The sequence below is a fragment of the Gordionus sp. m RMFG-2023 genome, chromosome 5 (genome assembly GCF_954871325.1).
Source record: "Gordionus sp. m RMFG-2023 chromosome 5, tfGorSpeb1-WG-v2, whole genome shotgun sequence".
Lineage (NCBI taxonomy): Eukaryota > Metazoa > Nematomorpha > Gordioida > Chordodea > Parachordodidae > Gordionus > Gordionus sp. m RMFG-2023.
Genome location: NC_088779.1, coordinates 14132652 through 14204740, shown reverse-complemented (window position 1 = coordinate 14204740; position 72089 = coordinate 14132652). Strand labels below are relative to the sequence as shown.

The 72089-nt window shown below is 26.6% G+C and overlaps 4 protein-coding genes and 2 long non-coding RNA genes across 18 annotated transcripts in view; 5 read left to right on the top strand and 1 right to left on the bottom strand.

The window, feature by feature from the left end:
• Nucleotides 1-5355, top strand: part of LOC135929714 (unconventional myosin-Id-like) — a 26247-nt gene extending 20892 nt beyond the window's left edge. Inside the window, exons 12-14 of the mRNA XM_065466417.1 lie at nt 5054-5163; nt 5222-5261; nt 5336-5355. Of these exons, the coding sequence (XP_065322489.1) occupies nt 5054-5163; nt 5222-5247 (136 nt within the window). The 3' untranslated portion in view covers nt 5248-5261; nt 5336-5355. The remainder of the gene's footprint in view (nt 1-5053; nt 5164-5221; nt 5262-5335) is intronic.
• Nucleotides 5356-28115: 22760 nt separating this feature from the next.
• LOC135929385 (dual specificity protein phosphatase CDC14C-like) lies at nt 28116-48637 on the bottom strand. Of its 5 annotated transcripts, XM_065465933.1 has the most exons (17): nt 48543-48637; nt 48412-48499; nt 48293-48368; nt 48168-48248; nt 47946-48022; nt 47839-47905; nt 47732-47794; nt 47569-47689; nt 47472-47525; nt 44103-44360; nt 43977-44054; nt 43361-43378; nt 43240-43312; nt 42596-42989; nt 42307-42395; nt 41413-41598; nt 30741-30987 (listed from the first exon to the last, which is right to left on the bottom strand). In XM_065465933.1, the coding sequence occupies exons 1-16, from the start codon at nt 48583-48585 to the stop codon at nt 41430-41432; spliced, it is 1749 nt and encodes a 582-aa protein (XP_065322005.1). In that variant the 5' UTR covers nt 48586-48637; the 3' UTR covers nt 30741-30987; nt 41413-41429. The 5 variants fall into 5 exon arrangements, with proteins under 5 accessions (XP_065322007.1, XP_065322005.1, XP_065322004.1 ...); XM_065465932.1 differs by having other exon boundaries at nt 30746-30987; nt 43240-43378; XM_065465935.1 differs by lacking the exons at nt 30741-30987; nt 41413-41598 and adding an exon at nt 28116-28275 and having other exon boundaries at nt 43240-43378.
• On the top strand, nt 38226-38917 carry LOC135930047 (uncharacterized). Its single transcript, XR_010572712.1, has 6 exons — nt 38226-38295; nt 38351-38437; nt 38478-38618; nt 38664-38723; nt 38769-38828; nt 38881-38917. It is a non-coding gene; the product is annotated as an uncharacterized LOC135930047 (long non-coding RNA).
• Nucleotides 38976-39388, top strand: LOC135930472 (uncharacterized). The gene is made up of 4 exons (XR_010572778.1): nt 38976-39053; nt 39094-39189; nt 39234-39288; nt 39329-39388. It is a non-coding gene; the product is annotated as an uncharacterized LOC135930472 (long non-coding RNA).
• A 3485-nt stretch (nt 48638-52122) lies between the features above and the next one.
• On the top strand, nt 52123-52638 carry LOC135930196 (craniofacial development protein 2-like). The gene has a single exon (XM_065466976.1). It carries the CDS (start codon nt 52123-52125, stop codon nt 52636-52638), a length of 516 nt encoding a protein of 171 aa, XP_065323048.1.
• Nucleotides 52639-55147: 2509 nt separating this feature from the next.
• LOC135929539 (BTB/POZ domain-containing protein 9-like) lies at nt 55148-58042 on the top strand. 9 transcript variants are annotated; one of them, XR_010572611.1, is made up of 8 exons: nt 55165-55433; nt 55471-55521; nt 55576-55699; nt 55738-55847; nt 56946-57294; nt 57338-57621; nt 57664-57912; nt 57957-58042. XR_010572611.1 is itself a non-coding variant. In XM_065466164.1 (7 exons), the coding sequence occupies exons 1-5, from the start codon at nt 55413-55415 to the stop codon at nt 57383-57385; spliced, it is 525 nt and encodes a 174-aa protein (XP_065322236.1). In that variant the 5' UTR covers nt 55150-55412; the 3' UTR covers nt 57386-57621; nt 57664-57912; nt 57957-58042. The 9 variants fall into 9 exon arrangements, 7 of the variants coding, with proteins under 7 accessions (XP_065322235.1, XP_065322236.1, XP_065322233.1 ...); XM_065466164.1 differs by having other exon boundaries at nt 55150-55521; nt 55564-55699; nt 55752-55847; nt 57159-57294; XM_065466165.1 differs by lacking the exon at nt 56946-57294 and having other exon boundaries at nt 55158-55433; nt 55752-55847; nt 57502-57621.
• The last annotated feature ends 14047 nt before the right edge of the window (nt 58043-72089 follow it).

Genomic DNA, 72089 nt, shown 5'->3' with positions numbered 1-72089 from the left:
GTTCCCATTAAATTGTAATGCTGTAGTTTATCATGTCTAAGAAAATTTTTTTAAAATAAGTGAAATTTAGTTATATAAATTCTTCTCTTCTAACTCTTACAAATTATATATTTGTAAATTTTTTTTAAAAAAATTTCAACGTAAACTGAAGAATATAAGGGTAATTCCATATTAAATCGATAACTTTTCGGCCCGACCTTTTTAATTTAGATGAAATTTTGCATTCTGAGAAAATATCATTAGAAGACAAATCCAAAGTTTTAGCCTCCTAGAATTCATAGTTCCTGAGATATCAATGGTCAAAACCCAAAAATGACCTTTTTTCAAAAATTGATATAAGTTAATGATTTTAAAAGTATAAGTTATTTATAATTTTGTAACTCTATTAAAGGTCTTTTGTTAAATATTAAGGATATTTTTAAAATTATTTTCTTGTGGTTTTTATTTACATTATAAATTTTAAACACGAAAACTCCAGGTGTTTCTCTTTCCAAATTTTTTTGGATTTTTTTCTTATTCTCTAACATTATATCTATTCATAAAAAAAATTCAAACTTGGGACAACCATGGGTTTTTTAGTTATTGCGATTTAAAAAATCAAAAAATAAATATTTTTTCAAAAATGGATGGCGTTCCTATATAAAATGACGCGTTTGTTAAGATTATTATTTTTTTTTAAATTTTTTATTAATAAGATTTTCCAGCATTAATATCATGAAATGAAATTATTTAGCTGTGGTTATAATTATTTTTTAATTTTTGTAAAATTATAAATTAAAATTCATGAAAGATATTAGCTATTTTCGGTTTTTCATTAAATTTAATTTTTTGACACCATGATAATTTCTTTTTGCTATAAACTATATGAACGCCCAGTAACCGTTGATGGTCTAACTATTGTCAAAATAATATTTTTTGGTAAAGGAGATCTTATGCCACTGGATAAGCAAGAGAATTTGCCGGTCCTTGGGTGAAAAAAAATTAGTTTGTAATTCATCTACATTCATTTTGTACAAACCCACCAATCGTTTTCATACACACAGGTTACATATCGTCTAATCTCATCGATTAACAGATTCTCAATCAAAAGATCCTCACGTGGATATACTATATTCTCCACAATAAATCTGTGAATAGAATATAGTTTAGTGTTGAGCTTAGTTAAACCAATCGGAAACACTGCGTTTTTATGTCCCTGTTACTGAGATAGATTTTAAATCTCTCACTCTTCTTACTCTGGTATAATTTTTTTTTTAAAATGTATCAAATGGATTGGAGTAAATGGAATGAAACAGTATTATGAATTAAGGAATCCGATATTACCACAAAACTTAGGTTGTATTTGATCTCCTATTTTATAATAAATTGAGAATGGATGAAACGTAACTTGTGAAGTTGTCCAATGATAACCCTGTCTTGGAGAATAAAAAAATAATTTTCTGAAAAGTCACAAATAATTAGATAGTGATAATTTTCTTAACTATTTTTAAGGTTATTGTGAAATGAACTTTGTTGTTCACAAATAAATGAATGGCGTATGAGAATATTCATTTTATCGAAAAAATAATAAATAAATTCGTCTGAAGATTGAGAAATAGTCTCCAGAGTTATTCTATATACCGAAACCCACTCTAGAGGTAACAAGAGCTATATCATTTTTTATAAATAATTTTTTGATGCGTTCTTTTAAGAGTGCCTAGCCAGGACAATCTTTGCAGTCACCAAACTAACAGATGGGTAAAGGGGGATTGCAAATCATTCTGCCTATAACATCTCTATAAGTTATTAATGTATCCTCTCACAGCCTAAAATCATAAATTTAATATTCTGGTTTATGCTAAAAACGCATACACTATGTGTTCCGCTCTACCTGCTAATACACCATTTTTTGGTCTAAAGCTAGCAAATAATTGTTATGTTTAAATTACTCTCCTTAAAATGATTATATAATTCTTTTAAATTATTAAGAACTAACCTTTTTAAGCATTTACTCCTTCTCCCTATTCAATGATAGATATGCAATCTTTTTTCCCTGGTAATACCCTACTAACTTTATCACTAAAATTTTGACAAAGATATTTTGCAGGCTTTCGATTTGGAGTTGAAATAATCCACTTTTCTTCTAAAATGATTTTGGAATTATATGCCATAAGGCATGTAGCGTTGAATTCCGTTTTTTATTATATTTGCGCTCAAATTAGGAGGTAGAATGGTCAGCAATTGTTATTTTTTATTTTTAGATAAATTAGGATATTGTAATTTCATATTATAGAGTATATCATTATTGTCTTTTGTATCCGATTTTGCATTGTTAATTCTACTTTTTGGATAATTTTTCTTAGTTAGTTATTTTTCATAGGAGACATACCAATTTCGAAGTTATATTGATTGTATCTATTGATGTGGATGCTGTTGTGATATTATTTATTCGCTATCAGAATTTATATTTTCATTATTTTTTTGTGATAAACTTTACGACATTTATCACAAATATAGTGTTCCTCCTCAATGTTTGGAAATTATGTCATCCACGTCATGATTTTACACAGGTTTTTTATAATTAAAGTGTTTAGATTCTTTAAAAGGATTTGCGCATTTATAATTTTAAGAAAAATTAATATTTGTAAAATAAAAATTAATTAATATCAGGGCAGGTGCGTGAAAACTTGCTGTTATCCTTCAACAAGTAATTATTACATTTTCTTGTAGGAGATATCGGAATCGTAACTATCTTTTTAAGAGATTTAATCATTTATTATAAAAACAACTAATTTTTACATGTTATCAATATAGTCAGACGATCTAAATAATGTTTTTTCATGATATTAATGCTGGAAAATCTTTTGATGCTTAAAAATAAAAAAAGTTAAATAATAATCTTAGCAAAACGCGTTATTTTATAAAGGAGCGCCATTTATTTTTTAAAAAAATAATTATTTTTTGATTTTTTAAATCGCAATAACTTAAAAACTCTTGGCTGTCCCGAGTTTAAATTTTCTTATGAATATATATATAAGGTTAGAGAAGAAGAAAATATTAAATTCAAAAAAATTTGGAAAACGAAAACCTGAAGTTTTTATGTTTAAAATTTATAACGTAAATAAAAACCGTATCAATATTATTTTTAAAATCATTAACTATCTCAATTTTTTGAAAAAAAGATCATTTTTGGCACTTTTGACTATTGATATCTCAGGAACCATGAGCACTAGTAGGTTAAAATTTTGAATTCGAAGCTTTCTAATGATATTCTCTCGCTAAATTTTATCGAAATTAAAACGGTTGGGCCGAAAGGTTATAGCACCCCCCCCCCCATCCCACTTTTTGAAATGAAGAGAAGGAATTCTATTCCATTTCCATGCTTATCCCACTTCTAAATATATGTAGAATAGGAATTCTATTCCCTTTCCTATGCAAGCAAACTTATCTTCTATTCAATAAGCATCATTTTTTGAAATAATAACGATTTGAGTAACCACCAATAACCAACCATGTTTTATTTCTAGTTGTTAAAATGCCATATCATTTATTTATGGTATATTTTCTTTTGGAATTCCGTAATCACTTATGTCCTAGCTATTTTTTATAAAAATGTCAATATAAACTTGAATGCATAATGCAATTATTGATTGTTAAATATTTATCATTTAATATCATTGGTTCTTATATGGTTACTTATTATTTGATTTATCAGGAAAAATTATTTTATATTTATACATATATTATTATTTTTTAAACTATAATACTGTTTGAAAATGTTTAAAGAGCATAGACGAGCAAAGGAAGGAATCTTATCTTGAATACTGGTAATAACCTTAGTATTTACCTCTGCTCTCATAAGTATATAAACCGAGTTAAACCCTTTGATCTGTTTTAAATATATCGCTCACATTATTACATAATTTTGCATATTGCTATTTTGTCGGCGCCAGCTAGAATATAGATGTGATCTCAACTATAAAATTTATTCGTTCTCATTATAGATATTATTTGACTGAAGAGAATCTTGAAAATATTTTAATTTTATAAGCAAATAAATATTAAAAGGTCATTCCATTATAAAAAATTTACCTTTTCAGGAAATGAAACATTTGGTATTTTTCAAAAAAAAAATTAAATTATTTTTAAGAAAGGGATTCAAATCTAATCATACCTAATTTAGGTCTTGATCATTATATTTTTTAAATAATTTATTTTTATCGGCGTTTCCGAATTAGAAAGGATGCCATTTCTTATCTTTGTCCCGCCATATTTTCGGAACTAATTTAGTTAAAGCTTTAAATTAAATTGCATAGGTCCTCATAACATATTTAATCATCATGTAAAAGTTCATTCGATTTGAAAGAATTCCACGAAACCTAATCGATTTCAATCGAAATGACCCTTTTACATCCAAACTTCCACCCGAGACTATAATCTAATAAATGGTTACATTTTTATTTCATTGCTAAATAAAAGTCATGATATATTGTTAGAATGGATCTAATAAATATAATATATGAAAATGAAAATTAATTTTATTTAAATTAATAACTCAAGCGATTTATTTTAAAAAATTATTAATTTATTCTAAAGTATCGAATCCATTATATTTTTATACCCCAACAATTTTTATTTTGGATATGATTTTATTTATTTGATTTTAAAACTTTACAATGATGTTAGAAGTGGAACTAATAATAGTAGTGGGTGAACATGTATTTTTAAAACGAAATGACCACTATTGAAATTATTTATAACCTTAATTTCAAGGATTATAAATTAATATAACTTTTGGTCTTTGCGAAAATTTTATAAATTTATATAATATTTGGTCATGTATTCCAAATAATTAATGATTTAAATACACTCTGAATATATTATAACTCTGGGAAATTGGTGTAAAAATGGGAGCTCACTCGGTTATAAAAAAATAGAACTGTGCCAAACCCAGCTAAAAAAATTTTTTTGTTATTCGAATACGACCAAATATTGCCTTCTGTTCTCGTCTACGGCAATATAATTTTTTATCCATTCTATAACAGTAAAAAATTTTATAAAAAAAATTATCTAGGTATAAATTATTATCGAAATATACTTGGCCAAATCATCATTTCGCCTCAGACAAAGAAGCTGTCGCAAAGTTATTGGATGAAAAGGGATTACAAGAAGACGTTGTTTACGGTAATACAAAAGTTTTTATTAGATCAACTCAAACTATTTTCAAATTGGAACAACTAAGAGCCACTATGTTATCTGGTGTCGTAGTCTTTTTGCAAAAAGTATATTTAAAAAAATTAATATAATTATTTACTAGATTGAAAAATCTATAAAAATTACATTTTATAATGTTTAGATCTGGAGAGGCAAACTGGGTAGAATGAAAGTCAAAAAGATTAAAGCCGTATACAAGATAATGAACTGTTATAAACATTATTCGATAAGACAATATTTTAATGCCTTAAATAACACCTTTATAAGCGCAGAAAAATCAAACAGCTATGGTAAACATTTCTATTGGCCCCCATGCACTATATATTGCCGACCTTTCGAGCCATTTCTCAAAAAATTGTATAAAAGGTTATACGATATTATGAATTATAAAATTCCTGTCAAATTTTATTTAAATTAGATAAAATAATTTTTAGATATTATACTAAATCACGATTAGAGTCATGCATACAAAAATTATGAGTAAAAGTCAAAATATTATTAAATACACTAAAATAAACTTTCATTTATTTTTTGATACAGATGGTGGGCTTTTATGATATTAAAACCTATTCCGAATTCCGAAAGAGTAGTTTTTAGAAAAAAAATTTTAGCTGCCGAAATATTTGTTCCACATCATATTGATTGGGGTTATGAAGAAAAATGGCTCGGAGATTATCTTATAATGGTCTTTTTCTATTAAAAAAAAAATCACATATAATAATACCTTTTTTTTACACAAAGGATGAAGAAAATAAGGACCAAAATAAATACTACCAGATAGCCCAAACTTTTTTTACCTATTCTTCGAACACCGCTTTAAATAACATAATTCATTATTCTGAGCCTAAAAGCGATATTTCTCAAATATCAGATGACGACACGATTGCTCTTAATAAACGTTTCTCCTTTTCTAAAGAGTCCATATCCTTTTCTTCATTTTTTAAGAAGGTAAAACTAATTCACTATTTTAATTTCAAAATAGAATTAATAAATAAATAAAAATGTTTTGATCATAAAAATATAAAAGATAAATAAATATAATCGGATCAATGATAGAGCTATAGTGGTAACTAATAATGGATACATATTTAAATTAAACCCTAAAAACGGTTTCAAAATAATGAAGGCACCACTATTTATTAACAAGGTTTTTAAAATCGAAAATTATAATCTTTATTTTAAATTATTAGATAACTGGTTTAATATTAGCAGCAAATCAAAGTCAACTTTTCATTATTAAAAATTCAATATATGACGATTTGGTCGGATGCTTGTATAATTATAGCAATGCTAATAGAATAGGAGAGTTAGTTGGTACTTTGAGAATGATTTGTCAAAAGTAATCATAATTTGATATCTTAAATGTTGTGTCATCTTTGTTTTAACTAATTTTAATTTAATATATTACTTGTTACTGTGAGGCCTAAGATAACATTATTATTAGATTTAATAATAACTTGAATGTTATTGAATAAACGTATGTTGCATAATATTTGACTTGAATTTACGAATCTAATAATTGTGCTATTCGTATTCTTAATATAATGATCGAAGAATAAATAATTGCAGGCCTAATTATTAATTCACTTAATTTTTTTAAGGAACTATATAAATTTTTTGACAAAATCACAGAATGTTCAATAAAGATCTGCCAATAACTATTACTCTTAATCCTCATTTTGCGTTTGGGCGGAAAAGTTTTGAAATATCTTTCGAAAATGAATATAAAAATAAAAAAATATCCTTTTTTCGAAATGGTTTTGGAAATCGCAAGAATAATGGCTTCCTTGCTGACAATAAAAATATTTTCAACAATCTTTCAATTGGAAATATTGTAGACAATACTAGTAAAAATAAATCCAATAATGGAAAAGAACCCAGAAAAAATATTAGTAATGAAGAAGTTGATTATCATCATACGAATGGTAACAATAATATACATAATACTATGCCCAACTTCAAGTGGACTCGTCTAAATTTGAAAATTGGATCTTGAAGATTAGTAGTATAACTAGCATGTTATTTGCATTATATAAGTGTATGAAGAAATTAAAATTACTTAATCATGATATAGATTGCATTGCAGCATTAAATAAATCTTTTTATATTGCTCATATGTAATAGTAAATAATTTACAATTAAACCTTTTATAATAGTAAATAATACATTATCATCTAAGTCACTTTAATTATAAATGTATATAATTATTTAAAATAAAAGATTTTAACTTACAAAAAATCTAAATATTTTATGAGACTCGGAACTTTCACGCATCCCGGATATTTTTAAAATCGTGTTTTCTAATTTTTATATTTTCAGGTCCCGGATCCCTGTTGTTTTTAAGGTTATAAAATATTTGAGATTATTAAAACACATTAAATAAGAAATAAACAATCAATTGTATTTTCTACTGTGAAACCCAGTTTTTTAGATAAAATATTAATACATCCGATTTTTGAATATTTAATTTCTCTTTAAAACTTTTTTTTACAAAGAAAAGGTTAGGACCTTTCTAGTTCCCCCCTGAAAAAATTAATAATAATAAAGTTAACTACTCCAGGGCGTACGCAGGAATTTGGTCTGGGGGGGGGGGGAGGGGTAAAATTTTTTATGAAATATTGTTATTTAAAAATATCAAGCATAAATTTATTAGGACTAATAACTATTTCTTATACACAATTTTAAATTGTGAATTATAAAAAATTATATATATAATAAAATATAAAGTAAATATAACCACCATATGAATCACTTAAATGACCCAAAATAGAAATTTGAATTTTTTTGTGCCTTTAAAATTTATATATAAAGTATAAAAAATTTAAATTTTGGAAATATAAATTAATACAAAAAAAGTTTCTTAGGAATAATTTAGTATGTTATATATTTACAATGTAAAATCCAATCTTCGTTGGAATTGAGCTAATTTTTCAATTATCTCATCCTTGCTTGGCGTCAAATGCCTATGAATATTCAAAAGATTCAAACTATACAATCTACTTTTAGAATTGTACTTCTTAGGTATGTTTTTCTTTCAGAGACCTGTAGGCCCGGCCCCCAGGCAGGACCATATTTTGATTTTTTTTAATATACCCGGGCCTAGCCAAAAATTTTTTTAAAAAAACACCCGGTTCGGGCCTGAAAATTTTTTTAAAAAACACTCGGTTCGGGCCTGAAAATTTTTTTAAAAAAACACCCGGCGGGCTGTGTATTTTAAAACCAAATATTTTAAATCGTCATTATTAGCTATATAAATCAAAAATAAATAGAATTTATTTTTAAAAAATCCAGGTCGGGTCTGAAAATTTTATTTTAAAAATAGCCGGGCCTGGCCTGAAATTTTTTTTAAAAAAACAACCCGGGCCGAAAAAATTTTTGAAAAAAACAATCCGGGTTGTGCCCTGTAAATGGTACCTCTGGGCTATGTTATCCTTCTTAAAAAAGAGAATGTTCTCTCATTAGTTTACTAATGGGAAGAGTTGCTAATATATATAACCATTTTAATACATTGGGATATAATTAGACATGTGCGCCGAGAGCATTTTCGGCGGCGGCATTTCTTTTTTAAAATGATCGGCTGGCAGCGGTGAATCGATTTAGACGCCGCCACAAAAATCGGCGGCGGCACGGCGGTGTCAAATATTTTTCTAACTTAAATTTTTTTAATTAAATTTATAAATTTATTGGAAAGATTTTTAAAATAAAATTTATACTTTATTATGTTAATAACTATAATTTAATGATTTTATTAAGTTAAATTATCATGAATAAATATTATTTTATTAAGATTTAAAGGACATAATAATGATCTTTTAGAGATCAGAGTGAATCCAGCTATAGAAAATGCACGCTCACTGGGTTTGCTCATAGCTGGAACGCACAGGATCTTTCTAGCTAATATTGAAAGTTTAGGAAGATTTAATTTTGTTATTGCCAGTCACACTTTCCAGCATTATTAAAATACTATGCCAACGTATAGGCACATTTAATTTTAAGGTTTTATGTTTTTTTTCATATGATTTTTGATTTTCACTATCATCATCAAACCCCAAACGATCTTCATAAAAAGGATCATTATCATCTAAATCTAAAATATCCGATGTATATGATATCGATTCAAAACATTTTCTATTATCTATATCGTTTATATTTTCAAAATCCGCTGTTTTGAATCTTAAGGCAACTATAAATTTTCTCACTTTTTTAATGAGATTTTCTATTTTATTAACTTTTTTTATTCCATCGACTGTCACTAGATTATGTAATCCATGCCCCAAACATAAATGATGGTCATATTCTCCTAGGCGAACACTTTTCTTTACAATGGGTCCTGCATCCGTAACCATTTGAATTTTCTTGGACCCTAAATCAAATTCATTTTCAACTTTTTTTATCTCGGAAAAAATAGTTTCAGCGGTTGTGTCGCCAATGTATAAAATACAATATTAAAATTATTATTTATTTCGTGAAATGTAAAGTGGACATAATTTCGCCGTTTATATTTGTCGGTCCACATATCAAAAGTTATAGCACAAAATTTAGGACCTATATTAATTTGTTGGCATATGTATGTTTTCATTGATAAATACACATCATCTAATCCACTCCGGCTAAGTGTAGTTCTATCTGGTAATTCTTTGGTATCTGAAATAGTGCCATATTTCTACATAATAAAAAGTTAATAATAAAAATATTATGCCAAAAAATTCTAAATATGGGATATTATAAAATAATTAAATATCTTAACATTTAAAATAAAAATTAAGATTCTAAAAAATTATAATGATTTTACAACTTGCATTCCAGTATTATTTATAGAAGAGAATGGCATTAAATCCTTGCAACACATGAGAACATAATTCCTGACCAGAATCCATTTTTTTATCTTTTATAGGGTCAATTGTATCTTTTACAATAGGTTTGAAAAATAACTTTAAATTTTGTTTAGATATATCTTCTTAACATGATAAATCATGTTTGTCAAGTAAATGTTTTATCATATTTGATGTGCTGATATTTTTTGAAAAAGATTTTATTGGATAACTAATTAAAAATTTACAAATATTTTTAAAATAATTAATACTATGAAAATGAATAATTATTTTCATCCTCACCATCTTTATCAAGTGCTATTTGCAAGCATATATCACAAAAGATTTTATCTGTAGCAACACTGCTTCTCTTATTATTTGTGTCAGTTTTTAATATTAAGGATCCAAAATGTTTCCATGCAAAAAAAGGCTTTGCTTGCAAGGATATACTATATTTTGTTACAGGGTATTGCAATGCTGCATCCATTATAATTGTTTTAGACTTGGTATTTTAATGGCAACAAAATAAAAATCATTAATTAAAATTTCCTATTATGATAAAAAATAAATTTTATATAACGAGTTGTAAATTATTTGAAGCATCAAAAATTAAAAGAATAAAATATAGAATCACCTTTACAAATTTAATGTCCTAATCTTATTTTATCTAGCACGTTGGTTGCAAACCTGGACAAAGTGAGCGAATATGGATTGTTACAAATCAAATTTATAGAAAATAATATTTATTAATTTTAAAAAATAAAATCGATTTTTTAATAATTCAAAAAATATTTAATATTTTTCTTCTAATTACAATTCATAAATAATATATAAAATAAATTAATAATAAAAAATATGTATCACGCCGCCACGCCGCCGAATTTTTACATCGACGGCGGCGTGTTGAGCGCCGACACTTTTTTGGCGCGTGGCGTCGGCGTGATCAAAATCACCGGAGGCGGCGCATTTGACCGGCGGCCCACATGTCTAGATATAATCTTTGAAATAATGCAAAGCATCCATAGAATTTTTTGGTACTATATCAACCATGGTTAATCTTTTAAACATAGTTATTCAGCTAATAAGGCATCATAAGATACTTTAACCTCTTCACGATAAAAATCTAATAAATATTTTTTTTTTCTATTACCATCTGTTGGGAAGGCTTTTGTGTAAGTAATATCTGTAGATTGGTAAGTTCAGCATAATGAATTAAAAACCATTCATTTATTTGGCTTATAAATGTATCTAAGAGAGGGGACATTTGTTTTATAATACTCTTCTACTGATCCCATATTAATATTATGACGATGAACTTGACTTGTGCAAGTCACACATTACTGCTTTTGACTCAACAATAAATAAAATATGATATTCTTTATCAACATTAGCCCTAATTTCCTTGATATTCTCATATTCTTAATCAAGTCAATGTCATGTTTTTGAAAAATATTACATAAAATAGTTGTATAATTAAATAATACATTCTAATAAGAAAAAAATTTGGAATAAGTATTGAATCATAATTTTCTTGCTTCTGAGTAGGGCTCTGAACCAATAGTAAAAACCTAATATTAACAAAATATTGTATTGGTATTGGGTCTAAAATATTGGTATTGGTTTAAACAATATTTTCTATTTCTTGTATTGGTATTCTATTGGTTTATATTGGTAACTATTGGTTTATATTGGTAACTATTGGTTTATATTGGTATTGGTTTAAATTCAAATTATTAATTTAAAGAATAGAAATAGTGATTATAAAACCCTTAATTTTTAATTTTAAATGAACATGGGAAAAAAATAATGATACCATAAAATCAGGGCTAAGAACCAACTCTCAAAATTTTACTGAATTCAGATTCTTTTTTTAAACTAGGAATTTATTAGGTGATGTGAATATAAAATTTTTTAATTTAATCATGTATTTTTTGTATCAACAATAATAAACGTATTGATTTTGAACCATTTTATTTATCACAAAGAAGATAGCAAAATAAGTAAACTAAAAATGTAACATAACTGTCTATTTATACAAAATATAATGCAAAAGAATGATATAATTTTAATATAAGAAGAGGAAATAATTTTATGTATTTAAGAAGAATCTTGCATGCGCATCCAACTTTTTAGGCACAGGCAAGCTTGTATAGTATGCTCATCTAATGAACAACGTTGATCTGTTATAACATACCGTCCTTCTGAAAAAGCCCTTTCAGAGCTAGATGAGGTGGCCGGAATTGCTAGATAATCTCTGGCAATTTTTGATAATACTGGATATCTATTTTTATTTAATTTCCACCAATCTAATGGATTTGTATCATTGGAAATTGTGACTTCATCTACGTATTTACTTATTTCTAAGTTGTTATTATCATGAGGTTTCACCTGATAAATTTTGTCATAAAAGGACAATTTTTTATTATTTTGTGCTTCATTTGTAAGTTCCGCTGAATTGTTATTATTTATTTTATAAATATTGTATTCATTAGTAAGATAACCAATAAGAGTTTCCATATTATTATGCTTTAATAAATGACTTGATAGTTTAAATCTTGGGTCAATCATTGTTGAAATAATATATAGGTGTTTATTAAAATTATAGTATTTATTAAGTTTTGTCAAGGCAGCTAATGAAGCTGTCTTTAAAATAGCATTAGGATTATTATTATAACTCTCAACGTGCTCAAAAATACTGGAATGATTGTTGAAACTGATGGAGTATTAGCACATGAGGCCATCTCTGTAGCAAAATTAAATGGTTCTAAAAATTCTCGGTATATTTCAATATTATTCCAAGCTAAGGCACTAATATAATATTCTTCATTAGTATTTTGTTGATGATTGGTATATATTGTGAGATAAGGTTTGAGCAATATAGCCCTTTCGAGCATTTGGTATGTTGAATTCCAACGTGTTGGTATATCCAAAATAGGGTGAGGAAATTTTAAATTTGGATTTTTTTCAAGATATATTTTTTCAAGTTTATTAAATTTAGATATAGAAAGTTTAAAAATTTTTAAAAAATTTCTTATTTTTTTTAAAGTTGGATTTAGAGGTTCCAATGCAGCCATGACAGACAAATGGATAATATGGTAAAAACATTTGCATACATTATCAAAATTGTCTTTTAGCTTTAAAATTTTTAAAAATGATAAATTATTACTAGCATTATCTAATGTAATACAAAAAAAATCAATTTCAAATTTTACTTTTAATACAGAATTAAAAATATTATAAATATTAATAGCATTATGTGCTGATTTAAAAGGAATAAAATCTAATAAATGATTAATTAATTTAAAATCATTATCAATATAATGAATGGTTATGCCCATAAAGGGTATTTTATTTGGAGAGGACCAAATGTCCATTGTTAAAGAAAATTTAGAAGTAATTTTAGAAAGTACAGATTTTAAATTGATAAAAGAACTATGATAATGTTTCATAATTTCTTTTTTAAGTGTTTTTCTAGAAATTAATGTTAATGAGGGGTTGCAAAAGCTTATTAAATTTTTAAATGCCTCATTAACAATTGAAAAGGCTAAATTATTTTGAATAAAAAATTGCATAATTAAATTATTTAAATTAGCTTTATTATTTACATTATTATTTACATTATTAATTAAAAATGATTTTATGGTGTTAATTTTATTACTGCCATTATTTATTTGTTCACATTTCTTATATAAAGTTGGGTGGATGGATTTAAGATGTGTCCATAATCCTGAGGTTCCAAAATTGGGAATAGATAATTTTTTTTTACATTTATTACAAATAGCCTTTTTTTGTTATCACAACTGGTATAAAATTCCCAGATTTTTGCTGTATTTCGTCTTTTATTAGATATCGTTGATTCATCTAGTTCATTATCGCTATTATTATTAGTATCAACATCATTATCTATATTTATTAACTCGATTTGGTTTTCATTCATTATAATATCCTAAATGAATAAATAGATAAAATTGATAGATATCATATAGAAAACTTACTTCCATAATAATAAACTATAATTATAAATAACACCAATATTGATATCACAGGAATATTTGGAAGAAATAACAGATGTAATATGTTTATGAATGAAAGTAAAAAAATATACCACGATAGAATTATCCACTATAAAACCAAATAATTTTATGTATTTATCTATTTTTAATTTTTAATATTGGTATTGGTTAAAATTGTATTTAAACAATATTTCAAAACCAATATATTTAGGTAATTGGTATTGGTTGTAAAAACAATACCAATTACCTTAAATATATTGGTTTATATTGGTATTGGTATTGTAAACCAATATTATATTGGTATTGTAAACCAATATTATATTGGTATTGGTCCCACCCCTACTTCTGAGGAAATATTTCTTTCAGGCCATAAGCATTAATAATCGACTCTTCTAACTCAATAAAAGCTATTACTATGGCGGAGACTCCATCTCGTTGGACAAGCTTGCAATTTCTTTCCCCCTATTGGACAAGGAGTTTCAGAAATAATTATTATTTCACTAGAAATTTGAAAATGGTAGATAAATGTTATGCCACTAGAAATTTGAAAATAATAGGTATATATTACGCCAAGGAAAACTTGAAATCGAAATTAATTGATAAAATAATAGATGAATATGACAAATAAATATATATTTAATATGAGATAGGAATAAATAATAACAAATATAAATTAATATAAACAATAATATTTTTGAAAAATTTATCCGGCATCTGCATTTTTTGGCTTGGGGGCGGGGGGGGGGATTTGTTTCCCACCGCTGCTACGCACCTGACTGTTGATATACCATGCAATTCCATAACATGTTTGTTATACTCAGCCAATATATACACCGAAAAACTCAAATGGATAAGATGTACTCTTTCACATTAATATCGAGTGAATAATAATTTTTTGGGAAATTTTAAAATCGAATTCATTGTTGAAAAATTGAGCAAATAATATTATATTCTGTCAAAAACCAATTTATACTCCAACCTAATTTTATCATAAATTTACATTAATTTAATGATTTGCAAAAAATTAATAGCGTCGCTGAAATTAAAAAATCATCTTTTATTCTTTCAGGAATTTAAAAAACATAGGAGATTTAATAATATCTGTCATAGCCTTGCCTAATTTTTAATAGATAATTATAAGACAGCGGTCATGTTGATTAGTCGGAATAATAATAAATTTTATGATATTTATATTTAAAATATATATTTTTTCCGAATATAAAAATTTATTGTTATATTATTGGATTATAATATTTTGGATTATTAAATTTTACAATAAAGTTTAAGTTATTTTATTAAAAATTGTAGTTACATTGATCTTATGTAAGTTTAGTAAAAAAAAAATTAAAAATAAAAATTAGGAGTAAGATATTGGTACCGGATTGACCAGGATTATTTTTATCCCAGGTAATTGAATTTACCAAAAATCAAAGGTAAAAATTTTTTATATATACATTTAAAACAAAATTAAACAACTCAGTGCTACTAAAAAATTTTGGTAAAGTAATTAAAAAAAAACTGCGTTGGTTTTTAATTATAATAATAGGCATAAAGTTTTTAGCAAGGTTTCACTCCATAAAGATTTGTATTATAAAGCTCTTAATCAGAGGATTAATGAATTTGATTTAATCGGTCATTTACAGTGTTGTTATTTTTCATAGTTGTATTATTCATAATTAGAAAAAATTTGATAAAGAAATGTAGAAAAAATATGAAACTGTTCCCTTTAGTAAAATGGACTGTAAGTTAGATATGGTGCTCTATAAACTGAGGGAACAGGGGAAAAGTAGTAATACATGTGTATTGGGAAAAATATTTAATGAATTAAAGATAGATGCAGTGTCATCGGATGATTATTTGAATAAAATAATGTAATTGGAAAGTAATTTAAATGTAGTTTTAAATGAAATCAAAAAGGATGAATCAAGGGTTAAAAGGATAATCTTGATGATCTGTTTGGATAGATTGGTGGTTATTCTCCAGGAATTTAAAGATGTAAATTTTTACTATCATGGTGATAATGAAGTAATCCGAACAAAAGGAGTTATGATGATTTTAAATGGGAACCTATAGTTATTGTTAAAAAACATTAATGATGTTAAAAAGCCTCTAAATCCAAGTTGAATTTATGCATGAATTTAGATTCTAATGAAATTGATATTTTCGATAGAATAAATAATAATTAGCCGTTTAAATCATATAAAATTTTAATGATGAATGGACAATGTCCATGTCCTCGGGTTAAATTGAGGGTAGATCATATGTACGACATGTTGGATACGGGTAGTAGCGAAAATTTTCGTATATATTGATCGCATGGCATTATTGAAGAAGAAAATGTGCGTTAAACAATTTGATGGCTTCGAAATTAAAGTTTTGGGTAAAACCAAATGGGATGCTGTTTTAGCGATACTACCATAAGTTTGGATTTATGGTTGATAAAAAAAAATGTAGAAACCATTATGGGGTAGGATTGGATTATTAAAATCGGACCTCATAATGGAATTTTTTATCATAGATAACGAATTGGCTGTTAATAATGCCGAAAGAAAAATAATTGAACCATTCAAAATAAAATTCGAGAAAGAGAAATGTCTAATTTATTGAACGAAGCCGTTATTAATCATATTCTCGAGTTTCCAGAAAAAGTAATGATAGACGACCCGAGTAGCTTATAAATATGGAAATTGATAATGATCAAATGGTATATTTTGAAATTAATGATTTAAATAAAGTTTAGTTAAAAAATATGGTATAATTTTTGAAGAAAATGTCTTAATGATTATCAAGTAGACTAAACTTAAAGAAGATTTTTCACCCATTTTTTTGGCATGTCGGAGAGTTCCTTTTAAATGGAGAAAGGAAATAGAAGATGGGTGAATGGTGGAATTATTATCCGATTGAATATAGTGAATGCGCTACACCATAGGCTCCAGTATAAAAATCTAATGGAAGGTTCAGTCTGTGCTGATTTTCATGTTACTTTAAATCCAGGGGTTGTGGAAGTAAAATATCCATTGCCTAGAATTTAGGAAATTTTGGCTAATTTAAAGAGTGCAAAATATTTTTCAAAGGTTGATTTTTCTTCTGGTTATTTACAGTTACCTTTAAAGGAGAAAATTCATAGATTGTTTACGATAATGACTCCTAAAGAATTATTTGCCTTTTATTGGTTAACTTTTGGATTAAGTATGACAGCGCCAATTTCAGCCTACTATGGAATCAGTTTTCCAAGGCCTAGAAGGAGTTTTATATTATATGCATGATATGTTAATTACTGGTATAATACCGGAACAACATAATCAACGTTAAATTTCCAAAATCATGATAAAAGTCTGAGGGCCAGAGAAAAAAGTGTTCTTGGGTTGACAGAAATTATCTATCTGGGACATCAAATAAATGGAATGGATGTGAAACCTCTTGATAAAAATTTGAAAAATATATCGAATTAAAGCCGCCAACAAATAAAGCGGTGGTTCAATCGTTTTGGGGTGTGGTAAATTATTATCATAGATATTTGGAATTATTGAAAGGATTGCAGTACCTTTATATAAATTATTACAAAAGGGAGTTCATTTTGAATGGGCCAGGGAACAACAAATTGCATTTGAAATGTTAAAGCGGAAAATTGGGGAAGAGCCGATTTTGGTATGTTTTAACAATGATTTCTAACAAGGGTGGAGATGCATTATTGCATGTAATTGATGGTTTAAAAGACCAATTATATTTTTTTCGAGAGTTTTCCGAGAAGTAGAAACACGATATTCTGTTATTTAACACGAAGAGGATGTATATAAATTGAATAATATGAATTATTATTTATCTAACTTTCAAATATAAAAGGTCATAAGAAAAAAAATTGTTTTCAAGGGATAAAAAATTTAATACCAATTTTAATTTTAAAAGAAATTGGATAATATTATATGGATATGGTTTATTAAGGGCATAAAGAACAAAATTTTTATGTTGGTTTTCCTTTAAGAAGTTTTGGGGTATTCCACGATAAGAAAAATTTTCGGTATTATTTCCACGAATAAATTTGAATTGTAGGAATTAGATGAGGTAGATTCATGTTTATGTTTTAAATATAAAAAGGCTGGACATGTGGCCATGAATTGTGCAAAATGTTAAAAAGGTAAACTGACTATATGATTGCTGTTATATTCTAATAAAGGTCGAGAGACCAGTGAATTATAGTAATAAATTTTTTAATAATATAATGCTGCGAAAAATATATTAAATAAAAGAAACCATTGTCAAATTTATGATATTTGTAAATCGAAATTTAAGTATAAAGGAGTGGCTATGATAGGAATTTTTATTCATGTTGATAAAATGAAAAATGTTAAATATCAATATAATCTGAATAAAAAGGGTTATAATAATTTTAAATGGAAAAAATATCCTATGGGTATTGTTAAAAAGCATATTAATGATGTTAAAAAGCCTCTAAATTTCTCTCCCTATACAGTTATTATTATTGGGAAGTTTTAATATGGAATTAAGGTCGAGCTAAAGAAAATTGTTTGCCTAATATTTTGTCTTGGTAGGATCGGACATTGCCAATCCCGAAACAATTGACAGTTAAATTATGCACAATGAAGAGATATTAATTCGTACTCTTTCTCATATGTTGAAAGGTGGTCATTCTACTAATTGGGAAGACCTTAAACTCAATACTGAGATAATAAATTGAGTCAAATAAAATTATTTTTAACAGGGAAAAATAAAAGTAAAATTTATAAAAAAAATTGAAAAAGAATTATCCGTTGTGGATGATTGTATAATGCGGGGAAATAGAGCTGTAATTCCTTTTAAATTAAGTGACAAGTTTTTAAAGTATTACATGCCGGACATCAGGGTCGGTATAAAATGAAATCGTGGGCTCATCAGTATTGTGGTGGCCTGGTATAGGCAATGAAATTGAAAAGATCATAAACAATGGAATTGAAAGGATCACAAAAATATGTATTCCCTTTCATTCATGCCTGAATGTTCATATATGCTTAAGGGAAAGTTAATTTGGATTTGTTGAATGTAGTATATCTTAAATTTTAATTTTGTGACTGAATATGTTTTTTTAACTTTCAATTTGATGGATTTAAAAAGATATTTTAAACTATCCATGAATGGAAAGAATGTTAAATGATAGGAAAATCTAATATAAAAATTATGTTTAACATTATTATTTTAATTTTCCGTTTAAGATTGTCTAATTAATTTGTATTAGGGATATGGCCGCTAAGTCATAGAGAAGAAAATAAGGGAAATTAAAAATTTAGTGTTTTATCTTCCGGTATATAGTTGCCGCGAATGCAAGAAGAAAAATGTAATTTGAAAATTATTAGTTTTACTTTATATTCCGGAATATAGTTGCTAATGTAAGAAGAAAAATGTAATTTTAAATAAAGTTTGTTCTTTACACACGCATCACTACAATTAAATGAAAAATAAATTTAAAGTTATAATATTATTTAGGAAAAATTTTTTTTTTGGAAATAACAAGTATATTAATATATTTTCATTAAAAAAAATATATATAACAATAATATAAAAAAAATAAGGAAGAATTAGGAGGGAAAAGGGAGCGTTTCGAAGAAACACTTGTAGTTTTCTTATAAGATTTCGAATTGAATTTTTTGCTTGAGGGATAGTGTCTCGTTTTTAACCCCTGTCCTATGAAATTTTTCTACCCAATTGATTTAAAAATTTTAGGGATTGGGGACCGGGGTTTCCCAAAACGCTAAAAATTAGAGGAATAAAAATAAAAGAATTATGAAGAGACCTATATTTATTGATTTCTTGGAGGTCCAAGTGATCAGTGTTTCTGTTAGCCGGAATTGATGTAACGCATGAGACATCCCAGTTTGCCGCAGTGCCAAGATGTTAGAGACATGCCATCGGGACGCTTACCGTCCTCATTTAGGAGACCTAACGGCTCCAAGCTAATTGGGAAACCGGCCGAAATCAAAGATTTGCCGATTACCTATTTAGGTTATCGTGTCTCAGAAATCAGCCACTTTAAGACAAGAAAAACAATGTCTAACAGGCAGCACAGGTCTCAACAGAAGAGATAAGGTAACCAAGCCAATGGCAATTTGAAACTTATCGTTTGTGAGTAACGTTTCCTTTTTCCACTCGGAACAGTGTCTAGCCATTCATGGCCGTTAGAATTTCTTTTGCGTTTCTGAATAGTTGTTAGATCGGGACACAAACAAAGTTTTTCAAATGCCCATTGAAGCATGGGGCCCAGAAAGCTCTTTAGATGACTGGAAACTAGCTGCTCGGATCCTTGGAGAAGTAGAGTGAGCCAAGATTGTTTGGCTGAAGTTAAGAGGCGATCGTTCAACTCAATATGAGAGGACATCGAGTCGTTAAAGGATATCCGTGACGAAAGAAAACAGGCAATTGCCATTAATGAGGGGGGTGAAAATCCAAGTCCTCCCCGGAAAGCAGGCATAGAAGCAAAGGACCAATTAAAATCGGAAAAAATGTAGGACTAAAAGAGATTCGATAAAGGTTTAAATCTATTCGAAGGACTTCATGAGGGAATTATATTGGAAAGCCGGAGAAGATTTAAAGATGTGCAAGAATAGACATTTTTTGGTGAGGAAAAAAAACTGATGTTTAGGAAGATGAGAAAGATTCTTAAGCGAATTAAAAAAGGATTGAACAAATTGTCAAAAAGGTTTTCAAAAGGAATCTAAGAAGCCGATAGGAAAGCCTAAAAGACAGAGTTCCTCGTGCAGAATTATTTTAAACTGGAGGAAAGATAAAATCCTTATTGTTGAGGGAAGATATCTCACATTTTTTTTCTATTCAAGGAAAGACTAATTTTCGAAGCTTCCATTTTAACGTACTTAGTGGCCGACAAAGCATTGAATAAAGATCCGTCAAAAAAGCCATTATCGAGGCACTATAAATTAAGGTCTAATTTAAAATCAGACTTTAAATTCTTGATCAAATCAAGGATACCTATGGTGAAGGACAAGGGACCTAGTATGTCACCTTGCTGAATCCCTTCTTCGGAGGATATGGAAAATTTCCCGAATTCGAGTAACGAGGGAAATCCATAGCAGGAATTAAGGAAATACCAATATTTGGGAAAATAATATAGAGAACATCGAAATGAACCTGTGAATGGTGTTGAAAGAATTTCTGAAGTCCAACTTGCATAAAACCTTATTCTCCTCTGTGTTTACAAAAATACGAGCTACACGCGAGGCCACTTCACATCCACTTCTAAATCCAAAACCTAACTGTGAGAGGAATAAGAGGGATCTGGCCTTAGACCGGATCCTATTTACAATAATCTTTGCGACTAATCGACGAAAAAATGACCTTATAGCTATGGGTTTAATACCACCATCCAGTTTGGTTAAAGAAACAAGACGTACACCAGAAAGAATAGGGCGTATACAAAGAGGAACTTCGCGTATAAGGATATTATTACACAGTTCGGTTAATGATTTTAGTAAAGGCTCAATAAAACCATTATCATAGCATTGAATTAAATCAACAAAAAAAACCTGGTCTGAACCCGTCTAGTCGTCCCTCTTTTAAAGGACTTCAAGCACTTTAGAACTTTATCATAATAGGTCAAGGGAGTAGGAGAAGAGCCTAGCGGGTTAATGTTAAAAGGGGACGCCGGTGGATGTTTTCGAGAAGCTGTTGAAAAGTAGAAGCGTTGATGGGGAAGTATCATCAGAAGTCAAAATACGGGCAGCACCGCTAATATCACCAAGATCTAATTTTTCAGAAATCAATTTACAGCGGAAGGATTTGGGAGAGTTAGATGAAGTAAAATCATCAATAATGGTATTTCCTGAATTGGACACTTTCTCCTTAATTGAGGTAGATAAATTATTTATTCTATTTTTGGGTTTAACTAGGACTCGAAAACAAAAACTAGTATAACCAAAAGGGTGTTGAGGAGAAATCAGAATTTAAATTATTTATAAGAGACGTGAGGAACTTTGAAATCGATTCTCGGGCTGCTATAGGGATCCTAGATAAGACTGGCGTCTTATGTGAAATAAGGAAGAAATCAACAGAATTTGAGGAACGGCAATCAGGACTTAGGTCATACGAATGAAGAGACCTAATATAAGGATCTGGAAGGGAAGGGAGGGGGAATTTTCTAGAATTGAGGCAGTAGGATGAACCATGTTTCCTAAAAGTGCCTAAGCACACATGGCAACAGGCGTTTACCATGATACTTTGGATGGGAGCTTAGTGAATTATAATGGTAAAAAAAAAATATATTTTTGATAAAAGTAAAAATTTGGAGAGATTCAAAGTATGTAAAAAAATTTGAGTCTTTGGGTATAAAAAAAATGAATGTGAGGATTAAATGTGTACAGAAAATAAAAGCATATAAAAAGAAAATTTATGATTATAGGATAAAAATAAATAAATATATAATATACGTGTTAAATTAGTTGAAAGGTTAAATAGTATTAAATATCTATATGTGAATTTTATTGGGTATGAATGTGTTCTTAACTAAGTTTTAATTAAAAGTATAAATTAAATAAAATATATTTATGTGTATTAAGTAACTTCTGGTGTATATGAAAAAAAAGAAAAAAGATGGTAATCCTCGATTCTAAATTCTGTGGATTAAAATGAGAGTCTGGGTGGTAGGCCTTTTTGAATTAATTGATATATTTAAATTTGTAGGTAGATTTGATTGCTTGAATATATGGCTTTGTTGTGATTATATTAATATTGGTGTAGTTTTGTGGTTGAAAAATATTTGGATTAAATATTGGTTTTGGCAAAAATAAATAATATTTTTGATTAAGTAAATAAAGTTGTTTGTTTTACACAATAAAAATAAATAAAGTAAATTATAATATTAATATGTATATTCTTCTATATTTTTTTTTGTAAACTAAAGTTTAGCACTACTACCCACAGTAAATATAATAAACATATCTGGAAAGATTTATTACTGCAATAAAGGGATTATCTGTTGTTAAACATAATAAAATATTGTTTAAAAATTTTTTTCTTAGAAATTACTTAAAATATATTTAATATATATTGTGTATAATATATTTTTTCTGTGCATACTTCTGCTCCATAAAAGAGTGTCATGTCGTAGCATCGCATAATTTTATTAAATGTATGATTATATTTAGTTTCTATAATTAGTTTCAACAAAGCTGCACAATCAACAAATATATGTATTTTTGATTGGACGGAATTAAATAAAAAAAATAATAATATATTTTTTATAAAAAAAGATAGTACATTTAATATGAACAAATAATTGGAACATATACGTGAATCAGTATTTGGTATATGGCAAAATTCTCATGCCCAGTCTAGTGAGATTTTAGTTAATTCCCAGTCCAGCCAAATTTTGGCTCAGCCCGGACCAGTTTCAATATTTTTACTAATTCTGACTTAGCCCAATTTTTTTAAATACAAGTCCTAAACCAAAATATATGTTGCTGAACCTAAATTAATAACTATTTATGATCTTGGGGAATTGTTAAATTAAAAACACTATATTTTATTCATCAGATATATAAAAAAAAATTTACATGGCCTGACCACTTCAATTTTTTATAGAACCTGTCCCAAAAATTCTCAGATGTATAGGCTTGAGCCTGGTATTGCAGACCACTGATGTGAATATACATAATATCTAAGAATTTTTTTATTTCCATAATATAAAATTATTTTTAAATGCATTTTAATACCTTTGTTTATAACTTAATAATTTAATCTTTCTAGATGAAGGTTTTTAGAGCAATACATATGTCTCTTTAATATATTTCAGAAACCTGTAAGTCAGACCCTAAGCCCGGGCCGGGTACAGGGGCTGAATATTCTATTTTTTTTTAAATATACTAGGGTCAGATCTAAAAAAAATTTTTAATTACCCTGTCTAGGCCTTTAATGGGTGAGTGCATTGGATAACCGTGTGGTCCTACTTATTATTTTTATAGACATTTTCTTACTAATATGGAGTTTTTAATGACCTAGAATAACACATTGTCAATCAACTTATCTTATATGAGTTTTGAATAAGAAATTTACTTTTATTTTGATGAAAGGTTTTGAGATGTTATATTATTTTTATTATGTTAGTGAGTTATAAATTTAGTGCCTTTATTATATAAATAATTAGATCATATTTGTATATTTTCGATGGTAATAGGAAAAAAAACCTCCGAAAATAAAACCGCCAGGAAAAAATCCCCCGGAAAATAAACCTCCAGATTTTTTTTTTCATATTTATAGAATTTGTAATGAGAAGGAATTCTCAATTCCAAACACGTCGAATTGAGTCTTGATTTCCTTCAGAAACTTAAAACGTGAATCAGAGCACTGTATCCGACGAAGAACGCACAAATAATCAAAGCGAAGGTTGGAATCATCATTTTTCTAATCTGGTTGAGAATAAACACCCATCAATCTGGGTATTGATAAAAAAAATGGAATGCGAGGAGGCTACTGATGAAAACTTGAACGATGGCGTGTAGATAATATTCGTTATCAACCCATATAATTATTATTCTAAATTATTGAATTGTATATACATAATCATGATTTACCAATAAAATAAATATATTTTATTACAAAATTTTGTAATTTAGTCTATTTAATATCGTAATTAAGGTTGGATATTGTATTTATTATTATAGCAAATAATTTTTACGAAAATAAGAAATATATGGATTATTTTACTGGGGTAATTTTTCTCTGTACCAATTTGAACTTCAGTATTTTATCTTGTTTAAGCATTTTTTATTGAGGGTATATGAGTAACCTTTAAATTATGAATTAGGGCCTAAAAAAAATTTAGCTTATTAATATATTATATTTTTATAATATATTTTTCTAAAATACTATGTCTATACATTATAAATATGAGTATATACATTTTAATCCAAAAAAATATACTTATATTATTAGGTCTTAAGTAAATTCTATAAATATGAAAAAAAATCCCGAGAATTTGTTTTCCTGGTGATATTTTTCCCTGGGGTTTTTTTCCTATGGGGGTTTCTTCCGGGGTTATTTCCAGGATTCATTTTTAATATATCTATATTACATAATTTATAATAAAATTGTCTTTAAGTGCCTAATAGAAATATTTTCTACATTTGTAGTTGAAAAAATATATTCTAGATGAGGGTTTTGCATGGCAATAATAAATCGAAAATAAGATATACAAAGCCCTCATCTAAAAGAATTTTTTTGGGTTTTAAATTGTAAATACGATTATATAAAAATGAAGTCTAAAATATTTTTTATCGTGCACATAAATACAATTTTTTGAAAAAGTATACAAACCTCTTAGCTAGCTGGATTAATTTATTTAAGCCTTTAATTACAAATGTAAAAAATATTTTTAATTGGGCACTTAAAGACAATTTTATTATAAATTATGCATTATAGATATATTGAAAATATACAAATATCTAATTATTTATATAATAAAGGCACTAAATCTATACTTCACTAACATATATAAAAATAATATAACATCTCAAATAACCTTTCATAAAAATAAAAGTAAATCTCTTATTCCCAACCAGGGTTGCCACAAAGTTTTCAAATTGCGGAAAAAATTGTTGTATTTTGCGGGTTAAATATGAAAATTGCGGTAGAAATATAAAAATTGCTAAAAAAGCCCGCAAAGTGCTAGCCTTCGGCCAGGATTGTGGATTGTCTTTTATCCCCCTATTAATTCTTATAATTACTTTATATACATAGTAACAAAGTTGGTAATGTTTTATAATTTCAAAATAGGTAATATTTTTCAAAATAGTTGGTATTTTATACTTAGTTTTAATTTCTATTTCTTTGTCTTGGAGTTATTTTATTTATATTTTATATAAAAGAATTTAAACGTGATATTTAAGCGCCTATCCCTATGTTATATACAAACACACATTAAAATGTTAAAATATGAATGAATGATGTTGATTTATTATTGGATAAAAATAAAACATATGATTAAGGTAAGGATATATACAAACTAGACATTTTTTTTGAATAAATATTTAAAATTTATTTTAAAAATATTCAATTACTGATTCTCAAAATTATTATTTATATATAAAATACGTTTGAAATGCTAAAAAATTTGTGAGGGAAAAATTTAAAAATTGCAGTAGATTTCCAATTGTGGTAGTTTTGAGGGAATGAGATGTCTGCATGTTAACTAAAAATTACGGGAGTCTCCCGCTGTTGGGGGGGGGGGGATCTGGCAACTCAGTTCACAACTCATAAGATAAACTGATTACTGACATCCATAATTATATAAAGGATAAATAAATGTGTTATTCCCTGTAATTCTTGACGGGATATCAGGTAGTAAATTATAAATCACTAATGGGTTAACGGCAAAGTTATCTAAAATTCATAAAATAGATATTCTAAACATGCTGGAAAACATTTCCGGTAATATTCGATTCTTAAATTAAAAAAAACGAGTCCAAAAAATGACATAAATTTGAAAATATAACACATAAAAACACATCGACGCTAACATTTATATTAATAAAAAATGATTATTGCATTTTCTAAATTAATAAAAAAACCATTGTATTTTTATATTATTCGAAAATTATTATATTTTTGAAAATAAAATAGTTTTTGATATTTAGATTCTAAATACCGTATCTAATAAAAAAATACTAAGATTAATAAATATTAAAACTAAGAAACAAGTTTGAGAAATATTAAGAGCTAAAGTAATAACGCGTTTTTTTTCTGAGACTATAATGCAAAATGTTACTCTAAATTTTTTCTAGAAAAATATGGGAAAAACATATTTTATTGTATATTATAAAATTATTTTCATTTATTTTTTAAATTTTATCATTTAAGCCGAGTTTTTAAGTCAGATCAACCACCAATTTCTTTTATTTTTATTTTTCATTGTTAAATTTTTAGTCAAGATTTTTGATCTAATTAATATTGAATCAATCAAGATGTTAATTTATTCTTATTCTCTAATATTAAAATTTATTTTATAAAGAATACTCAGATTGTACATATTTCTTCAGATAAAGATGATTTTACCTGTCCTTGTCCCAATAAAAATCATTTTTTTATACCAATAAAAAATTAAGGGTACAAAGTCTACACAAAATTGTGTCCTAACTAAATATTTCAATTGTGAATTAAACATGGGCAGTCTCGAAACTGTAAAACCGTTTTAATGGGAAAAATGAGAAGATATCTGATTAAACGGTTATAACAAGATGGGACTCTTTTTATAACTCCGTGAAATTAGCAGTCTTATTAAGGAGATGAACCAATTAGACGAATCTTGAGATAAATCCAAATTGCAAAGAGTTTCAGATAATGACAAGTCCATATATATATTGTATGGAACCTGTTGGTATGTCTCTTTCGATTTTAGAACATTTGGGATATTCACTCTTAATATTAAAACTTTAAAAAATTGCTTTAAATAATTTCAAGTTTTGAGTCACTTATATCCAACATTGATAAAAAATTTAATTGAAATATTGTTTACAATTTATATTTTGACTATATTTATTTTCAATAGATTCGAACACATCTATAAAGATGAATATATACTATCAGCAATAATTCACCGGCCACTTAAATTAGATTAGCCCTAGATAAAATTATAGGTAAACGCAGACTTGATTCCTTTAAAAAAACATATATACCAGATTATTTTCTGATAAAGATAAAAAAAATTTTGATGGGAATCTGAATGAAGATTTTTTGAAGATGATCTATAAGCTTTCTTTAAAATAAGGATTAGACAAATACTGAATCCTTATTTCCCTCATAGGATTTTCCATCCTAAGCTTATTATTCTTTAATTTTTAATGAATTCCCATTAAATTTATTTATATATAAATATAATACAACCCTCCCCCTTTGCCAGTTGAACATGTATTTAGCACGGCGAAAGATGTGCTGAGCACTCTCTTGTTTATTTGATCAAATTTTTGAAAATAAATTTAAAAAATTATCATTAAAAATATCCTATTTTAACTATATATCATTTTATTCATGTTAAAAAAATTATTATAAATAGATCTCATATTAGAATATATTATTTTTATATAATTCTATTTATATTATATATATAGGAAATTTTTTAAATATTAAATTTTTTAAGCGAGGAACATGTTATTTTCTGAATAGCTAGTAACGCGCGTTCCCTTTTCACAAGGTAACAAGTAGCTCGTCCTTGAAGTAACGTTTACAGTACTACTGATTTGTGATTCATTAAATATTTCAAAATCCTTTTTTGTAGATAAAAAGGAAAAAATATATCATATTAAAGTATTTTTATTTTATAATTAGAATTTTTTCTGAACATTATTATTACAAATAAATTGAATTTTGATTTTTATTCATTTTTTAATAGGAAATTGTATAAAATGAAATAATTATGTTTAATCATAAAATCCCAAACAATGATAATGTCGTATATAGTTTTATTTAAATATTGACCCGATTTTATATTTATATCGGCAAAGATCCAGTTCCCATTCTATAGCCAGACCGCCTTTTTTACAAATTTTTGCATAATCATTAAATTATAACATAAATTAATCTTTATTTAACAATAAAATTATCAAAGTACAAAAATATATGCTGAATCGGTCCCCTTCTCTCTTGTGAATAACTAACAATCTATTCCTCCACTAATCGAAAGCCAAAATGATCTTCTTGCGAAAGGAAGACACACACTTCATGAATTTTTCTTTAAAATTTATCCAAAGATCCAAAATTAAGAGTTTAGTGGTGAGCAGATTTTATAAATCGTGAGTAATTCGTAGACAAAAATGCCTTTGTGAATAATGCGCGAAGTAGGGAACGTTGTATTGCATAAAGATAATATTTAATCGACCAATAAAGCTTTGACACCATGGTGAAAATATTTCAAATGAATTGATATATTTGCGAGTTAAAAATACATTGTTTTATCAGTAGAGATCCTCCCTTAATAAAATTTTTAATTTATTAAAAAGTCTTTTATAATAATATAACATAAATATCTTGTAATATAATTTATAATTACGTTTTAAAAAAAGGGGGAGCATCCAGTTAAAGTTCTACAAAATGAGCATCTAGCCCGTATTAAAAAAAATGAGTTTTATATTTTTTGCCAAATTTTAGAATTTTATATTTCAATTTTCTAAAAACGACTCGATTAAATTCTAAAAAAAATATTAAGTTTGATATATTAAATAAAATATCAAAATTCATAAAAAAACTAAGCAATTTAGATTGATTAAGATTTCAAAACGTGATAAGGCTCGGCTTTATTTTATTATTAAAATGGGTGTTTGCTTATTTTTCGGGTAATCGTTAATCACCCTATTTTAATAGTTTAAACATTTGAATTATTTTTGTTATATAAATGGAACTATTCTATTTTCGATAATTTAGTCTAGGGTATAAAATATTTTAAAAAACCATTTAAAACTTAATATTCTACTTAAAATGTCATTTGTTAAGATAAAAAATCTAATCAATAAAGCCAATATTTTTGATAAGTCATATAAGGATATACACACCAATGTAACACATTTCCCTCAAAAAAATGAGTCCATATTTCCTAGATATTTAAACTATCTGGATACTCTGATGCAGCTCGATACGATTTGGGTGTTTGTTTTACTTATATTGGCATATCTCATATCATGGACTATTTTCGCTATATTGTGGTGGTTCTTATCATATGCTAATGGCGATTTCAGTTATCTTAATGATCCAGCTCAAAGATGCTTAATGGATATCAGAGACTTCTATTCCATTTTTCTATTTTCAATAGAAACTCAACATACAATTGGTTATGGTTTTAGATATTTAAATGACAAATGTAGAGTGGGTGTTATACTTTTAATGTTGCAATGTATCGCGGGTGTAATCGTCGAATGTTTGACAACGGGAATATTATTTATAAAGTTTTGCTACCCCAGGAAGAGAGAAAAATGTATTATTTTTAGCGATCGTTGTGTGGTCAATCAAAGAAACGGAGTTTTGTATTTGATGGCTAGAATTGCAGAAACTAATCAAATCCATTTAACTAATGTATCAATAACAGCAGTATTATATCGTGAAAAAATAACCCACGAAGGAGAAGTAATACCCTTTAATCCATACTTCCTAAATATTCATACATGGGAAGGAAAAGAAAACTGTGAAAACATTAATCTTTCAGTTCCCCAAATTATTTTGCATCATATAAATTCAAAATCACCATTGTATGATCTTGCAATCAATGAAGACTATATTATAGATGAAAACTTTCAAATTCTGTTCATGGTTAGTGGTTATGCCAAACCAACTGGTATACCAATCCAAATCTATAAATCCTATTACCCAAGTATAATAAAAGAAAATAATATATTGTTTATTAATATAATAAATACATATAAAAGCTGATATATTGTGGGGCAATCGATTTCAAAATATGTATATAAAAGACAAGGATAAAAAAATTTGCGTTGATTTTATGAAGTTTAATGAAACGATTGTTAAAGATGTGGGTCTTCAAGCTTGGCGACAAAATATCGATAAAGATGAATTATCGTTTACTGATAGTAGTCTCGCAGAAAAATTAAGTGATATCATGAAAGAACACAATGCTATAATTATGCGAATGAATTAAACGTATATGTGTTTTTTTAAGTTTAAAATATTACGACAATTTGTAAAAAAAAACTTTATTAATTATTATTATTTTTTTAAAATTTATAAGAATGAAAATATTGCAGCTATAATTTTCTAATATAAATATATAATTTTCAATAAATTAATTTACTAATCGCTCTAATATAAAAATATTTTTTTTAAAAATTTGCATAAATATAAATATTGCAATAAAATCATATATAAGTATTTTGAGAGTATTAGTAAGATCTTCTAAAGATAACTTGTGCATTGTTAGTCAAAAAGTTGAGGAGCGAGATAAAGTTTAACCACTGGCGTTTTTGTTTCATATTCTAAAATATTATAAATAAAAATTTGTAAATTCTAGCTTTTACGATGGAAAAGTGAGAAAGCAGACATTTACATTTTTCTTAATAATATATCATAAAGCGGAAGAAGTGTTTAAAAATCTAAAAATTATGTCTATTCATGCATTATAAATATTTCAATACAAACATAATCACAATCGTTATTTTGTTTTAGACAATAAAAAATCCCTTTTCATTTTAATAATTAGGGCGAGCTTAAACAAAAATATTTTCCAAAAAAAAAGATTCCCGTATTAATATATTATGCGTCCAAATTCGATTTAGTAAATTTCAATAATAAATTGACGTCTTACTAATTAAAATATAGGTTTAAAAATAGAGATGCACCAGATCCAATATTTTTTACTGGTATCTGAATCTTATAAAAATATTTATTAACTCTTATAAGTAGAATATAAATTAAATCAATAAAAATATATTTAAATACCGTGTGAATTTAATAATAAAATTAGAATGGTGTAAACTAGGTCGACCAATGATTAGACTGACCATCTCAAAAATGAATGTTTAAATGTTAATAAAATCCAAATTTTAGAGAGCTAACTCCACCAGATCCACAGATATTAAAGTAGAAAATCGCGCCATGCGTGATTTTATTAAATCTTTTTTTTTAAAAAAAAATACTTAGATAGTTACAAATAATATATCATTTTATAGCCCTTAAATTTTTACATTTGAAAAAAAAAATTAAAAAATTTCAAGTGTTTTCGTATTTCCGGTAAAAATAAAAAATTAACAATGTTAGGAAGGGATTTTTTGGGTGTTAATATTCTCTAAAAATGTTTATTACATTTATATTAAACTATTTAATAAAAAACCTCGATAGCCATTTTTGTTTTTTTAATTTTATTTGAAATTTTATAAATAAATAAAGATAATATAGATGGCGTTATATTAAAATATTTTATTTATATAATATATTTAATAAAAATATATATTATATTAGTATAAAAATTAAAAAAATCTATTAATTATAATTAATATGATATCATGGAACAATAAGTAAGGAAGCAGCCCTTACGGATATGGTTATTAGGACGCTATATTTTAAAATAAACTTATTTTAAAATTTTTAATAACAATTATAAAAAAACAACTTGTTTTAATCTAATCTCATTTAGCGCTGAGGCGATAAATTGTAGGTACATCCTGTCACTGTTAATTGATCTATAATCGTTATTATTTGATTAATGGGCAACCAAATCTTTTCCTCAATTAGGAGAAAAGAAGGATGGTGATGGTTCATGTGGTGTAAAACGAAAATATATATCTCCTCTGTAATTCCATTCTTTTTTAGAACTGTGGCTAACCACCAAAAAGAGTCATAAACACATGTTACGAATCCTTCAATATCAGCAAAAGAGAAATTATTCGAATTTGAGATATTGTTAATTTGAAAGTCCTATTCATATGAATATATTTTTGATTTAAGTTTACTTTAACTCAAAGGAAATACAGCATGTATTTCCTGGGTTCCTGGAATGGGGCAAGCTAAATTGAATCTTTTTAATCTCTTATAAATTGTATTATTCGTTGGTTCTATATGTAAAATTTACTGATGACATGTTTTATTATGCAAACGGATATATATCAACTGGTGTTAAAATGTGTCCAGAACTGGTGCGCTAAAGGCTTGAATGATGATAATTTTTTTAATGTTCCGTCAAGGCCGTCACATAGATTTTTTCCATCGGATGTGGAAAATGCCATTCAGGCCTCAGGAATTTCTATTAATAAGCGCAAAATGAAATAAAATAAGAGATATGTTTCTATAATAGTTTGAATATAAAATTTTAAAATATATTTATATAACGTCCTATTAATGATCATATCTGTATCTGCGTACATATCGCCCTAGGACATCGTATTGATTATACTTATTGATTTTTTAATTTTAATCCCACCAATACAAATCATATTTTTATTAAAAATTAGTGTTGTTAAACGGCTCGATTTGAGCCGATTTTTAAAAACGGTTAACTCAACATTATAGCCAGAAAAATATTGCCTAAGCATCGAGATTTCGCCAATAGAGTTCAATCCTATATGCCATCAATGAGCAAAATCTTTAGGCTTGCATAATATTTTTCTAAATAAAATATTGAGTTAGCCGTATTTAAAAATCGGCTCAAAATGAGCAGTTTAACAACACTATTAAAAATATTATATTATAATAAGTTTTGAATATAACGTCATCTATATTATTTTTTTTATTTATATAAATAAATAATAAAAATTCAAATAAAATGAAAAAACAAAAATAACTATCGAGATTTTTTATTAAATCGTTTAATATAAAGGTAATAAACATTTTAAGAGAATATCAACACCCCAAAAAATCGCTTCCTAACAGTGTTTATTTTTACCGGAAATAAGAAACACGGAATTTTTTAATTTATTTTCGATATTTTCCAATGTAAAATTTTAAGGGTATAAAATGATAATCTTAAGTATTTTAAAAAAAACAAGATTTAATGAAATCAGGCATTGCGCGATTTTCGACTTTGAAGGCTTATATATTTGGATTTGGTTGAGCTAGCACTCTAAAATTTTGAATTTAATTATATAAAATAGATAACTATCATGCCAAATTTCTTTCATTTTAAAGATGGTCGTCCAAAAATTTAGTTTTTTGGTTGATTTGACGTGGAATGACCCAGGTTTTATAGAAAATTCGAACATGTCTATTTTTTAAAAATGAAACAAAAATACTCTTTTTCTTTATCCTGCGTAGAAAACAAATTTAATTCGAAAACTTAATAAACGAAAAACATAATGCTGATAAGACTTTTTCATAATTTTAACCTTAGATATCCTTAAAGGCTTTAAAATAAGTTTTGGACGAAGTCTTATGAAAAACATTAAACTATTTGATATTATAAATATCTTTACTTCGGGGTGGACAAACTGTTCAAAATATTTTTATCGGCCGAGCCGATTAAAAAAAAGAATAATTAAGAAAATTTATATTTTTTCTCTAATAAAAAATTATTATAGATCGGGTCGGAGAACTTGTACAAATATATTTTATAGGCCAGGTGGGGTTAAAATAATTAAGGGTTGGGTCCAAAAACTCGATAGAAAATTTAAGCGGGCCAGGCCACTGTCAGAGGCAAAGTTTATTTGACTCATTAAGATTATGCCCATGAATGACAAATATCAATATCTTATAGATATTATATGTATGTATATGTTAGCGCCAAATTGTTTTTATCCGGCAAAAATCATTTTTTGAAAGCGTCTTTTTAAATTTAAAAATCGAATTTTGCCAGAAATATTGTTTAAAATACCTGATTTATGAATGGTAGACAATTTTTCTGTTAACCTTTGAGTCATTTATAATTTATATAAAAAAATATATGGAAAATCTAATATAAATTAAATTAAGTTTGAGAGTTCATGGAAATATTGTCTGAAATTCATAGGGTAGATATTTCAAACATAATGGAATATACTCCCGGTAAAATCAGATATTTAAATTTTAAAAACACACTCAAAACATGATTTAAAGGAAAAAATAATGCAATTACGGAAAAAAAACACATTGACCAAGCATATATATTATATTAGGCCTATACAAAAACGAATAGAATAATGACAAATATGAATAAATTATTCGTTTTGTTCGAATATGAATGAACAGTTATTCGATTCAGAATAATGATTAATTTTTTCATTTCTATTGATAACGAGCTCTAATTTAACCTTCAAGGAATAGAGGATATTTCTTATATTACCAGCATTTTTTGAATTTCATAACAAATTATATTGAAAATCATTATTACAAATCAAACAAAACCAAAGATAAAGAAATAAAATTAATTTTTTTAAACAAATTTTTGTTAAAAAGCTAGCATAATTGATATGGAGGAGAATGATTATGATGAATTAATTGAGCTGGATGTTGGTGATAAAGTTGATAAATTGCCTCACAAAAAGGATGGGTAAGAATCTATATTGGGTAAGAATCTATATTAATTTAATACAGATAGTGAAAAGGGGACTTGATATCATTCAAGTAAAAATAAGATCTCCTTTAATAAATCATTACAATAGGTCTCATTCAAACCTTGGTAAAAAAAAGTTATACTAACTGATATAGTGGGATATGCATATATTGGTGTTTTGTAATTATGTATTGATTTTGGGGATTTTTTTATATGCATAATAATGTTTTATTATTTTATAAAAAAAAGGAAAAAAGGTGGATTCATTGTTTTTTCCTTAGATTTTAAAAAAAAGGAAAAAAAGTGGATTCATTGTTTTTTCCTTAGATTTTAAAAAATTTCTATATTTATCTCTTCACTTAAAAAAATTTTTTGTATTGAATTAATGCTAAAATACAATAAAAGAAAATTTTAAAAAAATCAGTGCCCTGGTGTCTTATTCGCTATTATATCAGTAAGGTGATAAAACTAACATAAATATGTTTTTAAGGTCTACATCATCAAATTCCTTATATAAAAAACTTATTTTAAAGATAACTTCGTAAGGCTCTTTATTAATAATAAGATTCAAAACTGTAATTACAAAAGAGTCTAAAGATTTTATAAATATTGAATCATCTGTAAAATCAATATGCTCCAGCACTCTTAAATTGCAATTGCACATGTTTATTACATTTGCAATCAGATTAATTTTCCATCTGATATTTGGACTAGCCGGAAAGAGGTTCCTTTTCTAAGCTAATTTATTGATGATAATTTTATATTTAATTTGGTTTTAGATGTTCTTCAAATAAAAGAATCTCATTCAGGAGAAAATATTTTTAAAGCATTTGTCAAAATAATTAATATTTTAATTTATAGGTCAAAAATTTTACAACAACATTAGATATTGTTACTAATAACTTTATTCACTTTAAAATACCCATTAATAAAAATAGGACAAATTCAATGTTATGATCATGTAATAAATTTAATTTCTAAAGAAATTTTAAATCCTTTTATTTCAAATTTAAAAATATTATCAGAATGATTCGAAAATATCCCAAAAAATTAATTTATTAAAAAATATATCAAGTTCACTACACCCTATCATAAATTATCTAAAACCTAAATTAGATAGAAATAAGGTGGAATAGCACCTATAAAATGATTGAAAGGTGATTATTGTTAAAACCAATAGTGATAAACAGGGATTCGAACCGAACCCGGAGAAAAAACCCGGGGTTTTGGGGAAAAAATTTGAACCCAAACCGAACCTGAACCCCGTTTATAAAATTTTTAAAATCCCGAATCGAAACTGTGAATTTTATTTGAATCCAGGTTTAACCGGCTTCAGTGTATTGTTTAAAATAAAATATTTGTAATTTAATTGAGATTTTATAACAACTTAATTCATATACGCCATTTTTAAAACTTATTTAATTTATTCTCAAAGATTCCTATTGGAGTAATAATAAATTTTAAACAATTAAATTCATTTACGCCATTTATTTTAATTTTTAACTTATTCTCAATGATTATTAAGAGGAAAATGAAAGTGAACAAGTCAAAGTAAAATTATTATATTGGATATTGTTAATTTAAGGAAATATGTCATTAAATTTTAAAAATTGATACATGACTATGCTTTGTATTTTTAACTATATTTTGCCTATAATAAAATAAAAAATTATTTTTTATGCCAAATTAATATCTAGTTTTTTAATTATGATTTAAATATAGAATTTTTTTTTAATCAATTCAAAAATTCTTAAACCTGGACTGACCGGAACCAAACCCAGGTTCAAAAATATTTCCCTGAACCGAACCCACCTATTTTTATTTTATTTTAAACAGAACCCGAATTCGCATCCCTGGTGATAATAAATATTAAAACTCAAGAAAAACGAATATTGATAAACCTTAATTTTATAATTAGAAATAATATAACAGTGGCGTAGCTACGGGGGGGGGTTTTCGGGTTTGGACCCCCCCCCAGAGCAATTAATTTTTTTTTTTTTAGAATATTCGTTTAAAAGACTCAAAAGTGACTTTATATCAAATAAATACCATGAATATTTATATTTTTCTGGTTTTGATGTTTGTGGAAGGATATTATTACTTTTAATTTTAAATATATATATAAATTATTCTGTATATTATTTTAAAGTCATTGATAATAATCTATTAATTTTAATAATATATTATTGATGCATTTTTAAAAAAATATTTATTATAAATTATCCAAGATATGGTTCGATAATAATAATATGAAATAAAAAAGTGCATAATCTACCCCCCCCCCTCAGAGCAATTTTTTTAGATTATTCGTTCAAAAGACTCAAAAGTGACTTTATATCAAATAAATACCATGAATATTTATATTTTTCTGGTTTTGATGTTTGTGGAAGGATATTATTACTTTTATATATATATAAATTATTCTGTATATTATTTTAAAGTCATTGATAATAATCTAATAAATTATAATAATATATTATTTATGCATATTTAAAAAAATATTTATTATAAATTATCCAAGATATGGTTCGAAAATAATAATATGAAATAAAAAAGTGCATAATCTACCCCCCCCCCCCCCTCAGAGCAATTTTTTTAGATTATTCGTTCAAAAGACTCAAAAGTGACTTTATATCAAATAAATACCATGAATATTTATATTTTTCTGGTTTTGATGTTTGTGGAAGGATATTATTACTTATATATATATATAAATTATTCTGTATATTATTTTAAAGTCATTGATAATAATCTAATAAAATATAATAATATATTATTTATGCATATTTAAAAAAATATTTATTATAATTTATCGAAGATATGGTTCGAAAATAATAATATGAAAATAGTGCATAATCTACTTTCTCTGCTTTTATTTCTAATAATATATATTTGGTTTATATTTTGTAGCATTTTTATAAATGAAATTATTAAAGAGATTAAATTTATGACTAAAAAGTAAAGATTGTTATTTCCTATTTACGAACTTTAAGATTGAAGGAAATGGACATTAGAAAATATTTACTAAGTAACAAAAAAAATTTACCAGCTAATATCTCATGCAATTTATGCCCTGATGAAAATGATAAGCATGATATAAATACACGAGGTTAAAAAATATTTAATCCAGTGTACTAATTAATATCTTATGCATTATAGGCTCTATTGAAAATAATAAGGATGATGTAAATACACCAGGTCAAAATAACATTTAATATAAAAGATATTTAAAATTAATAGCTAACTATTTTTATTTTAGAATTTAAAATTAAACACCTAGTCATAGTTTTAACTAAATTAAAATTGCCAGTACAAACCACTTTGGGTAATTTATTATTTTAAATAATTTTGGCTAACCAAAATATTTTGACATTTATAAGATATACCCAAACGTAGGAGGGAAGAAAATGATCTTGATACACTCATTTATATACCCAAAGACCATATAAAATCACTACCTAGTACAAGTAATATAATCTATTAAGATTTAAATATTTTTTATTATAGATTTAGATATATCAAGTATTACATTTAATAAAAATGATGATAGTCAACAAAATGAACATACCAAATCACTAATTAATATAGAAAATCAAAATTTTAATGATGAACTTGATATCATAAGCAACAATTTACCACCCACATCAGGTATTTTATAATGACCTTATTTAAATGAATCACTAATTAATATAGAAAATCAAAATTTTAATGATGAACTTGATACCATAAGCAACAATTTACCACCCACATCAGGTATTTTATAATGACCTTATTTAAATGAATCACCAATTAATATAGAAAATCAGAATTTTAATGATGAACTTGATACCATAAGCAACAATTTACCACTCACCTCAGGTATTTTATGAACTTATATGACCTTATTTAAATGTATTCATTTAAATTTTAGAAATACCTAGATACTCTATAAAAAATTATGATAAATCTCTACCTAGTAAAAGTAATGTTAACTATTACCTTTAAATATTTATATCATAATTTTTGGTATATCAAGTATCACATTGAAGAAGAATGATAGTAGTCAACAAAATATTATAGGCTGTATCAATTTAGAATTTAAAGGTTATCTAATATGTTGTTTTATTTTAATTTATTTTTATAGGAATATCTCAATTAATATTCACACCAAGGGGTAAAAAAAATAGTGATAACAAACAAAAAAATACACTAAGTCACAACAAATCACTATCTAATAAATGTAATGTAATCAATTACTTATTAATATTTACATTAAAATTTTAGATATATAAAAAATCTAGGGAGAATTTAAATGGAAATGAAGTTCCACTCATGTCAGGTATTAGTCTTATTTAAATTATATTTATTTAAAATCTTAGCAATTCCCACATACTCCAGAAAACTAAAGGATATAGACAACCAATTATACTAGATCATTTAGAACCATCACCTACTACAAGTGATATAGTCTATTACTTTATACTTATAATAATCAAAAGTTGGTTCCAAAGCTAACATGTCATCTATGATTATTAGCCTAGGTTTCTCAATATTAATTTTAAACATCTATCATATATTGGTAAAAAAATATTGCCAACACAATTTTGATTTTTTCACTTTGAAGGATATCGACTTAAATTTACAGTTTAAAAAAAACATTTATTTTTTAATCTATAGTTTTAATGTGTTTACTAATTATAAAATATATCATTTATAATTAAGGCAATATAATATTTATAATTAAAGCAATTTATATGTGTAATACTAATATTTATAATTAAGGCAATATAATATTTATAATTAAAGCAATATAATATTTATAATTAAAGCAATATAATATTTATAATTAAAGCAATATAATATTTATAATTAAATCAATATAATATTTATATTTTAAATAATCGCTTTTTATTTGTAAATAACTTCTAAAAGTATAATAAAATGAAACGTATATCAATAAAATTGTGTCAATGTGTTATTTTAATTAAAATTAGTGGCTCAATTTTAGCCGATATGGCTAACTCAATATATTAGCCAGAAAATTTTGCTCATGGAGATACAAGTTTTATATTATTCGAGAAATCTCTAGGCTTGAACAATATTTTTTGGCAAAAATATTGAGTTAGCTGTTTATAAAAATCAGCTCAAGTCGAGCCGTTTAACAACACTAATTAAAATAATTAATAAATCTAGGACTTTTATATTATAAGAAAAACCAATATGATTTTTAAGATAAACCCGGCCGAAGGCCGGGCAAAAGGGCCGAAGGCCCGTAAAAGGGGGTCTGGGGGGCGAAGCCCCCAGGCTTTTATATATGGACCCCCTCTAAGGAAAATTCCTAGCTACGCCACTGTAATATAATATATTACTAACATACAGGAGGTATGGGAAGATTTTATAAGGCTATTTTATTAGCACCATTATGAAACTACAAATATAGCTTGTGAGGAAATTTATCCCACTTATAATTTATTATATTTTAATTCTTGAACATCTCAAAAATGAAAAACCTAATTTAGATAAATCATTAAACTGGCGATGAAGCAATAACCACAATACTTGATCCTAATTTTAAAATATAATATTTAAAATTAATATCTGCTGATTATAATATTATTGATATATCCAAACTAACGAATAAATTTGAAATTTATAACAGATATTTTACATTTTCCCATTTAAATAAATAAAGTTTTATTTTAAAAAGCTGATAATGATAACTAAAAAAACTATAGACTAGACATTGTTTTTTAAACAAATAGGTGTATTAGCTGCTTGCGAAAGGCTCTTCTCACCTGTAAATAATTTGCTGACAAAAATCGCATGTCTTATAAAGAAGAAATAAGAAAAACTCTTTGTCTTATTGGCTTCACATTGTTAGTGTTGTTGAGCGGCTTATTTTGAGCTGATTTTCAAAACGGCTAACTCAATATTTTCGCCAGAAAAATATTGCCTAAGCCTAGAGATTTCGTTAATATGTCTAGACCTTTGTTCCTCTTATGAGCAAAATCTTCAGGCTTGTGTAATTTTTCTGGGTATAATATTGAGTTAGCCGTTTTTAAAAATCGGCTCAAAACGAGCCGTTAACAACACTTTACAATATTAATTAATAAGCATATTAATTTCGTTAATAACTTGATCGCATGTTCTTTATCTTTACATTATTATAATTAATTTATCTATTAAAAATTAAATATGCAATAAAAAAATCTGTTAAAATATTTTCGTTTCAATTATTTTATAATATTTATAAAAAAAGGAATTATTTTAATCGAATAAAATTTAATAGATAATTCGATTCGTTTTTGAATAGGCATAGTTTATATAAATAAGCATCTAATAGGATTAAACTTGGTATAGATTATATGGTTGTACATTGATCTGACATCACATATAATAATTTAACATGCTAATTACATTTAATCAAGTCAGAATAAACATTAAAAAAAGTAGTAAAATAAACTTCAGGAAAATGAATGGTCAAGTTAAAGAATATCTATTAACAGATGGTCTGAAATCATAGTGAGCATTGTTTGCCCTTCTATGCTTAATAACATTCATTAATTGGCCTCCATTTATAAAAATATTATTTCTCTTGTAATTTTTATTAATATCACTGCTATCAATTTCTAAATTTTGTAATTGATTGCTAAAATGTTTTTCATTAATCATAATATAAAATAACACTATGTATCAGAGCAGAGTTACCAATTGCAGGGCCCGGATTTCGGCCTGGAAATTTAATCAATTCAGCATTTTACTGTTTGTTTTTCATTAATATGAAATTAATTAATATCTAACACAAAATTATTTTCTTTATTCCAAAAAAAAATTATTTTCCATTTAATACCAAAGAAAAGGAACATTTGTGTTCTTTTTCAGAGAAAATTTTATTTTACAATGTTATATTTGTAATTTATTTACCTTAGTAAAGTATATAGGAACAAATTAAAATGATGTAGCTGGTTATATCGTAAGTTATTTCCCTAATCATTCATAAAATTAAATAATATATTTTAAAAAATTACCTGTAAATGTAATATTAGTTGGATTTGGGAATTTTTTATATTTATTTAAATAACTATTTCTATCTTTCTAAAAATTATAAATTAGTCTATTAAATTAATTAACGTTAGATAATATATAAATAGTCTTGAAATGTAAATTAAAAATATGAAAAGTGAATGAATGTTCATATTTTTAATTATATTATATTTCTTTTATTATATGATAGTCGGCCGGGTTTATAGGGAAAATCATTAATAAGGTCAGCCCGTATACCAGGGCCAAGTTTGGTCCGAGCCAGCAGGTCTCTGCTATGCATTATATAGATAAATTATATAAATATTTACTTTACCTAGACGAATGAGAAGTGTTTAGCTTTTGATCCATTTTTTTATTTTGATTATGGGAATAAACAGCATATTTAGGTTCTATATATTCATCCTTAAGTTGAAAAAAAGTAAAGCAACATTTATTAAAAAATAATAAATATTTGACTTTAGTTACAAAATCAAAATATGGTATAATTAGTAATTAATTTCGAAATATAAATGGAGCATTCTATTATAATATAAAATAAAAATAAATAAAATCCAAAGGATAGACACATTTTAAATTTATTATATATATTAGTAACAATTTACCATATCATGGTTATATAAAATAGCATCGGAAGTCGAGCTTAACGGAGTGGGATTTCCTTTTTCAGGGCCGTCAAATTTAAAAAGGTTGATTTTACGCGACAAATTACGCAAAACAACAGGGCTAACAGAAGCACTTTTTGATTTGATCCCACTTGACGTGGATATGTGAACGCCACAAAGATGGTTATTATGATTATTTTCATCTGTATACTCCCTAGAAGAAGATTGACTTTTTTCATGTTTAAAGCATTTAAGTGGAGAATAAAAATAAGATTTGGGATGACTATGAGCCGAAGGAGAGAGGGGAGATGGAGATAAAGGTGTTTTTGCTGAGCCATCATCCTGGTTTTTATTGACGTTTTTTTCGTAGTAACTCCAGAGGAAGGATTGCATTCTTTTCATGTTTATTTTAAAATACAACTTTATTTTAACCACTGAAAGTGACCAAAAATTTTGGCTCAAATTATGGGCATGCTCTTGGTTAAAATTAATAAATAAAATTCACTTAGAAACTTAAAATAATGCGCAGTATAATATATTTGATCTTAAAACGTTAGAAATCCATAAATATGTTAATGTAATAAAAATTCCCCGCTAAAAAAATATGTTGAGCAATACAAAATAAATCGTTTCCTAATCAAAACCTCTCTAAAAAATTTTGTTGATGGCCGAGTATAGAGCCAGGACGACATATGCGAATCCAACTGATTGCTTCAGCTGCAGTGAATTTAAATCGGCTCATTAAATAACATGCGATTAATGTACCAGTTCTTCCTAGACCAGCTATTATAAGAATTAAAAAATAATTTTTATATATTATATAATTTACATAACGTGCAAATTCTCTAATGTAAATGCTAAAATTTTTTAAAAAAATTATTGAAAATGAATAAAAATGTTCACAATCTAACGTAATCCTTATACAAATAAAAATAATCCTTTTATATTCAGACAATGAAAAAAAAATTGAAATGATATTTATCTTAAATTGTTCTATTATTTTTAAAAATGTCGTGAAGTATAGACAAATTCAGTCAGGGTACATAGAAATGCTTTAAATTTAATTATTTAATGTATTTTATTTTTATGCCAAACTTAGAAAAAAAATTAATAAAATAATTTTTTTAAAGGTCAAAAATATAGCTAATCCAATTTCAGTAATAAAGTTTTTTAAAATTAAAAAATATAAAATTTGGAATCCTAACCATATGTAGGATTCATAAAAAGGGTTTGATTATTTCAAAAATTAGGCAAATTAAAACTAAGAAAAACGCAGAAAAGATTTTAGATAAATTGATGGTAATAATCAAAAATTTTATAAAATGGACGATAAGATCTATTTTGATATTCAAAAAAGGGTCAATAACGCTATAAAAATTACCTTTACAATGTACGGCAATGGCTCCCCCACTTCTAAAATTATTTGTTGTTTGTGTTAGTGATTTACTTATGGATTGATCTAAAAAAGGTCACATATATTGTAACAAGATAATAATTAGTTATCTACCTAAATTAAGCTGATTTTCGTCATTTAAACGACATAAATGTAAAAAACGTTTGATAATTGATTCAGATGGAATTGCACCATCGGGGAAGTAGAGATCTTTATGCAGTATCCCATTAGACACAAAATCATTAGCATCGTACTTGTCTGGTTCATTTAGTCTAACAACAAGTCTGACGCCATGGGAATTGAAGTACGGGATAAAAAAACTTGGAGGATGATGATTGCAATTTATGTTTTGGGCACCTGGGTTTGGTGTTTCTTTTTATATAATTAGCTTATTAAATCAAATGAACAAAATATCGAAAATATAATTTCATATTGATGCCTAAAATGTTAAATATAGCAATTAAATACTTTTATAACTAAATTTATCTTAATAATTTAGATGCATCTAATTTTGGTTAGAAGAAGCTAAATTCAATTAATCAATAACTCAAACTAAATAGATTAATCTAGATCCGGGATAGATGTTTCTCAAAATTAGCTGATAATCAATTTTATAATGTAAAGCAATAACGAAGCGTCTAGTTTACTACTAGGGAAGCAATTGAATAATATTTTTTCATAAACCATACAATATATTAAGATTTATAATAAACAGAATTAATCTTTGTTTTTAAGTAAAATTTCTTTTAATATTTTGTGTACGAATCTATCATACAATTCTATTTTTAATTTTTTTTTTAATTAATCATTATAAACGGTTGTTCATGCCGTTTAACTGTTCGAAAAATCATTCATATCCTAAAATCCTTTATCATTTCAAACACGTCTTTCCTTTGAGAATAAGAGGCATAACCAACAATATAAGGAATTAGAAAATTCAGAAACAGTGACTCGTCACTCATTATCTATAGAAAAATTACTAATGCGAGTTTAATATTTTATTCAAGTTTTGTGAAATTGGCTTTAACCTTCCTTTTTAATGATCAATTTCTTTCATCAAATCAAAATTTCTTGAGCTAAATGATATTTTTAATAAATTTTCAACAACATAATTGCAATTATTAGACATTTTAAATTAATGTTTTTAAAAAAAATTTTAAAAACTTCTTTTCTTTATTTTTTAAAATAATAATTTTTTATTTGCTTCCCTAGTACTCATTTCTAAACGTAAAATTAGACAATCGCATAATTTTTTTATTTATTAAAAAAATAAGCAATTTTATATACTCCCGCATGTATATTTTTTATAACTTAGTAAAAATAATGTCAATTTTTTAACGTAATAAAAATAAAATAGTATTAATCTTTTTAACGTAGTAAAAATAATATTAAATATAAGGTAGTAAAATAATAACCTAGTAAAAAACAATATTAATTTTTTTAAGGTAGTAAATTAGTAACGGTAAAAATAGTACTCTTTTTTTAAACTTGGTATGAATAATATCAAATATTTCAACATAGCATAAAAAGAAGCAATGCTTTCCTTGCTTCAGGACACTTCGTCGCTGATGTAAAGCCAATTTCCTTGGTTGATAATAACTCATTTGTAAATCTGATTAATAGATTATCTCCTGCTACCAAGATGGGAAGAATTTTGGCCAATTTTCAAGAAATCAAAGTCTTTACTATTAGATTCTTCATATGTATCCTACATTCCATTCCGCACAATCGCAGATTGTTGAATAATATATCATATTATACAGAATAATTTTATTTCATATATTTATATTTATCACTATTATTTTTTAATTTTAATAGTGAATCAAATATTATAAGAATATAAATCTAAAATGATGTTGATATATTCAATGATAAATTTACTTTAATTCAAAAACAAAAGATTTCTTATATTTGGTTGATTTTAAGGAGGTATTTTTGTGGCCTAAAAGGTTAGATGTATGCTTGGAAACAGAAGGACGCAGTTTCAATCCTGGTAAGGAGCATAAAAACTTTCAGGTTTTTCTTCAATGACTGATGTGTAAAAGAGGAAGGCCAAAACTTTAATGGGGCCATAAAGTTAGAGCCAATATAAAAAAGTATAAATTAGATAAAAGAGATTGTATGAATAACATAAAGTGGAGAGAGATGTTGAAGGAGCTTACCACCAGAAAAGGTGAAAGCTAAAGAGAAAAAAAAAATTCTTTTCTTATAATAAACATGCTACTTTTAAAAAATTAGTTTCTCAAACCTATTGGATGATAAAGCCTAATTGCAATAGATATTATTTTTAAATCTAAAAATACTCAAATAAATATTATTGATAATTTTTCTTATATTAAAAATATGGTTATAAAATTTGCTACCTATTTGCTCTCAAGTACTAGTGTTGAGCGATTATTTAGTAAGACAAAGATTATACCTTGTGATCACAGATATAGACTTAGGAATGATAATAAATAAAGCATATATTTATCATTTTTAGTCATATTTTTATATCTATTTTTTTATTGGTAAAAATTAGTTAATTCATCATTATTTAGAAAGGATAGCAGTAGTTCACTATTTTTTTTACCAAGTAACAACAACACACTACCTTCAAAAATGGTATTTAACACCATAAAAATTACAGGTCTGGCCATTTGTGCAGATATTTTTGAGGGTACCCAAAACTATACGGGTCAATAAAAAAAACCTTTTAGAAGTCTATACAGTATGTTTTAGACTAGGCTGATCTATATGTAATAAAGATAGGCTATATAAAATATGTTGCTTCACTATTTATTTATAGTAGAGTTCTATGTCCGCTTAGATTAATTTTTAGTATAGCAGTTTAGCCTTAAACTATAAATCTATTTTTTTAAATTTTATTATATACTAAAACTTTTTTTTTGAAAACTGCAAGATGATTTTTAGAAAAGTGGGTATAAAATCTTGTAGTCAATTTTATTATGAGTGAGAAAAAGGATGTTTTAGGTTAATTTACATGGGTTAAATTAAAAAAAATTATCTTCAATTTCAATAAATGTTGTAGCACCTTTACCAGGTTAAATCCTGAAAAAAAAACCCTCTAATATATTTGGAATAATCGTTCTGAAAATGCCTTTTTATTTTAGTCAAAAAAATATGGTATATAAGTTTTATGCATTCAGGTATTTTTGTCAATTAGTCGACTTCTTCCAAATCAAGGAAAATGATTATTGACTAAAAACTTTAGTCAATTGCATATAATTTCGTTTTTTATTATATTTCTTTTTGTTTATTTTTAGCAGTAGGCTGGCATCAAATCTAATATTTTGTATAAAAATTAATATAAATAAAATAATAATTTTAGTATTAGTTGACTAATTTAGTATCTAAAGTTTTTAGTCAAATTTTTGAACTGGTCAATTAACAACACAACATTCAAGGTCAAAAAAATTGCTAATAATACAATTATTATATTAGTAAGTGATTCTAGCATTAAAAATGGTCAATTTTATAAACCCAAATGAGTGAGGAGTTGGACATAGAACCCTGTACAACAAATTCGTAATGTGTCTGATAATACATATTTTATTTACATCATAATTTAATACTAAACCTTTTAAATTCTTAGAAGAAAAAAAGGTAGTTTTAATAAAATTTGATGGCAAGGATTCAGGTCCACAAAATGCTAATATTCTGCCAGGAATAATCCAATTCATATCTCCATTTTCTACCTTCTAAAATAAAAGAGTAATAATATTTAATTTAAAATAAAATACTTCATAATATTCATAGGCATTAATATCAAAATCATGAAAATTGAGAAAACCTAGTGACAGAGCCTATTTTTTTACAGCTATAAATTTAATTTAAAAATTTTTAATACTTTTTGAACTCCTTCAAAAACATTTTTTAGGGTTAATGTAAATTGTGTAGGCATCAGAGATGCATCTCTAAAAAATAATTTAGAAAATTTCATTGTTATTATAATACCTGAATGGTATAAATTGAACATCTAAATTGTTAAATATTGAAAATGCTTCATTTGCTGTCTTATTCAAATATATAATCTAGTTATGTGATTGATATAATAAAATTCATATTTTATTAATGAGTAATAACAATTTAATAATTAAATATAGTAAGTATTATAAAGGTTGTAGAATATATTTAATTTAGAACATATAGTTCTAATTCTTTTGTAAATAAACATACAGAATAAGATCCAGCAAGGTATGCAGCATTGTCTAACTTTTCTAATGATGAATTTGTATAATGTATAATTATTTTGGATCTCTAAAAACAATCTATAATTTATTTTAAATTTAATATAAACATACTTTTAATTTTTCTTTTACGATATGACAATATTTGTACAATTGTGCAAGATTCAAGGGACCAAAATCGTTATTAAAACTTTAAAAAACATAAAATACAAGGATTCATTTTTTTTATTTACCTCTCATAAATTAATTCATTATCAATTGAAAATAAATGAATTTTATTATTTGTAAATCTTGGTTTTATGGGTGCAAAGTATAGGCGATCTTATTAAAATATAAACTAAGCATAACCTGTGCAATATAATACCTTTTAAAATTTCAGCTGCATTGGATAACAAATCTTGGCCCATTTTTTTTTTATTACATTATTGTTTATACTCGAATTGAATATTGTGATAACATATCACATATCACGTGCCCTGTCACATTTAACAGCCATATGACAATTATTTTCTTAATTATTATAAAATATATCAATTTCACGATTTAATAAACTTTTAAATTAATATAATTTTAAAAAAAAAATTTGATAAAATGAAATTGGGAGTACAAGTTCAACTATGAAAAATTATTTTAAAATAAGATTTTTAATTTTTTTTTAAAAAAATATAATTAATTTGGCTATGGTGATGGCTCTTACAGTGGCGTCGCTAGAAGGGGGCGCGCAGGGGCTCAAGTTCCCTGAAAAATTTGAATACCCCCTGAAGCTAACAATTTTTTTTTAATGCTCCTTAATGTCCCCTTATACTAAAATCAATTTTTTTAATTGCTCCCTGAACAATTTCTTTTATAATTCTATTGAGTAATACATAGATTTAATTTTATTATTTAAAAATTAATAAGACAATCTAAATTTTTATTAAATGAATACTATTTTAATTATTAGATTAGATTAATATAGTGTAAATTATATTTTCACTATGTCAGCTTGCTATCAAATTCTGTGTTAAAAATATATCAATATCACTCACTAAATATTAATTTAGCATTAGCAGTTGAATCTTAATTGACTTTTATTAAAATTAATATAATCATTTATTATTTGAAAATTAACAAATTTAATTGTAATTAGCCGAGTTTAACATCACTAATCAACTATATTATTTATTTTTAAATTTAATTATCATGTCTCGATTTTTAATTTTAATTATTTAAGTTCGGTTCATCCGGTGGTAAATATTATTTTATTTTAATCATATTTATTTACAGATATAACTTACATTAAAGAAATTAAGCTTAAAATCAGCCATCACCCACCTTTAAAGTAATTAAATTATATTGTAGTTCTCGGGTATAGGCTTTTTCTTTGTCCCACTCCTTCTAAATTAAAGCCTATATAGGTTTAATCAACATTTTTTGAAATGTTGTGCCTACTTGTACGTGCGGCTTGCCCACAAACGTGTGGAGGGCTCCTCATATTTTTATTTTTATACCCAAATTAAATTGTTCCAATTAGATGGAAATGAGGAAAACCTAGCGTAGCTCTGTTGAATCTTCAACGTTAGAGGGCAAAAGCGCTATATATCACGTACGTAATTATCATGTCTCTAGGTCCAAATCCAAATAAGTATAAGAGATTTATTTATAAAAAGTAAGTACATATATAGTTTATAACCCTCAATTATATATAATTATTTACAAAATATTACGTAAAATGCCACTTTTGCAGACGTATTTGACAGTTATATAATATAAGTTAATATTTTTAAAATTTTACTAATTAATGCTTTTGATAATAAATATAAGTAACAATTTACATTCATTTCTTTAACGCCATCTATTTATTTAAAATATTATTATAATTAAACATCTTATTATTCATCCCACAATGGATGTAATAAATTAGATATCTTTTCTTCTCTTTTTTTACGTGTTTTTAGGAAAGCTATTTTTTTCTTCTTTGAAAAACAGTTTGGAGTTAAAATTTTAATACGAATAAATTTTAGACATTATTACAAACTACTATTATTTTAAGATATAATATACCAACTAGAGATGTGCGACAATAATTATAAAATTTTAATTGCTTTCATGATATCATTCTAATTCTTATTTTATAGTTACAAAATGTTTCAGTTCTAATATGTCATCCTTGCCGTGTAAATAACTCAAGCCTTCAATATATTTGCATAATTTCTTCTAAAGATTTTTAGTGTTTTTATTTTCATCAATTCTAACACAATAAATTCTGATATGGGTTACCATAGAGAGTGTCATGGCTATGACTGTAAATTAACCAACATCTATTATTTGTGTGTAGTCTATATATCATTAAAAATAGAAGATAATCTTTTAGAAATTTAATATCTCACAATAATTTTCTCGATTACTTATCTAGCTTCCATCATGTCATCTAAAAGGAAGCTCTCACTACCATATAGTTTTATGATTTGGATTGGTCGTTTATATTCTTTTCTTCAAGAATTGTTAATTTGGTAAGGCCTATAAATTTTTTCTTATTAGTCCATTCTATAAAACATTGTCTAAAATGGTAACAGAGAGTTATATTAGCTTCATGACCTTTTGTCAAAGCAAGAAACCATTATCAATTGAGGCATATGTATGAATTAATTAACCTTTTTTATCACTTGTAATTCTTTAGACGCAAATTTTTTTTATATCAACCATCGAAAATATTTTATACTGTAATAAATAAATTTTGTATAAAAAATTTTATTTTTTGATATGTCTTGTATTGTTTTAATTATTTATATGTTAGTTTATTTTGTATGCAAAATATAATAAATGACAAAATTTGAAATTCAGAATAATTGTTTAGAGTTAACAAATTTTAAAAAAGTATTATATATATAATACCCGACCGAAGATCGGGTAAAGGAGGCTAGCAAACGCCCCCAAAAAATTTTTTAGTTGAGCCCCCTGAGAATGTAAAGGCTAGCGACGCCCCTGGGCTCTTATTCCGTATAACTACTAAATCGCCAAGTTCAAAATAAAAACATCCAATAACATCCTCAAAAACGAGAGCTTCAAAAAAATGGCCGCTAAAATTTAAAAAATTAATGAAAAGTTGTTTCAAAAGGATTATCATTTATAATATTTAACAGAAACCTTTTTGCATCAAAATTAATTTGCAAGATTATCAAAATATTGAATTTAAAGTAAATAGCCATTATTATTATATTGTATATTTCTATTAGAAAACCTAAAAAAACAATGATGTAATTGTCTGTTTAGGCCAGGCGTGTAACCAATGGGGGGAAAGGGGGAAATTCCCCCCCCATCGCAAATTTGACTGTTTTCATAAATATCATTTTAAGCTAATAAAAATTTTACTCACCCCCCCCCCGCCCCCCCCCCTTAAATCAAAATTTTACAAATATTTGAATATCAATTTTCCAACATAAAACTTATTTTTTATAAATAAATTTTTTTTAAATTTCCTTCCTTGTGAGTACATTAACATTATTCAAAAATATATATAAAAAATGGAGAAATTTTTAGTCAAAGACAAAGATATTGAAATCAAACGGTATATAATTTAATTAATAAATATCTAATTTTATATTTTTCATTTTTCTTTAGAACAGAAGATATACAAAATTTAAATAGGTCTGAGCATGAAAAAAATGTACAAATAGAAATTGAAGGAAATAATGATAAAGGTAGGTAGCACTAGCATATCTATATATATAATCCTCAAAAAATGTCAATCAAATTTAGCCAATAGTTTTCTTTTAAATATTATTTGTCCAATCAAAATGATTATAGCAAATTTGATCAATGGTAATCAATGTGAAAACGAAATCATTCATTCACAAATCACTTCCATATGCCCCAAATCGTCAAATTGGTTTAAAAGGAAATTTACTTTTATCTTCGCTTAATATTAATGGCTTAAAAGCAAGCTAACGATTCTTCTTAGACTGATGGCGGAAGAGAAAATGGATATAATTGCGATACAAGAAACTCACTCTAAGGATAATAATATGGCCAACTTTAGTAATTTCATATTATACAGTTCGGGCACTACTTTAAATAGCTGGTCAGGGATCGCCTTTCTGATTAGCAAGAGAGTACACAAATTTGTAGATAAATTTTTACCCATTTCCGAAAGATGTGGCTTGCTGTATCTAAACACCGGGTTTAAACGAACGATCCTAATCAACGTCTACGCCCCTCCTCACAGAAGTGATAGGCTCTCCTTTCTAGACGATCTTGAAAACATTGTCTGCTCACTTCCTAGGGGCCGCAACCTGATAATCTTGGACGATTTAAATATTAAAATTGGGAAAGAGGAGTCCTTTATAACTGATGGAGTTATTGGAAATGCAGCCATCCCACAGCCAAATGGTGAGGATAGCAGGAAGCTTTTGGATCTGTGTAAGAGCCTAAACCTTAAAATTGAAATACCTTTTTCCTCCATAGTGAAAGAAACACATTAACCTATAGGAGAAATAATATCACCTCTCAAATCGATTTCTTTATTTCCAACATTCATAGCTGGTTTACCGATGTCAGAGCCTTGCTACACATTAATATTTCTGATCATAAGCTAGTCAGAGGAAGTATCAATATAAGAAATTTATGGGGCAACTCTAGACGACCAGCCATCTCAAATCAACCTAGTCCTCCTTCCTGGATAATAAAAGCAAGGAATCTACAGTGTTCAGAAGTTAAGCTCCTTTTAGTCCAAAACTTAAGAGCTATGATGGCGTTAAATCATGGTGCATAGGAATCAGAATCTACGGAAGAATGTTGGTTGTCCTTTAAAAATATTTTATTTGGAGCTTGCAATGATCTCCCGAGTTATTAACAGGTCCTTCCAGAGACATGAGTGGCTATCCGAAGACACCATTCTGATGATAGCGGAACTAAAGTCAAGTGTAAGTCGGGATGGTAATCTTTGGACTACGATTCATAGGCTTATTAGGAGAGATAGAAGGATCTACATTGCAAAAAAAGCATCTGAAGACATGAAGGACAACAGGACCTTTGATGTTTATAAAAAGTTTAAACACTTCTGTAGCTCTAAAGTGTTTAAACCACTCCCGTGTATCAAACTAGACAATAATTTCCTGATTACAGACCCAGATGAACAGATCGCCCTTTGGTTGGATTATTATATGAAAATCTTTGATTCCAGGAGGCCATCCTTATTCCCGTCCTCTAGTCACAGCATAGACCCTCCTGACGCAAACTTTACTGTGGCAGAAATAACTAAAGCCATTAATAGGCTTAGAAACAATAAATACCCAGGTCTCGACAACATATTGGGAGAACACCTAAAAGCTGCCCCGTCAGAGGTCTCCCAGCTTTTGTTGGGGTTGTTTAATAAAATTTGGCATACAGGGAAAATGCCTGGAGATTGGAACTTAACTTTCTTTTATAATTTCCCTAAAATTAACCCTACTAAATTCAAAGATTATCGAGCGATTGCCCTTACCTCCATAGTTTCAAAAGTCTTTATGATCCTGTTAAAAAACCGAATCTTAGCATCCTCCCCTAACCTTTTATCCAAATACATTTGTGCATATCGCCCAAACCGAAATATAAACGAACCAATCTTGGCGCTGAAGATTATTATACAAAAGTGTGAAAAATATAAATTACCTTTTTATTTTATATTCATTGATTTTAAACGCGCTTTCGACAGCATCCCTCATGAAACCTTGTGGGCTATCCTAGCGAGATGCGGTACAGAAGCTAATATTATCAAAATTTTAGAAATGCATTATAGTAACCTCATGGCTTTTTTTAAAATCTTAAATAAAGTTTCACCTCCTTTCAGGACAAAAAAAGGAGTTAAGCAAGGCTGTGTCGCCTCTCCACTACTGTTCAATATTGTAATGAATAGAGTAATTACTGATACATTAGGGGCAGCCAATCTTCTAGAACTTGGATCCAATCAGCCGTGGTTTTTGGAAAACAGGGCGATTAGTTATGCTGATGACTTGGTCTTGATTTCAAAAAATATGGAGGAGGCTAACAATTTGGTCTTGATACTAAACACTTTTAGTCTTAAGGTTTGATTAGAAATTAACTTCGATAAGACTGTAATCATGCCATCGTCTTATGCTCCCCCTCTGGGTGATTGGTTAGGTGGAGGAAAAGTTGTCAAAGTTGTGTCTTCCTATAAATACCTTGGAGTGAACATCGACAATAAAGGTAGTTATAAAGATGAACTGAGATTCCATATTCAGAATGCTAGAGCTGCTTTCTACAAATATTTTAAGCTATGGAGAACTAGGGAGATATCGGTGTTCACTAGGCTAAGAATTTTCAACTCTTCTATCATTCCAATCCTCCTTTACGGGGGTGATACATGGGAGATAACTAAGACGGAGACAAAGAGATTGCAAACGTTTGTTAAATAATGCTTAAGAATAATCAATGGCGTCTTTTACCCCAACATCATTTCGAACGACAACCTTTGGAGAAGATCTAAACACACTCCGGTACATGTAACTATAAAGAAAAAGCGTAAAACCTTCTTCGCGCATATTCTGAGGAATCATACCAATAACAGCTTAGTCCTTGATGCCATAAATTGGCTTTACTCCTTCAACGGCAAATCCTATGGAAAGTTTAAAAGATTATGGTACTATAGGGCAATGAAAGACATCATGGATATGAACTTAAACACTAAACAGTTTCTAAGACTAAATAAGAATAAGAGATCAATAAAGAAACTGCTTAAAATCAAATCAAATTATTTAAATCTCCCATAAACTTCTCCAAAATCAGGTTACTTTACTATATCTTTTTATCCCCTCTTCTCCTTGTCTACTTTTCTTTTCTCAATCTTACTTCTTCTTTAGTCATAAACCTATTACTGACTTGTTTTTGTCAAGGCTTACATTAATGATGTTAAACTTAAACTTAGCCACCACCCACCCTTAAAGTAATTAAATTATTTTTGCAGTTCTTGGGTATAGGCTTTTGTTTTGCCCATTTCTTTTTGTCTATTAGCCTATAAACGTTTAAGCAACAGTTCTCGGACTGTTGCGCGTACAAGTACGTGCGGCTTGCCCACAAACGTGTGAAGGGCTCCTCATTTTTTCTCCCCTTAATTAACTATCCAGTTTGATGGATTTTTGAGGAAAACCTAGCGTAGCTCTGTTGTATCCACAACCAGAGGGCGAAAACGCTTTTATCACGTTATCACGTTATCACGTAAGCATTTAAAACATTACTCAAGTATATCTATACTGGGAAAATGAACTTAACTTCTCAAAAAGTAAATCTATTATATTCAATTATTATTTTTTTCAAAGGCTCAACAGGAAATTATAGGTTACAAAATAATGGAAAGAAAACCAAACAAGGTAAAAAAAATTTTTACAATTTTGATACACATATATAAAAAGTTTTTTTTATAGGTTACAAAATAATGGAAAGAAAACAAAATCTTAATGAAGAATATTCAGATGTAGTTTTCATTGTGGATGGTAAAAGATTTCATGCACACAAATTTATACTAGCTTCAAAGAGCGAATACTTTAGGTTATTCCCTTAATTTATCTGTAACCTATATAATTTAGTGTTTAAAAAATAGAGCCCTTTTATATGGTGGAATGAAAAAATCTTTGCCAGATTGTAATGAACTAGAATTAAAAGATGCCCCAAATCAAGCATTTAAAACATTACTCAAGTATATCTATACTGGGAAAATGAACTTAACTTCTCAAAAAGTAAATCTATTTTATTCAATTATTATTTTTTCAAGATAATTATTTTCTTACGTATAAAATACATGCAACTTAAAATTAAATTATATCAGGCTCAACAGGAAATTATATAAAAATATTGTTCAGTCTGGATGGTCAATATTTTAGCAAGATTTGTTCAAACCAATTTAATCAGAGTACAAGATAATGCCACCCTTAAGATTTTTTATTATAAACATCCCTCTGGCTAAACTGATTTTTATAGGTCGATTGGATCTGATATTAGTGTTTTCAAGGGCCTGTTTTTGATATTACATGTTTATAAAATATAAATATCTAGGGATCTACCAATATCTTTAACAGATTGAACAGATATTTCGTCTTTTTAAAAATATTATCTGCCAATTATATAAAAAAATTTATCCAATCCGATAAAATTGTTTATTACTTATTATGTATATAGATTAATATTATATAAATAAGTGATTTATCATTAAAAATATTTTATAATAAACTATAAATGATCATTACAATATATTTAAAGGACTTATGTTATTGTATAATTAAATTATAGATGTTATACTATTAAAAAGTATATGAGATGAGTAGATATATGTATTAAAATTTAAAACCTAAAATGTTTACAGACTATAGATCAGTAATCAGCTATTATTAATTTAATAATTTCAATATTGAATTGGATCAGCTTCCAAATAGTACTTTCGATGCACCCCTAGAGATAGCTAAGCTATATATTTATGCTATTTTATTCATCAATTGTTTGTTTTTTTTGGAATTTATTTTTGCAAACTACAGGCAATTTTTTTAAATTCTATTTGGCCTAAGAAAGATAGATATTTTTTACATGATATATTTATTATGCTAAAAATTCCCCCTGGTGCAGATTTTAATGAGTAGTTGAAAATATAAAATTACATCATTTTCTAAGGTTTGAGATGGGTTAGATTTCGAGTTTTTCTCCCACGAATAGATCTAGCTCCAAGTTACTCTCAGTTACCATTTACTTTAAAAAGATGACAGTTTCCTATAATTCCCGCTTTTGTGATTACAATAAATAAAAGTCAAGGACAAACTTTTAATCATGTAGGCTTATTCCTCCCTGAGCCCGTCTTTGCCCATGGACAACTATATGTGGCTCTTACTTGATGTAAATCTCAAAATAATATGAAAATTATGATTTTGCCATCAGAATTACAAGGAAAAATTTTAAAAAATGATAAAACATTCACACAAAATATCGTATATAATGAAATCTTAAATTCATAATTTGTAAGAAATTTAAAAAAGTCACCAACTTTGTTATTCACCATCAAATCACCAACTTTACATCATCTTCAAAAACGAAACCACCTTGAGCAAAGAAAAGAGAACTTCTTCACCATCGCTAAACCATATTCCTCACCAACAACAGTAAATTCTATTTTATAATTTCAATTTACACGTTTTATTTCAGGTTATTTACGGCAAACTACGAGCAAGGAAATTACAACATCATCTTTAAAAACGAAACCACATTGAGCAAAGAAAAGAGAACTTCTTCACCATGGCTAAACCATCTTCCTCACCAACAACAATAAATTCTATTTTATAATTTCAATTTACACGTTTTTTTTTCAGGTTATTTATGGCAAACTACGAGCAAGGAAATTACAACATCATCCTCAAAAGCGAAACCACATTGAGCAAAGAAAAGAGAACTTCTTCACCATCGCTAAACCATCTTCCTCACCAACAACAGTAAATTCTATTTTATAATTTCAGTTTACACTTTTTTTTCAGGTTATTTACGGCAAACTACGAGCAAGGAAATTACAACATCATCTTCAAAAACGAAACCACATTGAGCAAAGAAAAGAGAACTTATATTATTCATCAATCATTGAATAAAAAAGACAATTCATCACTCTTAGTCTTAATGGGTTGGAATTTGCCTGAAGGAGGAGGGGAGGGGTAAAAAGAATTATCGTAAAAGAACGAATAAAATTCTCATCCCCGTCATCCCATAGAAGAAAAATCCAAGGAAATGTTGTATGTTATAATAATGATTGTCTAAATTTATTTTAAAAATCTAGATATTGTAAAGAAGGCAATAAAACAGACTTTCATGGCAGCTAAAATTAAAAAATAATACCTATTTTAAATTATAAACACTAAAAGCTATGCATAACTTGCAGTTAGTGAATATTATAAGAATATTGAATTTAAATTTGATAGATATTAATAGTGTGGAATTTTTATTAATGATCATAACAATTGCTTATTAAATAATATGTTCATTTTCATTTCAATATGTGTGTTTGAATGTAGTGTATTAATTTTGGCCAGATAATGCCTGTCTATTATCATTAAATGCTTTTATATATGCATTAATGAATGTTGGTAATAAAAATTATGTAAGGTACAAAGATAAAAGGTTAAAGGGTGGTGGCCAGCCAGTTTTCAAACACCATTTATGCCAGATCTTCTCTATGTGACCTTTTTAAATATAATATAGTTAGTACAAAGTTTTTTTCAGATTTTTATTGATAAAACAACCATTTAAAAATAAAATTTTAATAATGCCTTTTAGGACAACCGTGGGATATATATAATTTCCTAAAGAATGATTTAACTCCTCAAAAAAAACTGGAGATTTTGGAAAATATATATCAACCAGATATAACTTTCCCATTTATTAGGGACACGACAACAAAAAAATTAAGGTTCCAATATGTTTGGTTATCAAGGTGGACATGGCTTGCATTTTCTCATACCATTAATGGTGCATTTTGCAAGAATTGTGTTTTATTTGGTCCCAAATTTGCTGGAAAGTTCAGCAAAAATTACAGAGCTTAGTATTAACACCATTTACTAATGAATAAAATTTTAAAAGATACTTTAGGTGCCGCTAACCTGCTGGAACTCAACTTATCTCCGAATAATGTGTACCATCTAGGGAACAGGATTATATCTTACGCCGACGATGTGGTAATCATTACCAATGACCTAGAGGAAACCTTGAATCTTATTCATTTGTTGAAATTGGTGAGCTCGAAAGTCGAGCTAGAAATAAATTTCAAGAAAACCATTATTCTTTTAGCAAGACACACGTCTCCCATATGTTCCTAAGGGGGGGGATTAAAAAATTACTGGGGCTTCGCCCCCAGACCCCTTTGGGCGGGCCTTTGGCCCGCTTTTGCCCGGACTTCCAGCGTGTTACCTTTCAAATTTCTCCGTACAGAAATGTTTAACTTAACAGTATATATTTTTTTTTTACCCCCTTTTTTTTTTTGAATATATTGGTTTTATTTTTCTTTAAAACAATAAATATAAAAAAAATATAATTGATTAAAATATGAATTTCCACTTTTTTTTTAGTTTATATAAGATTATTTTTTTTTTATAAATATTAAATTATTATTTATTTTTTTTTACTTAATAAATATTAAAAACATTTATATAATGACGTTCAAGATGACTGCGCGAAACTAAAAAAAAATATTAAAAATAAAATTTCAAACAAAAAAATATTTCATGACTCATACAAAAAAAATAATAAAACTATTTATAACACGCCCCCATTAAATGAAAACCCTTGAACATACAAAAAAAAATTAAAATTGTTGTTTAACAAAGATAAACAAGGGGGTTTTGTACATAAAATCAAAATGTAATTATTTATTATTCTCTACATATGTTAATATAAATAAAAAAAAATATATGATGTAAAATATTTTAATTATTCCCGAAAATCTTTTAAGGAAAATGATATTTTAAAAAAAATTGTTTTATTATTACAAAATTTGTAAAATTTATTCTGGTCCCATTACATCCTCCAACAATTCCCGAATCTCAGAGGCCGACAAATCAACCATCGGCCACTCTTCAGCGTAAAGGCCCTGGGACTGCCCCGTTCCTCGAAACGGCTCAATAATCCCCACCGGTCGCCCCATCGCAGTTGGTTGATCTGTGCGGCATGCCCCTATCGTCAAAGGCGGCAAAATGGTCTAACTGGGCGTGCGTCGCTCCTTCCAGGCCGGCTTCTGTGGCTCGTCGTCCCTATATCATTTAAGTCTTGCCTACGTTGGCCACGGGGGCACCGCATTCGCAAATGATTAGGCGAACCACATAAGAAACAAGAGCGTCTCCTCCTCGGGCGCGTGCTGAGGTGCCGGGGCTCCGGTAACTCGGAGTGTTCTCGATTATTCGTTATTATCCCTGATACTCCCCTTTGGACCGGGGGAGATCTAGCTACTCTGTTCCGGCGTATTGGAGGCGATCGGTCTACTATGTTTCAGCAAATCGAAGGCGAGATTGGGCGCCCATCCTCATTAACATATCCTCGGAAAATACTTATTCTAATGGTTAAATTCTCCCAATAGATACAACGATGTCTACCCGACATTCTTTTTTTCAAGAAAAAAAAGTATAATATAAAAAAATTAATAACAGTTTTTTACTCACTTTTCTTTTGGGCCAAAATGAATAAATACAGGAAAAATTTTCTTTAACAAAATTAACAATTATACAAAAAGAAAAATTATAATTTTGCATTTATAAAATTCCCCTTTTAAAGCCCAATTATTGGAACCTTCCTTGTTTTGTGTCTCGCTTCCAACTGTCATTGCCGAAATCTTTTCCGTGTTTCAGTCCAACTTGGAACCACTTTTTATTTGTTTCCTAGTCCAATTGTCACTCCTTTTTATTCTATTCTCCAACTATATACAAGTTCTATTTCCAACTTTTGATTTACGATCCCGACATCTCTCAAAATTATCCCTTACTTTAATTTATTACTTTGGTTAACATACCCAACATTTTTAACTTTTTGTGCATCATTTATTGGCACTCTAACTAAGTTCCCCCTTTTTTTAAAAAAAAAATACTCGCTTTATTCCCCGAATCACGAAATCATTGACTAACTGATATCATTGATATTTATTTTGTTTTTTTTTATAAATGTGATGTAATCCCGTAATTGCTGAGGTATTATTATCTCGGGTTAATTATCATTATCGATTTTTTTTTTTTAAATTAAATTTGATTTAATTTCGGAACTGCGGAGGTATTATCATCTTGGGTTAATTATCATTATTAGTATTATTATTTTCTATGTGCTTTAACTCGAGAATTGCTAAGATATCTATCCCTCTCTCGATTTAATCTCGGAACTGCGGAGGTATTATCATCTTGGGTTAATTATCATTATTAGTATTATTATTTTCTATGTGCTTTAACTCGAGAATTGCTAAGATATCTATCCCTCTCTCTTCGCCGCATCATGGCTAGATCTCAATATTTCAGACTCTACTCTCTTCCGTATCTGTTCTACGTGTCTAACTCCTTCCTTTCCGTCCACGAATTTTACTCTCACCATTTTATGCCCCATGTTCTGTATAATTATTCCTGACTCCCATTTTCGGGTACCTCCAAAAATTCTCGCCCATACGGTCTGACCATTCACAAATTCACACTGATTATCCATTGAATTTTCCTCCTGCGCCGGTTTGGGTCTTAAGAAATCCAACTGAATACGAGTTCTACGGCCCAAAAACTTTTCTGCTGGGGACAATTCCTCTCCCTTTCGACTATTGTTATAATACGCAATCGCTATCCAAATCTCTCCACCCCCATATTTCGACTTCCTCAACCAACTCTTTACCACCGCCACCATCCTTTCCGCCTGCCCATTTGAGCTTGGGTGGTAAGGAGGCGCCAAAATGTGTCTCGCCCCAGTTTCAGTACAAAAAACTTTAAATTGTTTACTTATAAAAGTGGGTCCTCCATCCGACACGACTATTTCCGCTACCCCAAACTTTGCCCAAAGATCTTTTAACGTCTTAATTACTACTTGCGTTGTTAACCCCTTTACTTCTTGATACTCTACCCATTTTGAGTAAGCGTCCACTACGAGGAGATATATTTTATTTTCGAAGTCGAAAAAGTCTAAGTGTACTCTTTCCCATGGTTGAGTAGCCCTAGGCCAAATACTTTTCTTGTCCTTTCGAGGCATACTTGCCCATGAATTACACATTTCACAACTTCTCACCATATTCTCGATTTCTTTATTCATGCCAGGCCACCATACGTATTCCCGCCCCCATTGTTTCATTCGTTCCATACCCTGATGTCCAGCATGGATCATTGCCTTTACTGCCTCCCGCAATCTGGACGGCACCACTTACCGACTTCCTCGTACCACACACTCGTCCACTATCGTTAGCTCTTTTTCCACTTGCTTGAACTTTTTGTCCCCATCTCGCCATTGCTTCCGACCCAATATGCACGCTTTGATTCTCGTCAACTCGCGATCTTTTAAAGTAGCATTTTTGAGTTGTTCCCATGCAACTGGTCCTCCTTTAGATATTCCGACTATCGCTCTAATCAACCCGTGCTCATCCTCTTCATCCATATCTTTCGACCTACTCGTTTCGCAATCCTCTCCCGCTCCACATCTAGAAAGAATATCCGGTAAGTAATTTTCTCTTCCTCGTCGGTATTTCACTTGCACGTCGAAACTGCCTACCAGCAATAGCCATCGCTGCAACCTAGGCGACAACATGAGCTCCTTGTTGTCCTTCCTGAAAAGATGAACCAAGGGCTTGTGATCCGTAAATATGACAAATCGACGTCCGATCAAGTATTCCCGACATTTAGTCAATCCAAATATAACCGCTAGCGCTTCTTGCTCGATCACTGAATATCTTGTCTCGGCCTCTCTAAAGATTCTTGAGAAAAATAAAATAGGTCTCTCCAATTCGTCTATACAATGTAATAGCGCTCCACCCACACCCCTATTCGAAGCATCAACGGCCAATATCACTGGCACATCGTTATCAAAACACACTAGTACTGGTTCCCTTCTAATCCTCAATTTCAACTCCTCAAAAGCCTCCTCCTGTTCAATCTTCCATTCAAATCTTTCTCCTTTCTTTAACAATTTATACAACGGCGCCGCTATCTGCGCGAAGCCTTCCACAAAACGGTGATAATAATTCACCATTCCCAAGAAAGCTTGTACTTCCACTTTATTATTAGGCTTCAACATGCTTGTTATATTTGCCATATTTTTGTCTAAAGGTCTGACCTCTTTCCCATTGATTTTATGCCCCAAATATACGATTTCTGATACTCCCAACACACTTTTTTCAACGCTTGCCCGCAATCCTTTATCCTTGATCCTTTTGAACACCTCCTCCAATCTTCGTTCGTGTTGCTCGGGAGTCTTTCCCATCACTAATACGTCATCCATGTAGTAAAATACTCCCTCTAGTCCTTGAAAAACTGCCGCCATCGTTCGTTGAAAAATTGGAGCCGACACGCTAAGTCCAAACGGCAATCTACAGAAGGCATACAATCCCTTCGGAGTCGTGATCGTTAATAGCTTTTGTACCTCGGGTTTCACCTTCAATTGTAAGTAAGCGTTCGAAAAGTCCACCTTTGAAAAATATATGCTACCCTTTAAATTAGCTAATATTTCTTCAATCCGAGGTAACGGATATTTTATCTCCACAACCCACGGGTTTAGCGTGACCCGAAAATCAGCGCATAAACGAAGCTTTCCATTGGCCTTCTTCACGGGTACTAACGGTGTTGCCCATTCGCTATATTCCACTGGACAAACAATGCCCTTCTGCACCCACTGCTCCAATTCCTTGTCTACTTCATTTCGCCATTCGAACGGTATCCGACGTAATGCACAAAACTTGGGCACATATCCCTCCTTTAATTTGATATCCACTTCATAATCTCGGAGACAACCCAACTTCTCATCAAAAATCTCCTTGTAATTTTTCATCAAGTTTCTCACTCCCTCTTGTACTTTGATCATACCAAATTCTATCTCTCTATCCCGCAATTCCCTCTCTTCCCGTCGTCTCGTTTCCTTTCCATCCATTTCCATTTGTTGGCTATGTGTTCCCTTAGTATTTCCTTGTTCCAAATCATCATCTTCTCTAGTCTCTTCTTCTGGCAACATTATTTTCCCATCTGCCAATCTCTCCAGCTCCGCTTCAAACTTTCCTTGATCATGAATTTCTTTCTGTTCTTCAGTATCATTTCTTTCTTCCTTTCTCCCAAAGTCGCGACAACTCCTAAAATTCTCCCCAATACCTCCCCTATAGTTCCCCCCAAAACTTCCCTTATAATTTCCCCCGCTACCTCCCCTATAGTTTCCCCCGATACCTCCCCTATAATTCTCCCCAATACCTCCCCTAAAATTCCCCCCAATATCTCCCCTATAGTTCCCCCCAAAACCTCCCCTATAGTTCCCCCCAATACCTCCCCTATAGTTCCCCCCAATACCTCCCCTATAGTTCCCCCCAAAACCTCCCCTATAGTTCCCCCCAAAACCTCCCCTACAGTCTCTAACAACCCTATTATCCTCTCTTCTCCTTTCCCCTTCCAAAAAGGTTTCAATTCCTGGCAATCTCTCTCCATACCACAAATTCATATCTCTATTTTCTTCATATCTTGCAACAGGTAAAAATACACCACACCATGCGAATACCCCCCAAAAACCACAATCTGGACCAATTCGGGTGATCCAATCCCATCCCACTACTGACTCTACTTTTCGATCTACTATCCATAAGTCCAAAATCTCCACTCTATTCTCTAATACCACCTTTAACTCCACCCTTCCCATCACTGCGACTTCTGATCCATCCAACTGACGGATCTTGATGTCCTCCCGTTTAATTACCCCTTCCGACCAAATACTCTGATATTTCTCATATCCCATCACGGATATGGCTGCCCCAGTATCAAATAACATGGATACCATATTTCCATTCAAATTTATCCAAACTCTAGGGCAAGGATCATGTATCCTTTCCTCTTGTATCATATATATGCCCTTTGATACCCAATCTTTCTCACTATAATCTAATCTTTCCATCGGCGTTTTACAAAAATATTTTAAATGGCAATAAAAGATTTTATCAATAGTTATATTCAATACTTAATAACAAATATATATTTTAAGGGGGATATTAAAATAAATTTTAATATATATATATAATATTATTAAGTATGCGTTTTATAAATTTTTAATTATTTTAGCATTAAAAAATTTCATCAATAGTTAAAATACTTAATACAAATATATATAAGGGAGAAATTATAATAAATTTTAGTATATAATTACAAATTATATTATTAACAAGGCGTTTTACAAAAATATTTTAAATGGCAATAAAAGTTATCAATAGTTATATTGAATACTTAATAACAAATATATATTTTAAGGGGGATATTATAATAAATTTTAATATATATATATAATATTATTAAGTATGCGTTTTATAAATTTTTAATTATTTTAAAACAGCGACTTCAAATCAACTTTCATCCCAATAGTTAAACATACATTCATATTACAAATATATATCTTAATGGCCCAAGAATATTATAATAAATTTCTCAGTATATAATTACAAATTATATTACTTAACAAGGCGATTTTACAAAAATATTTATAATTAATGGCAATAATAAGATTTTATCAATAGTTATATTGCAATACTTAATAACAAATATGATATTATTAATAGTGTGAATATTATAATAAATTTTACATATATATATATAGTTAATAATTATTAAGATATGACAAGTATTTAGGTAAATTTTGTGTAATTGATTTATAGCATTATAAAATTTGGACATCAATTCAGTATAATAATACTTAATACAAATATATATTAAGGGAGAAGATTATAATAAATTTTAGTATATAATTGACAAATTATATTGATTAACGAAGACGTTTTACAAAAATCATTTTAAGACTGGCAATAAAAGATTTTATCAATAGTTATCATTCGAGACTTAAATAACAATATATGATATTTTACCGTAGATGTGGATGATTATAATGTACAATTTTCAAGACTCAAATATCACTATATAATATTTTCCACTTGAAGCTAAATGCCGTTTTATAATATTTTTAATGTAGTTTTAGCATTAAAACAATTTCATCAATTCAGTTAAAATACTTAAATACAACTATATGATATTTTCCACTCGGAGACTCAATTACTATATAATATTTTACCGTAGATATAGATTACGATGATGTATACTTCACTTAACAAGGCGTTTAATACCACTATATAATATTTTACCGTAGATGGCAGATAAAGACGATTTTATCAATAGTTATATTCAATACTTAAATAACAATATATGATATTTTACCGAGGGTGGATATTACTATATAAATTTTAACTATATATATATAATATTATTAAGTATGCGTTTTATAAATATTTTAATGTATTTTAGCATTAAGACAAATTTCACTCAATAGTTAAATATACTTGAATACAAATATATCACTTAAGGGAGAAATTCACTAATAAATTTTAGTATATAATTACACAATTATATTATTACGACAAGGCGTTTTACAAAAATATTTTAAATGGCCAATAAAAGATTTTATCAATAGTTATATTCAACTTAATAACAAATATATATTTTAAGGGTGGATATTATAATAAATTTTAATATATATATAATATTATTAAGATATGCGTTTTATAAATTTTTAATTATTTTAAATAAGCATTAAAAAATTTCATCAATAGTTAAAATACTTAATACAAATATATATCTTAAGGGAGAAATTATAATAAATTTTAGATATATAATTACAAATTAATATTATTAACAAGGCGTTTTACAAAAATATTTTAAATGGCAATAAAAGATTTTATCAATAGTTATATTCAATACTATAATAACAAATATATATTTTACAGGAGGATATTATAATAAATTTTAATATATATATATAAGTATTGATTAAGTATGCGTTTTATAAATTTTTAATTATTTTAGCATTAAAAAATTTCATCAATAGTTAAAATACTTATATACAAATTATATATAAGGGAGAAATTATAATAAATTTTAGTATATAATTACTAAATTATATTATTAATAAGGCGTTTTACAAAAATATTATTAAATGGCAATAAAAGATTTATGATAACAAATAGTTATATTCAATACTTAATAACAAATATATATTTTAAGGGTGAGATATTATAATAAATTTTAATATATATATTTCATAATAATATTATTAAGTATGCGTTTTATAAATTTTATAATTATTTTAAATAGCATTAAAAAATTTCATCAATAGTTAAAATACTTAATACAAATATATATCTTAAGGGAGAAATTATAATAAATTTTAGTATATAATTACATATTATATTATTAACAAGGTGTTTTACAAAAATATTTTAAATGGCAATAAAAGATTTTATCAATAGTTATATTCAATACTTAATAACAAATATATATTTATAGGGGGATATTATAATAAATTTTAATATATATATATAATATTATTAATTATGCGTTTTATAAATTTTTAATATATTTTAAAAAGCATTAAAAAATTTCATCAATAGTTAAAATACTTAATACAAATATATATCTTAAGGGAGAAATTATAATAAATTTTAGTATATAATTACAAATTATATTATTAACAAGGCGTTTTACAAAAATATTTTAAATGGCAATAAAAGATTTTATCAATAGTTATATTCAATACTTAATAACAAATATATATTTTAAGGGGGATATTATAATAAATTTTAATATATATATATAATATTATTAAGTATGCGTTTTATAAATTTTTAATTATTTTAGCATTAAAAAATTTCATCAATAGTTAAAATACTTAATACAAATATATATCTAAGGGAGAAATTATAATAAATTTTAGTATATAATTACAAATTATATTATTAACAAGGCGTTTTACAAAAATATTTTAAATGGCAATAAAAGATTTTATCAATAGTTATATTCAATACTTAATAACAAATATATATTTTAAGGGGGATATTATAATAAATTTTAATATATATATATAATATTATTAAGTATGCGTTTTATAAATTTTTAATTATTTTAAAAAGCATTAAAAAATTTCATCAATAGTTAAAATACTTAATACAAATATATATCTTAAGGGAGAAATTATAATAAATTTTAGTATATAATTACAAATTATATTATTAACAAGGCGTTTTACAAAAATATTTTAAATGGCAATAAAAGATTTTATCAATAGTTATATTCAATACTTAATAACAAATATATATTTTAAGGGGGATATTATAATAAATTTTAATATATATATATAATATTATTAAGTATGCGTTTTATAAATTTTTAATTATTTTAGCATTAACAAATTTCATCAATAGTTAAAATACTTAATACAAATATATATAAGGGAGAAATTATAATAAATTTTAGTATATAATTACAAATTATATTATTAACAAGGCGTTTTACAAAAATATTTTAAATGGCAATAAAAGATTTTATCAATAGTTATATTCAATACTTAATAACAAATATATATTTTAAGGGGGATATTATAATAAATTTTAATATATATATATAATATTATTAAGTATGCGTTTTATAAATTTTTAATTATTTTAGCATTAAAAAATTTCATCAATAGTTAAAATACTTAATACAAATATATATAAGGGAGAAATTATAATAAATTTTAGTATATAATTACAAATTATATTATTAACAAGGCGTTTTACAAAAATATTTTAAATGGCAATAAAAGATTTTATCAATAGTTATATTCAATACTTAATAACAAATATATATTTTAAGGGGGATATTATAATAAATTTTAATATATATATATAATATTATTAAGTATGCGTTTTATAAATTTTTAATTATTTTAGCATTAAAAAATTTCATCAATAGTTAAAATACTTAATACAAATATATATAAGGGAGAAATTATAATAAATTTTAGTATATAATTACAAATTATATTATTAACAAGGCGTTTTACAAAAATATTTTAAATGGCAATAAAAGATTTTATCAATAGTTATATTCAATACTTAATAACAAATATATATTTTATAGGGGGATATTATAATAAATTTTAATATATATATATAATATTATTAAGTATGCGTTTTATAAATTTTTATATTATTTTAAAAAGCATTAAAAAATTTCATCAATAGTTAAAATACTTAATACAAATATATATCTTAAGGGAGAAATTATAATAAATTTTAGTATATAATTACAAATTATATTATTAACAAGGCGTTTTACAAAAATATTTTAAATGGCAATAAAAGATTTTATCAATAGTTATATTCAATACTTAATAACAAATATATATTTTAAGGGGAATATTATAATAAATTTTAATATATATATATAATATTATTAAGTATGCGTTTTATAAATTTTTAATTATTTTAGCATTAAAAAATTTCATCAATAGTTAAAATACTTAATACAAATATATATAAGGGAGAAATTATAATAAATTTTAGTATATAATTACAAATTATATTATTAACAAGGCGTTTTACAAAAATATTTTAAATGGCAATAAAAGATTTTATCAATAGTTATATTCAATACTTAATAACAAATATATATTTTAAGGGGGATATTATAATAAATTTTAATATATATATATAATATTATTAAGTATGCGTTTTATAAATTTTTAATTATTTTAAAAAGCATTAAAAAATTTCATCAATAGTTAAAATACTTAATACAAATATATATCTTAAGGGAGAAATTATAATAAATTTTAGTATATAATTACAAATTATATTATTAACAAGGCGTTTTACAAAAATATTTTAAATGGCAATAAAAGATTTTATCAATAGTTATATTCAATACTTAATAACAAATATATATTTTAAGGGGGATATTATAATAAATTTTAATATATATATATAATATTATTAAGTATGCGTTTTATAAATTTTTAATTATTTTAAAAAGCATTAAAAAATTTCATCAATAGTTAAAATACTTAATACAAATATATATCTTAAGGGAGAAATTATAATAAATTTTAGTATATAATTACAAATTATATTATTAACAAGGCGTTTTACAAAAATATTTTAAATGGCAATAAAAGATTTTATCAATAGTTATATTCAATACTTAATAACAAATATAAATTTTAAGGGGAATATTATAATAAATTTTAATATATATATATAATATTATTAAGTATGCGTTTTATAAATTTTTAATTATTTTAGCATTAAAAAATTTCATCAATAGTTAAAATACTTAATACAAATATATATAAGGGAGAAATTATAATAAATTTTAGTATATAATTACAAATTATATTATTAACAAGGCGTTTTACAAAAATATTTTAAATGGCAATAAAAGATTTTATCAATAGTTATATTCAATACTTAATAACAAATATATATTTTAAGGGGGATATTATAATAAATTTTAATATATATATATAATATTATTAAGTATGCGTTTTATAAATTTTTAATTATTTTAAAGCATTAAAAAATTTCATCAATAGTTAAAATACTTAATACAAATATATATTAAGCGAGAAATTATACATAAATTTTAGTATATAATTACAAATTATATTATTAACAAGGCGTTTTACAAAAATATTTTAAATGGCAATAAAAGATTTTATCAATAGTTATATTCAATACTTAATAACAAATATATATTTATAAGGGGGATATTATAATAAATTTTAATATATATATATAATATTATTAAGTATGCGTTTTATAAATTTTTAATTATTTTAGCATTAAAAAATTTCATCAATAGTTAAAATACTTAATACAAATATATATAAGGGAGAAATTATAATAAATTTTAGTATATAATTACATATTATATTATTAACAAGGCGTTTTACAAAAATATTTTAAATGGCAATAAAAGATTTTATCAATAGTTATATTCAATACTTAATAACAAATATATATTTTAAGGGGGATATTATAATAAATTTTAATATATATATATAATATTATTAAGTATGCGTTTTATAAATTTTTAATTATTTTAAAAGCATTAAAAAATTTCATCAATAGTTAAAATACTTAATACAAATATATATCTTAAGGGAGAAATTATAATAAATTTTAGTATATAATTACAAATTATATTATTAACAAGGCGTTTTACAAAAATATTTTAAATGGCAATAAAAGATTTTATCAATAGTTATATTCAATACTTAATAACAAATATATATTTTAAGGGGGATATTATAATAAATTTTAATATATATATATAATATTATTAAGTATGCGTTTTATAAATTTTTAATTATTTTAGCATTAAAAAATTTCATCAATAGTTAAAATACTTAATACAAATATATATAAGGGAGAAATTATAATAAATTTTAGTATATAATTACAAATTATATTATTAACAAGGCGTTTTACAAAAATATTTTAAATGGCAATAAAAGATTTTATCAATAGTTATATTCAATACTTAATAACAAATATATATTTTATAGGGGGATATTATAATAAATTTTAATATATATATATAATATTATTAAGTATGCGTTTTATAAATTTTTATATTATTTTAAAAAGCATTAAAAAATTTCATCAATAGTTAAAATACTTAATACAAATATATATCTTAAGGGAGAAATTATAATAAATTTTAGTATATAATTACAAATTATATTATTAACAAGGCGTTTTACAAAAATATTTTAAATGGCAATAAAAGATTTTATCAATAGTTATATTCAATACTTAATAACAAATATATATTTTAAGGGGAATATTATAATAAATTTTAATATATATATATAATATTATTAAGTATGCGTTTTATAAATTTTTAATTATTTTAGCATTAAAAAATTTCATCAATAGTTAAAATACTTAATACAAATATATATAAGGGAGAAATTATAATAAATTTTAGTATATAATTACAAATTATATTATTAACAAGGCGTTTTACAAAAATATTTTAAATGGCAATAAAAGATTTTATCAATAGTTATATTGAATACTTAATAACAAATATATATTTTAAGGGGGATATTATAATAAATTTTAATATATATATATAATATTATTAAGTATGCGTTTTATAAATTTTTAATTATTTTAAAAAGCATTAAAAAATTTCATCAATAGTTAAAATACTTAATACAAATATATATCTTAAGGGAGAAATTATAATAAATTTTAGTATATAATTACAAATTATATTATTAACAAGGCGTTTTACAAAAATATTTTAAATGGCAATAAAAGATTTTATCAATAGTTATATTCAATACTTAATAACAAATATATATTTTAAGGGGGATATTATAATAAATTTTAATATATATATATAATATTATT

Excerpts from the sequence above, each read along its gene's own strand:
- LOC135929385 (XM_065465932.1), bottom strand. The coding sequence starts at position 48,585 with ATGGGCCAAGATTTGTTATCCAATGCAGCTGAAATTTTAAAAG. Across the intron at positions 48,500-48,542 it reads TGCAGCTGAAATTTTAAAAG|ATCGCCTATACTTTGCACCC; the intron begins GTATTATATTGC and ends TATTTTAATAAG. Across the intron at positions 43,379-43,976 it reads CATTGCCGTACATTGTAAAG|CTGGTCTAGGAAGAACTGGT; the intron begins GTAATTTTTATA and ends TTCTTATAATAG.
- LOC135930196 (XM_065466976.1), top strand. The coding sequence starts at position 52,123 with ATGGCGGAAGAGAAAATGGATATAATTGCGATACAAGAAACTCACTCT.
- LOC135929539 (XM_065466160.1), top strand. The coding sequence starts at position 55,413 with ATGAACTTAACTTCTCAAAAAGTAAATCTATTATATTCAATTATTATT. Across the intron at positions 55,848-57,501 it reads GCATTTAAAACATTACTCAA|GTTATTTATGGCAAACTACG; the intron begins GTATATCTATAC and ends TTTTTTTTTCAG. Across the intron at positions 57,622-57,663 it reads CATCTTCCTCACCAACAACA|GTTATTTACGGCAAACTACG; the intron begins GTAAATTCTATT and ends CTTTTTTTTCAG.